At 46.3% G+C, this 71,571-nt stretch overlaps 3 protein-coding genes across 5 annotated transcripts; 2 read left to right on the forward strand and 1 right to left on the reverse strand.

Moving 5' to 3' along the window:
- Positions 1-7,706: 7,706 nt before the first annotated feature.
- LOC119455901 (CDC42 small effector protein 2) lies at positions 7,707-15,947 on the forward strand. Its single transcript, XM_037717435.2, has 4 exons — positions 7,707-7,866; positions 11,876-12,036; positions 12,858-12,950; positions 15,060-15,947. Exons 1-4 carry the CDS (start codon positions 7,821-7,823, stop codon positions 15,153-15,155), a joined length of 396 nt encoding a protein of 131 aa, XP_037573363.1. The 5' UTR covers positions 7,707-7,820; the 3' UTR covers positions 15,156-15,947.
- Positions 15,909-36,982, reverse strand: LOC119455900 (RNA polymerase-associated protein LEO1). Of its 3 annotated transcripts, none has more exons than XM_049669405.1 (13): positions 36,783-36,981; positions 35,867-36,502; positions 35,684-35,806; positions 34,051-34,140; positions 32,793-33,013; positions 31,289-31,419; positions 28,731-28,815; positions 28,518-28,612; positions 27,101-27,238; positions 25,771-25,906; positions 24,148-24,325; positions 21,600-21,715; positions 15,909-16,057 (listed from the first exon to the last, which is right to left on the reverse strand). In XM_049669405.1, exons 1-13 carry the CDS (start codon positions 36,829-36,831, stop codon positions 15,986-15,988), a joined length of 2,070 nt encoding a protein of 689 aa, XP_049525362.1. In that variant the 5' UTR covers positions 36,832-36,981; the 3' UTR covers positions 15,909-15,985. The 3 variants fall into 3 exon arrangements, with proteins under 3 accessions (XP_049525362.1, XP_049525361.1, XP_049525360.1); XM_049669404.1 differs by having other exon boundaries at positions 35,837-36,502; XM_049669403.1 differs by having other exon boundaries at positions 35,684-36,502; positions 36,783-36,982.
- A 2,825-nt stretch (positions 36,983-39,807) lies between these two features.
- Positions 39,808-58,956, forward strand: LOC119455145 (uncharacterized). Its single transcript, XM_037716608.2, has 4 exons — positions 39,808-40,065; positions 40,582-40,851; positions 54,087-54,154; positions 58,717-58,956. The coding sequence occupies exons 2-4, from the start codon at positions 40,623-40,625 to the stop codon at positions 58,753-58,755; spliced, it is 336 nt and encodes a 111-aa protein (XP_037572536.1). The 5' UTR covers positions 39,808-40,065; positions 40,582-40,622; the 3' UTR covers positions 58,756-58,956.
- Positions 58,957-71,571: the final 12,615 nt, after the last annotated feature.

Consider the following 71,571-nt stretch of genomic DNA (forward strand, 5'->3'; position numbering starts at 1 on the left):
CCGGTATACTGAGGCAAAGTGACTCTTCGCGATCTTCGCAGAAATTTTTCCCACGAACTAATTTGCTCTTATACTATCTCGTAATACGCGTTTTTTTTTTTTTTTAGTGCCTGCGAACTGCGATGAAACCGAAGGTCGTGCCGAAATTGCGTAATGTATTGAGCTGGTCGCGTGTGTAATGTGTTACATGTTTATATCTTTTTTTTTCCTTCATTAACGCACTTTCTCGAACGGCCCGCATAACCACGCATATATGCGCAGCAAAACATTTCCAGCCAACGCGTCGCTTGTGTTCGCATATTTTACTGATCGCAGAATATCGCTAATTCCGACCTTTCTGCGACACCCCTTGGCGTGAAGGCTACTACGGCCAAATATGACATCCGTGTTTCTGTACCCCTGTGCCCCCGTTTCGGGCCTGCCGAGAGATTTTAACTCGAAGCAGTGTGCGCTTATCACCGTTTATCTGCCAACTTTCTGGGAGGTCCTTAGGACATTCCGAGGCAGGCTTGCCTGAACAAGCTATGCGGTTCGAACGATCGATAAGGCTGCGTTATAGCTTCGCGCTCGTCTTCGAGAGATGAGAAAGCCGATTGGTTGTCTCGTTGATACACAGCGGTAACGAACGGACGGAGCACGGGACACAGTGATAATTGAAAACTGGGAACAACCGAGCTTTACTGAAAGGGCGGCTTTTAGCAATGCAGATCAACGTTTACTGTTGCGTTGATTACAGATAACCGCACATGCGCGAGGGAAGATTCAGGAGCCGAACACATTTTTTCGCCTATTGAATAGGCTGAGGGAATGTTACTTAATTGGCAACGTACGGAATATTTCTGCGTATAAGAGCTACATCCTTTAATGGGGCCCTGAACCACTCCTCGGGCTTGATGAAATAACATATATTCCGCGGGTAGCACACGCTGCTGTGATCATCTTAGCCTAAGTTTTCCTGTCGTACGCCATGCGTGGAGCTCGAAGTCACATTTCTTTCAAAGGCTCTCTCTTCAACAGAAGCCACGCTCCTCACTCATTTCTGGACGCTTTATTTCGTAATAAAGCGGATTCCCATACGCGGCTGCTATTGGTAGCTGCGGTCGGCTACGTAGCGTAGATACCGTGGCCGCCGCGGGGTGCAGCCACGAGTCCACTGGCTAAGCGCACTTGGCTCGCTGAGGACAACCGCGTTTGGCTTACGTTTAGCGCGTCGTAGGCACCAAAACCGGAAGTCGTGGCGTCTAGGTACGTTAACATCCTTGCGTGCCTCATTATCAGAACTGATTTTTGGCACGTAAAACCCCAGAAAAAAACAAGATACGTTAACATCCAAAATGAAACTTAAACTGCGCGCCACGGTGACATTACGAAGGCAGAGCGTTGTGGCCCCGCCCCACTTCGCCGTAGCCTTCGCAGTGCAAGGCATTGAAGAAGGAACGGGCGCACAGCGGAGGCCGTGTTTGCCAATAACTCCGCTTCTGCTCAACGCACTGAAGTACCTTTCGCGGCAAAGTATTTCTGAAATAGCCTACTCTCACATCGAATGCTTTATCCCACTTCGATTAAGAGTGGTTCAGGGCCCCTTTAACGAATTCTAATTTGATGTTACTGTTGATTTTTCTTCCTTTTTGTATTTTTGTCTGATAGCTGCGCTTACCCGTCGCGGTAGCCCAGTGGCAATGACGTTGCGCTGCCGAGCTCGAGGTCGCGGGTTCGATCCCGGGACGGCCGCATTCCGATCGGAGCGGAATGCAGAAACGCTCGTGTACCGTGCATTGAGTGCAAGTTAAAAAAAAAGACGAAAAAAGAAAAAAAAAACATGTGGCTAAACTTAATTCGGAGTCGCCCGGAGATCGTGGTTTTGGCAAGTGAAATCCCTGACTACACTTAATTTTTTCTTTGGGCAGCTGTGCTTCAATCTTGTTCTGCCTTCCGGACAACCATTCAGAACATTGCGCAGCATGACATTCCAGCGGCCTTCCTATGACGTATGCGTTTTCTCAACATTCTGCGGATCGGAGTGATGTCGCGCGTGTATATATGCGAACGCGCAACGCCAGCCTGTCGTTATCCAGGGCGGCGCGCTGCGCGGCTGTGACACGCTTTTAGGCATCGTTTTCACGTCAGAAGCGCGCACGTCACGTGGTGGCCGTCATATCGGTCAAAGCTGCAGGCGTCGTGCACGCCAGTGTGTCATCCTGAGCTTTGCCGCATGCGATAGACGCGGAACGCCAGCCGCGCTCGCTGTGCTGTTGCGTCGGCTCATTATTGCTCTTGCTGTCAAAAATGCCTGAATTTTTTTGCTTGCCGGCTAGCATTTATCGTACCTAAAAAAAAGAAAGGGGGGGAGGGGGGAGGAAGTGGTGCTATCTGACCAGTATTTAGACGCATGCAACAACTCCGCCCCTCACCGTTGTGTCCTGTCGCAGCGCAGGTGGAAACGTTGCACGGGGGGGGGGGGGGGGGGGGGGGACGAGAGGAAACCGGCGGTAATTATTTTTTACAGCGCAAGTGACTGTCTGTCGCAAGTTGCTGTACGAAGCAGCGAGTCATATGCTGTCAGTGCTAGACCACGCTTTATGGAAAGGGCAATTCTGAGCGGCCATATGTATATATCATACACGTATATATACCGTGAGGAGCCAAAGTCTAGAGACCCTGGCATGAGCAAAATAAATAAAATTAAGTTTACTAGCGCAGCCGATGCAACGTGCAATTGTGGCAATACATTGCATGGTAGAACGGGCCGTATATAGCGCCCTATAGATAAATTATCCTGGAGGCTATGAACATGCAGGCGTGCTCGCAACTGCATGTGCGTTGTGAAACGATATATGCCGTCGAGTTGAAAAGTCTGAGTGTACATTTGCGTGGGGCTTCGCGTACCAATGGAAGTTGGGCGAGTTTGACTTCCCGGCATGACTAAATAGCGCAAGAAAGCAAAACAGATAAAAAAAAAAATACGAGACAAGAAGTACACCCGACGAGCGCTGTTTTTGTTTTTTTCTTCAGTCACGTATATTGCAGATGAGAGGCACCCTTAAACCGCTGTCGGAAAACCAATCCGAACAACCCAGACATCACTTCGTCGCAGCGCGTGCTAACGCAACAAGAGAAGGCATCAAAGCGATAAATGAAACGACTTCTCAAGAAATGCCACTTTCGTTAACGAAGAATGGCGTGGAGCTATTAAACAAGTAATACGTCTCAAATATTTCTCGAGTTAATTGTGAAAAAGACGGGCTTGCAAGTCGGCTACGCCCTCTTGTATTGGCTCAAAATGCTGAAGTTCAGCGTTCAGCATGTTGTTGCTGCATTACCAAAGTTTCTCAGCGCAACACACACCGCGGACAAACAAAGAACAATCAAGCAGAAAGAACAGCGCTGTGATTGTCCATTCTTGTTTGTCGGTGTCTTTCGCACTGGGAAACTTTAGTCGAAATGGTGAGCGTGGAGGAATTTGGCAGTGGCTTCTAGAGCATGGTGGTTCAGGATACACCCCCTTGCATGGTCATTGCTAAACAAACCTTTTATGTCACCGCCTGACCGGAGCGCCGTACGCCTGCCGGATGTGACGTCAACATTTTTGAACATGCGTGGTGGAAGTACAAAGGAAGTTTTCTTTCTCCTCGCATTGGAGAAAAGCGCGGGAGGTCGGTCTGACCCGGCGAGAAAGCGGCCGTGCCGAGCAAAATCCTTTCGTCGACAGCTGCGTCACGGTTGTGAGACTCTTGCTGCAGCCACTTCCGCGATTTCAACGCCCAAGCATGCCGCTTGGCTGGCTTCCTTCTCGAGAACGTCGCGCGCTGACGCACTCGGAAGTGCTCGAAGTTCGGAAGAAGCACGCGGATGATTGTATAACAGACGTATAGAACGAGAATGATCGTTGCGCGCGCTGTGAGGAGCGGTGGATTATCTCGCAGATAACGACACGAAATTATGGCTCATATATATGCTACACGTATTGTGCGCACATAGCCAACACCACCTATAGATAGCGCAAGGCCTGTTCACTATGATCCATGACGTCATGCTACCTGGCCCGAAATTTCCATTGCCAAGCTTGGCGTGACGAAAGCCGTGACGTCTAAATCACAGCTGCTTACTCGGGAGCATCCCCATTAGGTTCTATGTCAGTCAGGCCAGGTAACATGACGTCATGGGTCGGAGTGAACAGGCCTTGTGCTATCTAGGGGGTGTTGACATAGCTCGCTCAGCGATCGCTGTTTGAACTCTGCTGGCTTTCGATACCGGTGTTATCTAGAGGTCACGGGCAGCTGCGCTTGCATGATGCTTTAGAAAGTCATTGCACGACCTAATAGAAACGCGTTCCAACTGAGCTATACGTGGGAACGCGACGTTGGTATGGTTGCCAATATACGTTTGCATCGGTAATATCGGGGTGTTGTAGCTTGTTTGCAGACGTATTACGTGTTTGCGAAATACCCGAACACCGGATACGCTGACTTAAAGCCCCTATAGTTCTCTTTCCAGGGGTTTTACACTGACTTGCACAGCAGCGTTGATGGCGCCGTCACGTGGCGCTGGCGTCAGCTAGAGCACCCAAGCTGTAATTGCAACAAGAGTTGCAAGCTTGGACGAGTTGGTAACGATTTATTTCAATGGTGTTCGGAGCGCGAACGTACCAAGGAAAAAAAGGAACAGCACGCACATACTAAGGAAAAACGCCTGTCCTTTTCTCCTTAGTACTGTATGTGTGCGCTGTGAACGCCATCGAATGGCGTTCATTACAATGAGCATCTCGTATACCTATCCGTTGGTGCAAAGGCGTTGCAACTACAACAATTTTACCTACATACTTGCCATGTGTAATCCTTCTAGGGGCGAGAAACATGTGGCAGAGCGTGGCCTCCGATATTGCAACGGCAAGGGTGTGCCGGTGCGATCTCAAGAGGCCACGGGTGGAGTTTGCTGAAATCCTGTAAATGCGTCAGTTCCACACGGAACTGGCGCTGAAATTGCCTCGAGTTTGATGAACCCCTATGGGGGGGCTTTGCCTTGTTCGATGGCTGTTTCACAATCGTGAGATAAGCGATTGCCGGCACAGAAGAACATACGATTGTCATTCCGCTATCAACACTGTATTTGTACATATATGTTAATGTTTATTCGTGACACTGACTTCAGTGATATGAATAAAAATTAGCTATTGTGTGGTGTCCGCTTCTCAGCTCGCGCCAATGCGACGTTGCGAAGTTATCGGCATTTATTTCGATAACGTTTTGACAGCACTTTGCGCGATTAGACGCATATGTAGTTTTAAAAAAATGGCGGGTGCGTAGCTCGCCCGTAAGCAGAGAGAAATTTTGGCTGCGGTCGAGTCTTGGAGCCCGCGTAAATTGGGTTTCTCAGTGACACTCGAACCCGATCTCGAGTATAAAGCGAGGCTTAAACCACCTGCGTCCTCACGGCGCTAGCAAGAGGCTGAAAATGCAACTTTTTGCAGCCGTACTGCGGTGTGCAAGTTGGAAGCCGCGTCGGCTTTTGCTTAAATTTTGAGGGTCCTTAATTCTCTCGATGCGAAGAAAAAAGGGGGGAGGGGGGGGGCATACGCAACCAACCGAAGCTGATTTTCTTGGAATGTGCTATAGCAACTAGTATTGCAACTGTACGCACTGCCAATAATAATAATAAAAAAATACTGGAAGTTTTTTTTTTTTTTTGGGGGGGGGGGGGGGGGTTGGTGATAAAACCATTCATCGCACGTATATAAAGCGAATATTTTTTCTTGTTTTATCTAGAGGCATATGCAAGGAAAATCTCTAATTTTCCCAGGCAGCACCCCACCAGCATTCGACCAAACAGCCTAATTCTGGCAAATGCTGGTACCAGCACTGGCCCAACGCTGGCACATGGGCAATGTGCTACCCAATCGATTGCTGGCCCAGATTGGCCGAACATCGCCCCCATGCAGCCGCCACTGTGTTTCTAGTATGGGGCCTGCGCTGAGCCATATCGTTGCCATGATCTATGCCGGCTTTGAGCCAATGCCCGCTGTATGACGATTGCAGTTCGCACGCTGGCATGAGAGTATGCAGCCGTTATATTACCGGCGAACATTTTGCCATTGGCATTTTTGATAGCAGTTGTCCCCAATCACCATCATTAGTAGCTACATAAACTAGTAGCTAAGAAAACGTGATAGAAATATAATAGCGCAGGAAGCAAAATTCCTACTCACATGCAAATAACTGAAAAGAATACTGAAATACATTTTATATCAGTTTATTCGCAAATAAATAAGTATAAAACAGGCATTAATTCCCTTGGAGCTAGGTGGGCGACACGGGGTTTTATTTTACAACAGTTTACAAATAAAGTCGACGGGGGTGATTGGAGATCGCAGAGAAAGGCATTCGTCCTGCAGTGGACATAAATATAGGCTCATGATGATGATAAGTGCCACCGAGGCATCTTCCGTGGAGCTGGGTGGGTGACACGGTGCATGGGTTAGGCAGGGCCCCGAGAATATAGTTGGGCAAGGTGCCGAAGACGGTGGCCTGGCCAGGGCTTTGAGGGCAGGGAGCTGACGTCGGCGGAGCCTTAATGACGGCGGGCGATTCAGCAGGGGTTTCATGGCATTTGTTGCCACTTCACTCAGCGACTTCCCACTTAAGGGGGGGGGAGTGCTTGTGCTGGAAAATAGACACAAATATTATCAGAGATGTAGGAATGCAAAATGTAGGTGGCAATGTCTTCGTGTTGTAAAATCTCGATACTGCAATAATATAACTTTTGAGCCGAGAGTGCGAAGGTGTTAAGCAATAAATTTTGCTGCAAGGTATTTGCGAGGCAACGTTTTTTTTTTTAATTATCGAACATGTGTTACACATTTCTAACGATTTATTAGGGGTTGCAGAGCACATTTAAAACACAAACCACGAAATGCACAGGATCCGCCTGGGTTGGTCACGCCAGTTTTACACCGCCAGCCTAGCCAACGTTCCACTTCAAAATTTAAGGCCAGCTGCAACAACACTTCGGACAGCATAAAAAGCCTAGTTTCAATGGTGTAGATATTTCTCCCGCGTGACTGTGTTAGTGCAACTGGCGACGCCGTACGTGCACTTGCTACTGATGTGGTCTTGGTGGTATACTAGCGGCGGTCATTTCCCAAAATGCATAAGCGTGGTGCGCCCGCGCCGTAGATGTGGACGAAGAAGCGCAGTGATTGTTCGTTCAAGACTTCTCAGGTGCCCTGTCCTCTGCGGCCAATCTGCGAGAAGATGAAAGGATCGATCGTTTTCTTTTCTTCTTCTTTTTTTAATTTTGTCGGCGTATTTCATGTTTAAGGGAGAAAAAACGTAGTAAAATCACGGTTCAGACATGACATGACAAGAACTTTATTTGAGTCCTGAGGAACTAAGATCTAGGCGAGCCGAAGGCTCCCCCAGATTAAGTCGGTGGCTCCGCCCACGTCAGTCACGGTTCAGACAACTTTTTTTTTTTCTTCTAAATTCCGGGCGTTCCTTCTCTGGGAGTCAGACATGCTACCGTTGCGCCACCGAGTCACGGAACCGCCTCCGCTGCCATAGGGATGCTTGCTCAGCCGTGGATGAATTTTTTACTTGTTTCCGTCAGGGCGACTTTCATAAGTTTATCGTACGTTATTTTTCATTCATTCGTTCCTAAAATATCGCTGTTGATTGTAGTAATACCGTACACCTTCTCTTTAACGTACCGTTCGCATCCCGGCCAGTCAACCCGCAGTGGGTCCATCGGTGAAGGAAAACGACGCGTTCGTTCCGCGCGCACCACAGGCAGGCCTCGTGTTGCGCAGAGCAGCAGCTGCTGGCACCATGTCGCAGGAGGAGGACGGCAAGAAACAGCGCTCCTCGCCGGACGGTTCGTACGCTCCGCGGGGGTCTTTCTTCCACGTGTCTTGCGCCCGCGGAGGTCGTTTCCTACGCGCGCGCGCCTATCAGTATAGCAGTGACGTCGTGCCGAAGCCCGCCGGCGGTTCTACTGAAGCGATCCGCGGCGGTGTCAAACGTTCCTCCGCGCACCCATTCGCTTCTATACTATTACTACTATTATACTGCTATTCTAATGTCTTTATTTAATTTAACAATACTGCTAATCTCACACGATATCATAGTAGTAGATATAATGGTAGTAACGCTATTTACTAGTATATACTAATGCACTCTATAGCTTGGACGGCGCAATATCAGGTCGTGCGCCTTTAATAAGCACGTGGATCCAACTTGCGACAGCTTCTTGACAGCATGGTATACGGTATACCTTGGTACCTTAGTTTTTCTGTCGGCGAAAAGAACACACACATAAAAAGAAAATACCCTGTTTAGGTGCAGCGCGGGTGCAGTATTGTCAAATTCGCCATCTTGTCAGCTCTGATTGGCCCGGAGGTCAGCTACGGCTTCTCTGATTGGCGCAGAACGGCAACATGACGCAACAGCGTCCACCCCCGGTTGCTTGCTGCACCCTGGTTGCAGCTGTACTGCTCCTAGTAGGACCGTCGATTTCCGGTTGCGACGGCGGCGTTTTGATGGGAGCGAAATACAAGAACGCTCGTGTACGTAGATTTATGGGCGCGTTAAGGAACCCCGGGTCGTGAAAATTAATCCGTAGCCCTCTACTAGAGTCTCTACTACGGCGTCTCTCGTAGCCCGAGTGTTGCTAACAGTGGCAACGTGTTGAAGCAAAGCTCGAGACTAGTGTTGCTTTGGTACGTTAAACCCCGTGAATAAACCATCAGCGGGTGCTGTAATTAACCCTTTACCGCATGGTGTATCATACATACGATATGCATAGATAACAAAACTAAAAAGAAAGAAATGCTCCATGTTTACCCGGAATCTACGTCCTGTAGCAACGAAATACATAGCGACTTTCCCTCTGGAAATAAAGTATGGCGACAGGTCGTCACACAACGTGCAAAAAGTTCTTAAATAAACAGGTTATTTCGACAATTTATGCCCTTGAAATCAGCGCTGAGGAAATACAGGGTGTTTACTGTTCATTAACCTACGGTGACGTCTGATCGAGAACTAAATTTGGGTGTCTCTGTGAGGCAAGCATTAATTGCTGTGTCATATGTGATACATCAAGCAGTTTTGTGGAGGATAGTAGATATGTTTCCTCGAGAAAGAACAAATTTGGCGACAAAATTTATGGTTTGCACGAGCTACACGTTTTCTTAGACATATTATTGGTGCATAATAGGTAAAAAAAATGAAATACCAGTAATATTTACGATGAAGATAGCGCGGGGCCTGCCATGTTCCAGGAGCTGTAATAACAATAGAAGCGACAAATAATTATCGGAAGAAGAGGAAGTAGGTTCCCTTTCGGCTTGCGCCAAACTCTAAAGACTATGCGAAGCAAAGATTGTCTACAAACGATCCGACTTAGAAATTGAAGACATGAACGGTCAATCAAGGATGACGTCATCAAATTTTAATCACACTTGTACTAGCTCGAGCTGTGGGAAATACGCTCCATCTCTTAAAGCAATGTCAAGTTTTTTTTTTCAGTTCTGATTTTTTTTTCTTCAAGTTTTCTGCAGTTCAGGTTTTGCATGGGCAAAAAATATACCCGTAACTGCATGGTGTATCATACATGATAACGCGACAATTCTTGCCCATGAATTTGCGCCAGGCGTTTCTTCAGAAAAGTGAGGTTGATATGCCATATCTGGCCTAAACAAAGGCTTATCTATTTTTTTTTTTTCCACGGGACAATGAAACTTCATTCAGTATAAGTGGTTAACACGTACTACTTCGCGCTTAGACGTTCCTTGCAAAAAAATATGATCGCTCTATGCTTCGCATGCGGTGCCGTCATTCCCGCATGTGCAGGCCTTGTGTTATCGAGGCGTTGGACCATGACTAGGGTGGCTAGAATACTTACCATGGCGTGGCATACATTCTTTGAGGCTTACCTTGTTCCTGAACGATAGTCGACATCAATCTCGCGCACACTTCTTTTATTATGCCACGCTGATACGCGCACGCCGTTCGTGACCCAAAAAAGTACTCGGTGCGCACGCGTTAGAGAGAGGAAATAAGCTCAAGATCTAATAAAAGAAGACAGTTATCATCGTCCGTGGGATTGATAAGCTCCAAAGGGTGCAAAATTATTTCATTAAAGTTTGCACCCTTTGGGGCTTATCTTGCCCGCATTTCTTTTCTTTAAGGCCCGGTACCTCCTAGGTCCCGAACGGCACATGCGCCTTATCAGCGTGACAGAGTATTCTCGACAGTAAAGTAACGAGCGCAGTTTTTTTTTTTTCTTTCAAGGAAACGCAAGCAAGGCAGATGATTATTGGTGTGGGGCAAAATTAGCCACAAAGGATGCAAATTTTCTTTTTTTTTTTAAGAGCGTACTTGTACTCACCATATCAGCATGAATTAAAACGCGAACAAGACATAACTGATACGTGTAATTACGAGGAATTGCGACATGCCATCGCGCCATAGCCGATTTCTACGCGTGGAGTATTCGCAAGTGTACGTTTCGGAGTCTGAATGGAGAACTTTTTGGAACTGGGCCACTGTTGACGCAGAGCAACGCATCGGAGTATAGTTTCGGAATTGTTCGCGTTTGAATTCTTCACGTCTGGTTTTTCGCGGTGTACAGGCACAATCATTCGCGATCTGTACTGCACCCCGATCGGTGCGCCGCATGTGCTTCCACCGTGGTACGGTTAATGGGGCATCCCGATTTTGTCGCGCGCCGTCGTGAAAGCGAGCCGCGGTGGGGGGTCCCCCATCCGCGCTCCCCAGCCGTGCACGTTTTTTTTTTTTTTTTCTGGCGTAATTCACAGGGCCGTGCGCGCGAATTGTGGAGCAAGCCTTTTCTTTTCTTTTTTTCTTTCTTTTTTTTTTATACCCGTGGCGCGCTGGCAAGCATGCAGTTGAAATGTGCGAGGTCTTTTGAAACATTTTACACCCTCTTTGGGCGAGCTGCGCTCGCGCTGCTATAATGAACGTTTTTGTATGCTTGGGGGTTCAGCGTAGTATATAGCGTCCTGCGGCGAAGCATGATGTCGGGCCATGCAATAAAATGACCGTGTTGCCTAGATTTCGTTGCACGTCAAGTTTTACCCTAGGTGGTCGCAATAAATCCAGAGCCCCCCAATGACCCAGGCTTGACCGTCGGATGTTAACCCTGTCGTTAAGTGAACAAAATAATGTTCAATGCTCACCATGCTGACTTGGCCGCAAGTAGTCCGTGAAAGTTGGTGGGGTACTTTTATGTGCACTTAAAACGTCTGCCCAAAATTAATGTGTGGTCGTATATCTGTGGTGTGCTGTGCAGCTCTCTGTCTAGAAGCTGCTTGCTGGGGATTTGCCATAATGGAGCAATAAGTCGCTGCATGCTAAAGTGGTGGTTTCCGACCTAATGATTGCAGATTTAATGTCTGAACATAGGGTGCTACCAGAGTTCTTCAATGTGCTACCAAGTTCTCCAGATGGCAGCATGTGTCAGACTTAAGCAGTTTTGATGGTAATGCAATAGCTCAACAGTATCTTCCCATTATCTGCCATCCGAAAAACAGTCTCCTACGATGCTTAGGTGAACACCAATCTAGAAAAGTCAGTCAATGCATGTTTTGCATTCTGAAACTGCTGACGACACAGGTGGCTACAGGCCCCGTTACCCATTTCTGTTGTGCAGTAGTTTGATGCTAAATAAATTCCCCAAATATGAAGTTTGAAATGCAAAGATGAGGCCTCATATGTTTGCACATGGATGTGCTTTAGGTTTAGTCGTACTACGTTTTCCAGCAATAGCTGAGGAGACATTTATGTTGCACGAGATGTGGCTCTGGCGCTAAACATATAAACATCAATGAAATTAAGCAGCAATGTGCTTTGCCATATCACAGTGGCGGCAGCAGTGGAGCTGGCAGTGGAGTCGGCAGAGGCAGTGCCGCAGCGCAGAAGAAGCGGCAGCAAACGAGGGGCCTGCGAGGAGCTGCCCTGCAACAGAATGGGAGACATCTGGGTCCAGTGCTTCGCATGCTGCGTGACTGAGCAGCCCGCTCCGGTGAGATTGGCCTGTGAAATCTGTACTGCTGGTGGTGTCTCTTTGCAATGTTGCAGCTACTGCAATTTGGCTAACTTTACGCAGATTGTTGTTCTAAAGGTGTAGGACATGTAATATTCGACTTGCCATTTTCCTTTCCATTAAAATGAAGACCCAAACCCTCTAAACCATAGAAGATACTGGCAGGCATCAGAAAGTCCTATAACACTTTTTTCTACGAACTGCATTCAGTGCGGATGCCACACGCTAGCACAGCCAGAAGAAACGCACTTGCTCTTGTAAGTGACGACGTCATACCTTCTTTATGGTACACATTAATAAATTTCGCTCTGTGTCATAACATCATAATGTCGATAATGCCAGGTCTGGAGTGGATTTTTGAGAGCAACTTTAGCATCAAGTCAATATGTCTTCTATGTTTTCCAACCTTCATACTAGTTGAGTGCAATGCTTGTACATTTAAGAAGCATGTAATAGTTTCTACAGCTTAAAAAATTTGTGTCACTACTCCTTCAAATGTTTATAGATGAGTCAGGTTAATGGTATAGTAGCCATCAGTGCATGGCATGAGTGTTTAACTTGTTTTACTTGCACATTATCATTCCCTGAACCTACTAGGTCAATGAGCCATAGTCCTCTATAAAGCTTTATGATAGTCACATTGGGTGCATTAAATGTTGTCTTGTTTTACCTACAAGGATAGTTGTGAACATTGAGACAAGAAACGTGTACGCACACAGAATGTTGCTCAGAATGGGAGAAGTGGTGCTGGTGCACTGCCGGAGTAATGGCTGTTGCTTTGTGTTTGGGTGCCCTTGCAGAAGCGACGGCGGCGAATCGACCGCTCCATGATCGGCAACCCGACAAACTTTCAGCACACGGCTCATGTTGGCTCTGGCGACATGAATGTTCATGTAAGTTGGTGTTGAAGCTGCTGCTAAGAAAAACTGTGTGCAGATCGTTATGTCCGCAGAGTTGCCTGCTTGACACGGCGGGCCATGTTGGCTCGGCATCCTTAACACTGCACTTCTGCTCAACTACGATGCCAGCTCCTTGTTCTTTTGTATTGTGTCTGTGTCATCATCGGCCCGAGAAAGCACCTCACACAATGTATGAAACCATAACCTGAATATAATGTTATTCAACTTGAGTTGCATGCTTAAGTCCAGGCAATTTGCATTTGTGGGAAAGCCAGCCGTTCGAAGTGTCACACATATGTAGAAGCAAGAATGCATGAAGGGGAAAGTTGCGATAGCACAGAAATGTTCATTGACCCACTAAGGCCAATGTGCCTGTGCAATAAACAGCAAACATCTGGGCAGGTTGAATGGAAGCTGTGTTTAGTGCTGCACTGCAGCAATATATCTTAAAGCAAGGGTCATACTACCTACCTTAGTGTTTATGCGTGGTCAATCTATATATTATTATTGCAAATACAGTATGTGGTCAAGAATTAAGAGTGCATGTGCAGCATTTAGAAGTAAAATGGCTCGTGCAGAACTTATCACATTGCAACAAAACTGTTGTGAAAACAGCGAGACGATGGATTCAGAAGCCAGATGGTGGGTGCTGTTCCTGCCACATCTGACCAAGCTACCTGGCAAGCTCACCAACAGCCAAGGAGTGTATTTACGAGGTTAACGAGATGAAAAAAAAGAAAGAATGAGGGGCCTGGAAGCCAATTTACGTGCAGTACATGCTCGACAGTGTTTCAGCTCATTTTCATGTACTATGCATGCACAAAACAAAAGTAGCAGGCTAAAAGTTGTAACCTTAAATGGTGCAGGTGTTACCCCGTGCTGTTTACTGTAACTGCATTGACAATAAATGAATTAGGGCATAATCTGGCTGATGCTGTAGCATGGCAATGCCAGCAGCTGTGTAGTTTTCTCCTTTTGCAGCTAGGAATTCCTACTGGGGTGATGGTAGGAATTGTCAAAGGGTTTCTGGAACATTTTTTAACAAAGGTGTGGGAAATATTTCGTAGAGTTGTTTTGGTCGAAGTTGCAACATATTCTCTGACCTTTTACCCCTTTTTATCGTTGCAATGGCATTACTGTGGACGATGCCTGCCAAACTTCGTACACATTTTTTGTCTTGGCATGGCCTTGAGGTTGAGTAGCACGACAACGCAACATGTTTATCTAACTGGATAGTTGTGCTGCTCTGCAGTCGTAAAGGCCCAACCGCATGCACGCGATATTCAAGCGATAGCGACAAGCGACGCGACAGGCACATTCTGTCGCGCTGTCGTGTCGCGGCGTAGAGCAACCACATGAACGCGACATCACGAAAAAGAGTAGAGACGGATTTACATTGTTGTGTGAATAAATGTTATCGTGCGCGTGTAAAGAAATCTCAATTTTATCAAAAGGTCAACGTTTTATGTAGATCTAGCTAAATATGCTAGCATCCCCAGTGGAAAATACGTCCCATGCCGCCAGCATAAAATGCCGTGGCGCCATCTGTTGAGTAAAACTTAAACACTTTCTCGGCTCTCGGTGGTCTCTCAGGCCTAACAGTGTCAAAACAAACAACCGATCTCAATAATGACAAGAGAGCGCCGATACTTAGTCCTCAGCTAGCGATGAGACGAAGCGATGACTGATTGTACTATTTATTTTTTGCTGTCACAGCAGAGAGCAAGTTGCAAGAGCGAATTCAGATCAAAGCGGGCAGACTGATTGCTGCCATGTTGTTGCGCAATCACTCTCCCCAGCGGATGTCGTCGCGCTGGCTTCCGGGCGACAAGCGATATTTTCTGGCTGGCCAGAAACCGGCGACGCGACCAGCAACGGATCGCCCTCCGCGACGGCAAAACCTGCCATTCGTCGCTGGCGCTCGAAAATCGCGTGCATGCGGTTGCGCCTTAATTGAAATTGTTGCAGGGCCGCTGTAGCTATATTTGATAACGCGTAATGTGAATTGTGTGCTAATGCGAGTGAGCACATTCCTGCTGAATAAATGCCAAGAGCGCTTTGGTGAAATGTGTCGATATAAAGTCCACGTACTCATGCTTGCAGCTCAATGCGCTCCAGAACCAGATGGCCTCCAAGGGTGGCTACGAATATGCGCTTCCAGTGAATGTGTCGATCCCCGTGGTGGACGTTCAGCAGTGACCTCGTGTGGGGGCCACACCTCGGCCCCGGACGTGCGTGCGTGTTCCCCTGGTGGTGTGATGACGGCGGACTCACCAGACGGCGGCCACTTGTGATGATGCCAGATGGACCAAAGGCTTCGCTCCTCTCCTTGACCCCCATCCTCCCCCTCGCCCCCTTTTTATTTAGCTGCCGCAACTTGTACCAGTGTGGATGGCACTGAGCAATCACTGATTGGGCCATGCATTTTATTTAGTAGGAGCACTGGCGCAGGGACTCGTTGATCTGATGCCCGCACGTGAACGGTTTGCGCATCCCAGCCACATCAAGCCCGAGTGGAAAGTGCACCCTCGGTTCTTAGGCAATGAGAGAAGCAAAATTGTTTACCACAAGGAGACTCGACGGCAAGCCTATGCGCAGAAGCCTTTTTATTAGCCTTTTTTTTTTTTTTTAACTGTCTTTTCACAGCAGCACCTTTTAGGACACTTTGTCACACACAGGTTGTTTAGATGAGCGCATTGTGTATATAGAAGCGGGTCATGTTGCAGGAGTCCTTTTTCCCCCTCTCACCTCCCTTTGTAGTGTGTGCGTGTCATGGATGTAGCCAGAGCCAGGTTGGGCTGCAGTGTTTTTTTTTTTTAAAGGAAATGACCTACGCAGGATTGGAAGCGTTTGTAACGGCTAGTATTTAATGACTGCAGGCAAGCACTGTTTACGTGCAAAGATGGATAAAGAATTTTATCTGAGTGGAAAAATGGACAAGCACTGCCAATGTGCAAGAAGTGAATAAAAAAATGTGTTTATCTACGAAAACGAGTATGTACAGTATGAAACAAGTGAGGTGAGGGTGCCTAGTCATCCTCGTCACTCTCTTCAATGGCCTTCTTTGTTTTCTTGCTCTCTGCCTTCTTGTCAAAGTAGTCCTGTAAAAAAAGAAACAATAGGGATGGTCAATATAGGGTGGCTGTTGTCACTTTGCCATAACCTAATGCAATTAAGCTTAGTGGGACTACTGTAAGAACCCGCATATAATAGTTTATTTTCCGAACATTCATGATTTCCCCCCTCTATATTGGGTACGAAGACTTTCCAATTTCCATGAACCTAGTCATGGGTTCGGTTTTGAAACACACAATGCAGCAGATGGATAGAGAGTGAATTACGCTGCTGAAATTACTGCCAGCGCAAAAGCTTGGAAGTGACCAAAAAGAGCAGCCGCAGCTGGTGATGACAACGGAGATCGTTATTCAGAAAGAATAGTTTACGAACATTCATAATCTCCCCTCACTATATTTGGGTACGAAACTTTCCACATTCCGTGAACCTAGTCATGGTTTTGAAACTCAACGCAACATATGGAGAGCGATGTAGGCTGCTGAAACTACCGCAGTGCAACAGCTTGAAGTGACCAAAAAGAGCAATCGGAGCTGCTGATGAAGTGCTTTGTGCGTGCAGTGGGAAGAGGCGAAATTTCAGAAGTCCCAAGAAAGGAGCTTTTTCAGAAATTGAGGAACACTTGGCAGCCCACGCGTGCATAAAGTGGCAATGCTCTCTGTATCTTGCAGTCGACATTGAGCTACAGCAGCAAAATGTCATCTGATGTGATGACAAAATGCAATGGAAATCGCTATTCAGAGAGAATGATGATTGTAATATGTGGATGAAATCGCTTAGGAGGACACTGGTCGCACTTCGCACGACTTCGGGCGTATAACAATATAGTACACCTCGCCCATGTTGATCTCCCACAACAGCCACTCGTGCCTTCCTTTTGTTCACTGCAGGCGAGCTACAATGAGTGCTTTTCCAGCGTACTTACAGTATGGAACATGTAATTTACTTTTTTTTTTGTGCTCACTCATTCAAAACATCAGAGCACTGTGTGCCTAAGACCCGTTTCATCAGCCACACTGGCTTCTCATTACATGGGTGCACTTGTTGTGTGTGCCTTTAAGTGCGGAATTTCAAAAGCTCTGGATGGCACAGACGAGCACCTCTCTGACAATGTGTCTGAGGGAAGTGAGGATGAATTAACAGGCAGCGTGGCTTTAATACAGAAACATTATTAAAGCACGGTAAATGTTTATGATGCATAAAAACGTTTTTTTTCACTTTTTGCGGTCCTAAAATTACCCATCACATTATATTCTGGTTTTTACACAACTTGCATTGCAATGTGTGCAAAGCTGGAAACATGAAACAAACATCTAGATGTCTCGCAGGCAGGCATCAACAGCACAGAGAAGTTAAGAAGACAACAGAACAGACAGAAATCAATGATGGTGTAGTGCTGGGACTTGCTACGGTGATTGATCCGTATCATACAAAAAGAAAGCAGTTTTGTATTTGCTGAAGACTAACAGTATTTATATAGAAAACAAAAGTTGGTTTCCCCCTTCGAATACTTTGTGCATGGTACAACACATATTAGTCACCGACACATCATTTGGATACGCAAGGGACCGCCTAAAATTCTCAATAAACAGATTCCAAAATATTGAATTCGCCAGAAAATAAGTGCATTACTGAATGCACATGCTTGCATGCGACCTGGCCAGTCAGTATTTCGATCACTGTCATGGCTGTCGCTAAAGTTACAAAGTACGGTCTCCAAGCGCGTCAAATCTCCATCCCCTACAACTTGCAGAGGCTGACCGCCCTCTGATAGCCATGCGATAGCACGTTTCTCCACAACAGTCGCTTGTACGGCAGTTTCCTCACTTGATTGCTTACCTCTTCAACAGACATCGAGGATAGAGGTGGCACCATTTGAAGCTGCTTGATGATTACGACTGACAAACATTTTTCTAATAGCAGTCAAATAAGTCGCCCAAGACCATGTCACAATTTCACACCTAGAACTTGCACGACAAACCATAAGTGCATTCCTTTTACGACTTAGCCAGCTTGGCTTGGGCGGAGTCTGCTATGACTGGATCAACTAGGCGACTAGGGTTCGTTACTTTCTCCTTTTACTCCACCGGCAGCTTATTAAAGTGTCACCTTTCTTCTAGACTTGGTGGCCGAATTGGTACATGATCGTGCAGGCAGAGCGAGACAGTCCAAATGCTCGAGCAACGCTGTGTAAGGTGCCTGAAATTTCCATGAAGCTGTCTGCAATTTATGATGTGGCACAATCGCCAATTTTCAGAAGCCCCATCTAGGAAATTGGGGATCACCGAGTGAGTGCAGCTAATTCAAGCTGGGAATGCAAAGAGTAAGATAAACGCACTGGTGGGCCCCGTGGACTGCATGCCTATCAGATGGTGCAGCAGCATTTAGCACTGGTCATTCTTTTGGCGATGCGAAATGTGCCCGGTGGTTCTTCACTGCATCAATAATTTGCTCATCCATTGAAGCATGGCACACAATGACAGAATGCTAAAAATTTGATCATGCAGCACTTTACTCCGTTCTGTGAAGAGGCGGAGCTTGCGCTCTGGGCCTAATGTATCGAACAAAGCTAAAGGGCCTAATTTCAACCTTATGCATTGTTATGACTGCTAGTGACACATTGGCCTTTGGCTCAAGTTTGCCCAAAAGGCATTCTGTGGGAAGGAGAAATTTTGCTCGAAATAATCATTGTGCATTCCTAGAAGTTGAATTTGCGGGAGTATCTCCCTATTCACATACAGTTGCCTTCCGTTAATTTGAGCCTGACGGGACCGATGAAATTGATCAAATTATCTGGCGGGTCGGATTAAACAAGATGCAGAAAAAAAAAAAAAAAACTAATCGCACCACTGATGCATTTGGCAGTATTTGCTTGAGTTCACACGCCTCTGAATCAAACGGACACCAACTTTCTATGTGTCCTAAGTTGAAAACTAACGTAGAAGTGACTTAAAGCTCCTAACCAAAGTAGAAATCTAATGCGCCCCCTGCAGCGAGAAAGTCGTTCTTACGGGGTTCGTCCTCGTTGATCTAATTGACGCCCTGCAGCTGCTACTGACTGGTTTAAATACGCCAGTGGCGCTAACAGCTGCAAAAATTATGCAAGCTATAGACAGTCTTCTGGCTACACTGTAGTAGCATCTACCTCTGCCCGCGCAGGTGACTGTGCTGTTCTAGGAAGTCATCGTGTTCACCACGATGGGAACTCATCATCGTGTTCACCATACCAGCATCATCCTTCCTCTTCACATCCTATCTCTGTTATTCCCCCAACCCCCTTTCCCAGCGTGGAGTAGCAGGCTAGAGGCACTTCACTCAGGCCGACCTTTCCACCATTAAAACGTCTCTCTCTCTCCAATGCGCCTCCAATCTTTTAAAATGGCATCTGGTAAAGCGTATGAATGCTGCAAAAGCAGTTTTCGTTTGGGATCTGAGTGCACTGCGCAGGCGATCTTCGGTGAATTTTTCTTGGAAAACATTGCAATCAGATATTGTGAACTATCATTATTGCTTGAAAATTTTCCTAGGGCAGGATGAAAATAGCCGTGTGTTCAACGCACTTACTGTCCCCTAGGCTCCGCCGAGATAGATGCTGCCACTAAATCTAAAGGGATTGTTATTGGAGTCGCCAAATGCGTCAGGCACGTGTGTACAGACTGGTCAAGTTCGAATTCTCCGGTGCAACTGTCGGTGCCAATTTTAGGATTGAAATAATGAACATTTGGGCCCGTAGAAATGCATGGGCGCCGGCTGGAACCATCTGTCGGCAAGTCTACTGTACTTACAGGTGGCTCCGCCGAGAACCGGTCAGTTTAAATATCTATCAATTTAAATTGAATTACCGGAATTCCATTGCAATGGGAAATAAGAGTTTGCCAAAGTGGTATCTTCTGACTTGGTCTTAACCACACTCAAAATAAGCTCTTTTGAGCTTTGCACAGACACAATCACCTACGGATATTTGCAGACATGCATCACACAGACCCGGTGGCAAGCTTCCAGAAGGCAATATCAAGACTACATGACAACTACAGTAAAACCTCGTTATAATGAAGTTGAAAGGGGAAGCCCAAATTACTTTGCTAAATTCATTACTTTGTTCTATTCATATTGCAAAATTCATTACTTTGTTCTATTCATATTGCATGTACTGCAGTATGAATCTTTATCATCATTGCTAGGGGAACTTCACTTACTTCATTATATCCATTATTTCGTTATATCCCGCTTTGTTACAACGAGGTTTGACTGTAAATAAAAAAATAAAAGGAATAGCAATTCTGTGATTGTCATCATGAATGAGATGTACAAGATGAAGGTTTTGGTTCGAAAAAGACAGACAGATTATTCTATGATGTTCAACAATATAAATATACCACATGGGTTGGTTCATAAGCTGAAGTACAGTAAACGCTAGTTATATAAAGAAATCGTTTTACTTGAATTATCGCTTTATTCGAAATTTCTCCTTGCGCCAACCCAAACGCATGCATTTTAAACCTTTAAACCGCATTACTCAAAGCATACCAATAAGGCACTCCACTTGGAGCGAACAAGAAAGGGGCGTGAGCACCTGCACTCAGCGCCTTTCTCAGTGAGTGAGCGACCCTTTCCATCACCAGCTATGCCATTGCGGCGCATGTGCCCGTGTTATCAGCAGCGAGTGGCACCCCCATAGAGCCGCGGCAACTAGCAAGGAGTGGGTGAACACTCGCGGGGGTGCTCAGCGCCCTTATGCACCCAGCAAGCGAGTGACCCTTTCCATCGCCAGCAATCGGTGCCTGTGCACCCTTTTCCTCCATGCTGCGCCCACACGTTATCAGTGGCAAGCGGCACTGTGGAAATAGTGGGCAACGGAACAGGCAAATCTTGCTCTGTGCAGCCTTCCGTGTGCCCGAAATGCCCCAGGTCACCCGAACCAAAATGCGCCATGTAACACTCGTATTAGACTTCCACGGAGTTGTACTATTTCGGCTCTACTTTCTTAGCTTTTTATGGAGTATAGTTTCTTTTATCGAATTATCGTTTATATCACATTGGTTTGCCGTCTCGTTCATTTCATTATAAAGAGGGCTCACTGTATGCAGATTTATGCTTTGAAATGCAATTTGTGAGCTGCAATGACCCACCACAACATGTACAGTTGACCGATTCTTTAAAAGTACTGTGCATGCATCGACTGGCCTGCTGATGAACGCCTTCTAAAGACGCAAAGTGACAAGATTAGCAAGAGCACAAGTCCTTGCTGATCCCATCACCTTGTACCATTAGAAGGCGCTGACCAGCCGGCTAGTCGCCGCTCCCACAGTACTATTAAAGAATCGGTCGAATGTACACAGAAAGCTTGCGTTGCAGTCTATTTCTGCAAGAAGCCAAGGATTTCATCCGTGTGTAGAGACCCACCAGTTATGCTAATGGTCACAAGACCTCAAGGTAGCTGAACAACAAAGTATGAATCCAGAATGAAGGGGTACTTAAACAATAGGCATTACTGCAAGTTTCTAGCAGTTGGAACTGGAAGTCTTTTCCTTGCTTAGAAAGGTTGCATGCATGTATAGTGTGCCGACTCACTAAATCGCTGTCGTCGTCGTCATTATCTGGTCCCGCCTTTGCCTTCTCTAATCGTCGAGCGCGCTGTTCTTCCAGATCGGATGCATCATCATCAGAAGAGTAAATGGAAGGGCGCTCTGGAAAGGAAGATAGCAAGGTGAATACATTGTTCTGCTGGTGAGGGCAGAGCAATAAGAGCACATTAACGAGAAACAATAATTATCTTAGGCTGATAAAGTATTGTTTGAAAGTTATCTTTGTTAGCTCTGTAATACCAAAACACAGTTCCACAACAAGAAAAATTGGTACAATTTAGCAGCAGTTAAAAAATTCACCAGCCCTCCCTGTCGAGAAAATGGGGGTAAGCGAAGCTTGTTGAGTGTGTATCTGACCTTCGTCAGGGTAACGTAAAGTTCACGACATGTCACGGTAATAAAACAAACGTTTATTAAATGTATACATCGAGGGAAGGAAAAGTTGCACGAAGGGAAACAAAATTAGCAGGAAAGGGAAGGAAAAGTAGGTCAAGTACACACACGACAATCTTTGCTTACCCCCATTTTCTTGACAAGGGAAGGGCTGGTGATATTTTTTTTTTTTTGCGCTCTCTCTCTTTCTATCGTTCCTTATTTCTCTTTCTTTTTTGTCCCTGGTATGTGGACCCTTTCTGCACGATCGCCAGGATCGGCCCACATTTCAGCGTGACACCGCCACCACCACCACTGCCGACACTTGTGAGCCTATAAAGCTTCGCAAAGCACTTGAATAGACTGGGGAAAAGAGGGAGGACACAACACGAGCATTCGTGCCCTGTCCACCCTTTTCAACCGCTTTCTTTACCTCTTATTATGCCACTGGAAGTGGACCACAGACTACAGTTAAACCTGGATATAACGAAATCAACAAAGTCCCGAAAAACTTCATTATAGAGAGGATTTCGTTATATGCAAGTTCGGCACAAAAATTCGAAAAAGAAACGCTTATCGTATTTACTCGATTATAACGCACCCTCATTGTAACGCGCACCCGTTTTCCGTTTTCGTCGAAGCACTCGTCCTTGGAATGTCACGCCCGGTACCGGATGCGTGGACGCGTGTCGTTTCGCACAAGCGCGAGGCATCGGAAACGAAGAGCGAGCGTCACGATGGCGTCGTAGCGTCGTATAGTGTTACAGTAGAACCCCGCTGTTACGTTCCCGGGGGCTGCGTTTTCCCGGCTGTTACGTCGTTTTCGGCCGGTCCCGGCATAGCTCCCATAGACCCCAATGCATTGGTAACCCCGCTGTTGCGCCGCAACTGTGGGACCGTTCCCGCATCATACATAGCGAACTGCCACCCCGCGCCGGCGCGAGCGGCCATTTTGACTTTAATATCGCTTGTCTTGGTGGCTTGACGATGGCATTGGCCACCCAAAGTGCCGGGGGCGACAACTATGACGTACTTTGGGTTTCCGCCAGCAAAAGTATGGCCCTTGAGATCTGTATTTGCTATAGATAGTGTCTATGACACGTTGTGGCCATAAAATTGGTTTTGGCTCATAGATAAAGTCCAAGGGCGATAACGCAGTCGACGCACGCCGTATGCTGTATAGTGAAAACGTGCAAGGGGAGCCGACGACCGCGTCGCGCAGGTGGAAGCACGCCTTCTTTCGTTGCGCTCGAGGCACTGGCGAGGCGGCGTTGTACTGTACTCTGGCATCAACTGCGTACTGCGGGGCGGCGCGCGGTCGCGCGGGCCGTATCTTGAAAGCAATCTGCATTGGGGCAGAGTCTAGCAGAGTAGGTGCGTCGGCGGCTCGTAGCTTTGTGCGTGCTGTGTGTTCTCGGTGCTCAGTTTTTGTTGAAGCGATAGACAACAGCACGGAGGTCACTTCGCTCGCTTCTCCAGCGGCGCTTGCACACGCCGCCAGCGTTTGACAGCGCGTGTCTGCGCTCATCGAGTGTGATGTGTCACAGCGTGTACCATCGCGTCGGCAACATCAACTGGAAAAGGAGAGAGTGCCGGCTTGGCGGGCTAGGCCAGCTGCAGCAAGCGGTAGGATCAGGTTTGAATGAAGAGAGGGGGAAAGGTCACACCCGCGGCGGCAATATAACGCCGGGTCAAGGGATGCAGGCCTCCCTTGCACATGCACGCACGCACGCACACGTGCGCTTGCTTCGCATTCCGTCGCGGCGAAGGTGCTTCTGGTTACTGCTCGCGCAAAAATGACAAAATTTGGGGTGAAATCTCTAGGTTGTTGGAGGGGAAAATTCGTTATATCGAGGGGTCTCCCGCTGCCACTTCGTTGCGTAGAGGTCTCAAATACATGTGCTTCTATGGAGTAACGGCGGGGAATAGAAAAACTTCATTATATCCAGGAATTCGTTATATGGAGGTTCGTTATAAGCAGGTTTAACTGTATTTCTTGGTCCCCGCGAGGTTTGTAAAATCAGTTGGCGACTGTAACGACCACTTTTTGCAGTACTATCGAGTTCGTTATAAATGGGTTCGACTGTATTAGAATGCGGTCTCCACGCATGGGACTCTCACCCACGATCTTGCTGTAAGCATCAGAATAGTGTCACACTTACCCTTAACGGCAGCCCCTCCCCGCCGGTATTTGTTCTTGATGGCCGACAGGGAAATGGCTGCATCATCCTCGTCAGCCTCCAGATACGCCGAGCTGAGGCCACGTGAATGGGACTTCTCGCGTAGCCGCCGCTGCTTGCTTTCTCGTCGGATGGATGCCCGCAGCTTATCTTCCTCTTTCTGCAAAAACATGAATTGCATCAGTACTGGTTTGGATCCAGCAATAAGGTATTCCAGCTTCTGTGCATCGGATGGCAGGCTGGCATACGGGCAAAAGTTGCCACAAGCTACACTGTAGAACAAGTTGCATAATTATTGATGTTTGCTTGAACTGAATGTGATCTGCTGAAGAGCTCGCTCCCATGAAGCCTGGAATTCAGCAAGATGTTGACTTGTGCTAGAAGGTTAGCATCTACACGAAAACTGGGACAGATGTTTGCATTTCTGTGGGGCTTCAGCACTGTTTTCAGTGTGGAATTCATGTTGGCAGGCCATGGCAGCATGTGCAACCAGCTCAAAAAATACTCGTCATGAATGTGTTATGAGCTCGGCGTGACCTGCAAAATTAATTTTTCTTTATAATATATAGCGGAACCCCGTTGATACGTTCCTCACTGTTGTGATTTCTCGGCAGCTACGGCGCGTTTTCGCTATCCCAATCTAAATCCCATTGACTCCCATGTGTTATGTTGCCATTCTGTAATGCTCCCCAGCATTTTATGTTGCACTTAGATGTAGCGGTCACGTAGACTTTGTGGGGCAGAGGCAAATTTGCTCTTGCATGTTACTACGAAGATGATTAATGTATACGGTGCAACGACTGGTACGTTGCAATAAGCGACCGAGGTTGTGCAAGAAACACACACAGGGCAGTTGGAAAAGCACCCGAAGAAGTGTGCATCGCTTAAAACCTACCGGGAACTGAGCGCAGAGCTACGTTTATTTTGTGACCGGCAAGGGTGCATACTAATCGCAGATTCTCTCTAGTCAGCTTTGCTGCAACAGAGCCATGTTCTGTGGTGAAGCATACATAAAATATTGCAATGAAGCACATTCCGAGTGGAAGGGACCACTGTCACATAACATTATATATGTACCTTAATAATACGCGCGTACGTACACCGTCCCCGGTCACAGCACAAGTGTTGCGATGTCTAATAACTGTACTGGCAGTCATTCAGAGCTGTTCTTGATGCTGCTTTGGCGATTTGCGGCCTTCCTCATTGTTACATTTTCCCGGCTGTTACGCTTTTTTTGTACCGCGGTCCCTTGAAAACAAGATGTATCAACGGGTTTCTATTGTATTGCTGCATGCACAGGTGCTGTCAAGAATTCATGACAACCGTCATGTTGGGACAGCAAGCATGGCCTTAGAACCATTACATAGTGCAAGGGCATTACATTCTGTTTACATAACAACCATTTTTACGTTTTGCAAGCTGAGGTTTTTGACGAGGGACAAGAAAAGGGGGGCAGGGGATGGAGCCATGGTTGCAACAGTTTTGTTGAGAACTTCTGAACCATCTTCAATGGGAAATTCTGCAGAGCATGGTTGGACAAGAGAGGCCTGTCCACAGCCTGGGATGGGTCATGATTTATGTGCCCAAAATAAATACAAGACAAACCTTTATCATTTCACTGCGGTGTGCCTCTGGGTCCTGCCCAACTTGGGGTAGCACTCGAATCTTCTGAGTCTTTTGGCTGCGACCAGCGAGCGACAGGGTCATCTTGCGATGGGTGAAGCTGTCTGTTGAGTGGGGCCTGCAGACGGAGAGAGAGAGAGAGCATGTTTTAACCCATTATGCAGTATGGCTTTTGTGCAAAGCTACACAAACTGATGTATGCTTGCATACTCCTGCATTAAAATATTTTTTTGTATGCTACATGGTGCCAATCGTGACACCTATTCAATTTAACCAGTGTACAGGCAAATGACTTATTTTACAGAATGTTTTGTATGTTTACGGAGCTAGGTGCAAAGTCTAAAGAGACAAGTCTTTCAATTAGGCGGCATTTAGTGCATTAAATGCAGAAATTAAAAAACTAGAATTCCTATGCCAACATACCACATAACACTTGAATCATGTGCTGGCCAGACCAACCCACACTGCAATGTTTCCAATGCCACACAAACCACCACATAAATACAGATAAGTTACATAGTACAATGTATGACACTGACATTATGACCTCAAAAGTACACTGAAATGAAGAAGAGACGACCACCACAATAATGTGCACAAGTCATTGCTGCCTAGGTACTCTGCATGATTTATTCCACATGGTTGAAGTGATGGGGGGGAAAACAGAGGTTACCAGGAGCTAAAGGCTCAAATCAGGCACTACTACGGTGAATTTCTGTGTTCTTTCAGAACCTACTTTCCAGAAAATATAATATGCTAAACCACTACAGCTTGAGCACACCGACGAGAGTGCGCAATGTACAGGGTGATCTCAGCTTTGGGGCGATACATTGTTCTATCTTTTATCTCGGACTGAAGGAAATGTTAGCTACGTAGGATTGAATGTGTTGAATTTATTTTATTCCGTGGTAGAAAGGCGGCCAATAAAGCTCCTACTGCAGATACCTATTTATGAATTAATATTCTACAGGCCCTTACTTGAACTTTCGTTTGCTTATGACAGCTTTAATGAGGTGTTCCCACTAAGCATGGACAATCCTGTAGAAATCGTAGTTTCAGTATAGCCTAGGCTGTTTAGGTTGCTTGCACTGCCTATAGCCTACTTTATGTCCCTTGCAGTGTCAAAGCTGCCCCACCTGAAGAGCTTGATTTTGAGTTAGCTAGGGGCTTGTGAGGCGAACTGATAATAAAGATCCACAATTACTGCCAAACCGCACGTTTCCAGTAACAATGAGGTCAACAGTGTTTCACAAACTGTTTCTTTCTCAGTAGATGTTAGATGAAGAGAATATAGCCACCGCCAATCACTTGCCTGAAACTGAGCTTTGTGCGGAAGACAGCCTGTCCCTGTAGACCGGTGCCTTGCCGGATGAACAAGTGGTTGTGGTCACCTTGCATCAGTAACTGCTTGTGCACGTCAAAGATTTCCGAGCCCAGGTGTAGCGACATGCTGCATAGAAGATGGGCACTGTTCTGAAAAGCTGCCAGAGAGCAGTGCGACATAGAGGCACAGAAAAAAAGAAAGTGAAAATACACTTCGTGTATGCTAATAGTAGATTAGGGTTCGGGCTTAACAAACCAAAGCTGCATTAGAGATAATGAAGTAGAGGGCTCCAGTTTAATTTTAACTGTCTTGTACTTGCTTTTACACTTGGATAGAGCTATACGAGTGCTTTTGCATTCAGCTCGTACCGAAATTTTACTACTTCCGAGTCAACGAGCTATTACTGTATATGAATTTACAGCTTACGTGAAATCATTACAATGTTTACAAGGGTTTTGCAAGAGTCCTACTCACAATTTAATGGTAATTTCAGAGAGATGAATAATACATCAATTTTGTCTGCTTTAGATGTCTTAGTAGGCTGTTCACAGAATTGTGATATCATTATTTATTACTGAGTTACATAGTAATTGGAAACTTGGTACTTAGAGCTTCTTTTTTTCGATTTTGCAATTTTCAGCATGAAAAATCTGCTTCCTATAGTCACTAGTGTGTAACGTTTTACAACTCGTCAAAATTGGTACAGTGGTTACCAAGAAAAAAAGATTTCTCCGCTCCTGTGTACATAGAACCTCGATGATACGAATCTATCGGGATGGTGCCAAAATTCGTGTCACCCGAAATTCATGTCACCCAAAAACATTTAAAAAAAGTGAGATTAACGGGGGATGCGGTAACGAAATGGTCGACTTGCTGAAAACTTCCATTTTTCTAATTAATTTTTTCTCGCAATCCAAAGACATCTTTGTATTTATGGTGAAGTACTTGGATGAGATACGTAGCAGAATTGCAAAATTGCACGTTTGTAGTGTGTTGTCTTCAAAATCGGGCTTCGGTAGATGCTATCGCACAGCTGATCGTGGCTTTTCGTTGACTCAGTGCCACCAACAAAACAGCAAAAGGGCAAACAGCAAAGCAACAAAAGCAAGCGCAAAAAGGGAGAACTACCGTCATGATTCGTTACTGCAGTCACGTGGCACTTCAGGAGTGCTCCTATTATTGGCTGTTGCGAATTTGAATCGCTGGCGCGTTTCAACATCATTTAGACAGGAGCTCCTGAGCTAAAGCGCCCTCTTAAGCGCACCATTGATGTACTTCTACAGTTAATGTATATACGAAATAAATAAATAAATAAGTCCTAAGACTAATTTGCGCACAAGACACAATGAAAATGATGTCGTGCAATAGTGCACAGACATAGAAAACATGCTTTACATGTGCTCACCTCCCGTCGGACCACTTGATTATGCGGGCATTGCTCTGCCGCACTGGATTACCCATCTTGTCATAGACATAGCGCCACCGGACTGTGTTTTCAACCTGCACGCAATGCCGCATGCCAGAAACGAAAGCATTGAGCAACATGAACAGGGCTGCTAAAGTGCTTCTCGGGAGAATGCAAGGATAAACTGAGCCAACCACTGTCAAGTCCACACACCTTTAGTTTGAGTCGTGCTCTACCTTCTTCATCAAGCACTTCATCTTCATCCACTTCATCCTCGTACCACTGAGGATCATAGGGCCTGAACAGAGAAGTAGAGCGAGAGACGTTGTACAACAGGTGCTGGAGATGTTGGCTTGGCCATATGTCTAGCACGCAACTCTAGGTGGCATGAAACGACCCACTCATACATGGTACAGGATACACAAGCAATAAGCTCATACGGTCGAACCCAACTTATAACGATACTGGTTTTAACGATATATCCGGTCATAACAATGAGAAGCTGCTGCACCGTCAACTTTTGTATGTTTTCTATGGTGAAATAACCCACTTATTACAATGCCCCCATGCCGCATTATCGGTTATAACGATGAAGACTGGCTACTGGGTGTTCGTGCAGAAAGGGAATGGAATGCGAACTCCTTGAAAATAAAATAGAAAAGAAGAAATTTGAGCCGTTGCGCGTCGCCACGCGCTGTTTCCCATCCTTCTCTGCATCGCCAGCCTCGCGCGCCTCTATCCCTGTTGCCTTTCCACCCCTCCGAACACGAATGGACCGCGCCAACCACGCTGATAGTGCTGGGCTGGCGGAGCGCCGCAAATGTGCGATGCAATCGAGCCAAAACACCGTTAGCGTACATCGAAACGCAGCGACGACGTTCGCATCGGCATAGTCATCAGTAAAAATCGTACTCAAATGAAAGCAACGCAGGAATGCTTTATGTCCTTCCTCCATGGCTTCGTGCCTATTTGTGCCTTTAAAGGCTTTATTCTTGCGTTCACCAATGCGCATAGCACCGCGTTGGCCGCGTGCCTTCATGACTGCGTAGTCACCATCCATGATCGCCTCGATAGCGACCGCGATTTCGTTCGCAGCGGTTGTGGCAAACAGTAGTTTCGTTTTCACTCGGTACGCGCGTCGGCCGCATGCCTTCATAACCGAGTAGTCGCCATCCATGATCATGTCGATAGCGACCGTGGTTTCGTCCGCAGTTGTAGCAAACAGTAGTTTCGTTTTGACTCAGTGTGTGTGTCAGCTGCGCACCTTCAGTAGGTTGGGGCAAACAATAGTTTCGTTTTTACTCACTGCATAGCTGTCGAGAATGAAGAGCACCGTCTACATCGCGATGGGCGGCGACACAGGCGAAAAAATAATCGGGATGTGAGATGTGATGTGCGCGCGGTAGTGAAACGCAGATTTGTTTAAATCGGACATTTTTTCGGTCCCGTGAAATCCGAATTAACATGGTTTTACTATAGCAGTGCCATTGAAAGCCAACAGCCGCGACTTGTTACACGCAATCAGAGCACGCAGGGAGTGGTCGTCAGGGAGAGGCATTGGCCTCCCCGCCATTGTAGTTTTCTCACAACAGCTCTGCCATTCCCTTATTTAGTTTTTTTTCATGCAACCCGGTTATAACAATTATCGGTTATAACTATGGAGTTTTCGTGGCACTTGAATATTTGTTATAAGTGGGTTCGACTGTATACCTACATGATAACAGGCAGTTTAGCTTAGGTCAGTGTCCTGGAGAAATAGTATTAGTGCCTCCGTTGTGCGCAAAACACTAGCAAAGCTGCTCCGAGGTCCAATAACGTGTTGCAGCTTGAAGGAGATTGAAACATGAAACATGAGATCTTAGCATAGCTCTCATGGCTGCAAAGCGTGTGCGGACACACAATGAATGATAAACTAAGTCAATCGCACACACTTTGCACACTACACAATTTCTGTACAGACAAGGCTATAACGATACACACATGTCAGATAAACAGGACCTGTTCAACTATCCTGCGCAAGAAAGACATGAGGTACCATTTCACACTATTTTTGCTGCCGCAGTCACCGTATAAAGAGAAGCTAGAGAGCACAATGCGTTTGCACTAACTGTACCAACAATCTAACAGCGAAAGTAGCCATCTGGAGGTAGGTAATAAACTTGCAACAAGCCAGTAATGTTCTTGGTCACTAGCTCATTTCCAACACGTATAGTCATATAATGCGCGGCCTGCACACAGTGCTCTTCACAGGCAAAGAGCCCAGAAAATACAAATATGCGGAGATCTATGCAAGTATTACTGAAAGCTAGGCAAGCTGGTGTGGGTTCATTTCTTGGGTAATGGTGCCACAGAAAAAACATGAGACCGAAAGGTCACAAGCGCCAAATTTCAACTCAGCTCGAGGTCATACGTAATTAATCTTGAAGTCTGTTTTTACTACCTGCTGGTATATTATGGAACATGAAAAACCATTTTTTTCTTTATGTACCACAGTTAGATGCAAAAAGGAGCACCTTTGTGTACACAAACAAGGTAACCACCTCCTCATTGCAGGTGCATTTGCACACAAATAACGCAAGGAGGGACTTTTTCTCTCTCTCAGGAAATTTTTTTAAATTACGCTTATTAATGCGAAGTGATGCCGCAAAGAAACGGGAGATTATGCCTAACAGCGGATGCCCTACTCTGGATTTGTGTACACTATTTATTGATCGGCAATGTTAAAGAAGTCGCTCACTGAACGTGACCATTGACGCATATGGCAAACTCACCTGGTGTCAACACTGAGGAAATTTGGCAGCTTGACGAAGTGGACCTCACTTCCGAGGTTGGTCGAAATGCGCGGGATTTCCACATCGATACGCGTCTCTGGCACTGGTACCTCCTCTTCCTCACCACCCCCCTGCAAGAAAATTGTCGTTAACACAAATAGGTCAGAGGCATGCAATGGTGCATTCTTAGCGAAATTGTAAACAGCTTAAAAGTACAACATTTTCATGGCTTAGTGTGTTAGATGTACTTGGAACAGAAAGGTATCCCAACAAAAGAATTCACATTCACAAGCAAGGGTACTAAGGACCAAGGACAGTCCTGCTTACCCTCCCTTGCGAATGGGTCTCTTATCACGCTACCTTCAGTTCCAAACTTAGAAGTGACTGTAGATCATAGGTATGCGTCCCCAAAGGGGTAAATGGCCCCACCAAACTTGCTGAAGGGCGTGTAGACGTGCCTCGTAGCATCTGGCCTTGGGTAGAATTTGCCGGTTACTATGAAAGATGGGTAATTCCAAAACAGTGCTTCTTCTGTTGAAGTTAAGGAGGCGAATAAAAGTGCCATTTCAGTCACAGAAGTGCGATGCGTGGGCTTCACCAAGTGACTTTAAGTTTACTCCGGAGTAAAGATTTCTGAAATCCAGGGGTGGCAAAACAAGTGAACAGTCAAACTCTTTTTGATTAAAAAAAAAAAAATGCACACCAAGCCTCTGCATCCCACCCTTGGGTTGGTAGATTACACTCATGGGGCCAGGCGTGCCATAAAGCTAGATATAAGTGAAAGGCAGGAGGTGACGCCACCTTGAAATTTCCATACAGGATCCATGTGGTGTCACTTGCTGTCGTAGTGCGATGGCTAGTTAATTGCTCATTGACAAAGAGATCATGTATCATTGCATCCCAAAACTCAACCTTGCATCCCGTGGACAATTTTTCTGCACGTAAAGTATTTGGACATATGACTGTATCACTCTAAAACATCTGATGTCACGCTGAGATCGCTGGCACCGCAGTTCCAGCAGAAAACTCAAAAGAAGTTTGAACCTTGTTTTGTCCACTAATAGGCCACATCTTTATGAGCCCCCAACCCCAAAAAAACGAAAGTTCCGACACAGTGTCCTGCCCATCTAGTTTGGTTCAGTTGCTTGCGTTCTTGCATTCCTTTAAGAAGTTAACAGCATTGTCTTGCAGCATGGACGAAAAGATAACTTTGCTTTCGTGAAAGTATTGGGAGACATTTCAAGCGAACATGAAGTGTAAAATACTTAAGAGCACGCATTAACGTTAATGCAAGTCACAGCACTTAAGAGCACAGGCACTAAATTTCAACTGTTTCATTGTCTGTCCTACTCTGTCCTCTTCTGCATACCCTGTCAAACTAGTAGGGACCCATTGTGCCATAATCAAATTTCGCAAGCAGCAAGTCTTATTCTGGGCCTTTCTTTAAAGCAACAATGTTTCATGGGGAAGCACCATTCCGTGATGCGCCTCATTATCAACGCACCTCAGGTTCAGCTCGCTTCTCCTCGGGCTGCTCTTCCTCATCACTGCCCATGCGCTTGACTGGTGTCTCGCCACCTTTCTTTTTGGCAGCGCCCTCTTCATCCGAGCTCAAATCATCCAAGTCTTCACCGAAAAGGGCCTCCACCTCGGCTTCTTCGGCCTTCTCTTCGGTGCTCGAGATCCGTGCCCTCTTTCGGCCTGGTACTGCTTCATCGTCAGAACCTGTCGACATCAGATGCAAGATTAGAGTGTCAGCTGTTAAGAGCACTTTTAGAAAACACATGTCCTCATGAGGTAGGAAGGAGCTCGTGGGAAATTTTCACACCACGGCACCACAGGTATTCGGCACCACAGGTATTCAGGAAGACCTGTCGTGGTGAAAATTTAAGGAACCCCAAGATGTCAAAGGGTATCAAACAGACGCTGACTAAGAACCATTCTTTACTGCACATCAATTGCAATATATAGAAAACACTATCTGCGCAGAAAACGTAAAAACGCCAATTTTATTACAAACCACTGCTGTCCGCAGACTATCACACATATACCAACATGATTATTCATGTGTTAGCGTGTCCTCTGTACATTTACACTGCAGTGAATTGCAGTACCTATCAAACACATGAATGTATGGCTGTGTTCCAATACTTGCCGCAGACAGCTAAGCAAACAGAAGCCATCTTAAGTCACATTCCCTACAGACGGAGCCGGCAAATGAGACAGTTTTGCAAAGACAGCATTGAGGTCAAACACGATAGACGCTATGTTGCTGTCCAAACAAGATGGCGGCTGAGCAGAAGGTTAGGAAACTCTATGGAAAAGTTGTTTCCTCACAGGAAAACACCATCACATTTTCTTGCACATTTAATGTAAGCTATGTTGAGTTTTTCATAGGCTCGCAAACACAAAGAATACAGCTATGCTTTTTCGTAGCTTTTTTTGTTGTTGTTGACGTGAGGTGGCAGCACGTTACAGGGATGCCTTCCAGATGGCTCGAGAAGTATTTCATTACTTGGGCTTGAAAGTGTCTTTTTATGTCAACAGGACCGTCTCCAATGCTGGCCAGAATTGGCACATGCCCTATATGTGGTGCCTTTAATTTCGTCTTTATTAGGTTATTGAAAATATTGACAAACTCACTGATCGAGAGCTAAGTGCCTGAAGCATTATCAATAACTTGAAGCTTTGCTGCACTTCTGCTAACTGTTGAGCAATGCCTAGAAAAAGTAAAGCCACGATGCTTCAGGATTCATTCTCACCTTCTCCAGCAGAGGCAGCAGAAGCAGCTTCACTGTCACCTGAACGCTGGCGCTTGCGTCCTATGGTGCTCTCAGCATCGGAGTCAGAACCTGTTCACAAGTAATGGCAGCAGACTGCAGCATTTCACAAATGTGAAAACACAGTTGCATACATGTGGTGTGTAACCTAACCTTGCTCTAAAAAATGTAACCTAAAATGCTTGTATTTGATGAATCTGGCTCAGAGAAACTGAGTGAAGCAATCGCTCATGTTTAAGCACTAGAGGAAAGGAAATTCTACTGTGAACGGAAAATTACGTCAACCAGCACACACATGCACCAAGTGGTTAACAGTCACATCTTTCACCGAAACACACACATGTGTATACTATCAAGGACAAATGAAACCTCAGAAGAAAATCTCAGATCAGCAGAACAGTAACGTTGCCAGAATGAGCTCAATGCTGGGCGCCATTTATCAACTGGAACTTCTAACATCCAATACATTGTTATTAGATAAAAATAAGTTGAAATTTGAACACAAAATCTGTATTAAAAAAAATCTTGCATGTTTCATGTTTTTATTGAAATTGTCTAGTTCACCTTTTCTTTATCCCTCACAAGTATGCAATCAGCCACAATACAGAGACAGCGGAGCAATAACACTGGCAATCATCAATTGCAGTTGAACCTTGTCCATACTTTCCTGGTTCTGTTTTTCAGTCTGTGCTCAAAGGTACAAAAATCCCAAGTATTTCACTGTTGCATCATAGGTTACACTTTGGACAAGGCTGCAGCACAAGGCAGATGTTCACAGGAAGATGGGAATTTGATGTGATCAACAGTAATTAAACAAGGGACGTCTCAGGCTGGACCAAACGTTTCAACAAAGGAAGTTATCGTTAGAGAAAAGATAAGTTCCTTTGTTGAAACATTGGCTCTTGCCTGAGACGTCCATTGTTTAACTGCTGTTGATCACTCCATTATGTATGAAAGTATGCAATCAATCAGCAAACCTCGTTTAAATGTGCACAAGCTACCCAACAGTATGCTATCATCATTATCATCCTCGGCTAGTAGCTGTCACACGCAATGTTACAAGAAGTTGGAAGTGTGTGGTCATTAAGCCCGTTTCACATGGTGCGATTTTGTCTGCGAATTCGCATGTGCGAATTCGCAGCTGCGGAAAATAGGCTGCCGGACTCTTCGTGCGTGCGTTTTTTCGATGTTCGGCGTGCTGAACTTCTCTGCGAAAAACGCAGATGCGTTGGTGGCCACTGTAGCGGTGGAAACAGACGACCAATAGGAGGCGGCTCGCTCATATTTTATCGCCAGTCAAAATGCTTAACGAGTATGCGAAAAACGCAGCTGCCGTAGATCCATGTGAAACGGAATTGTGAATTTCGCATCTGCGGAAATCGTAGCTGCGAAAAACGCACTGCAAAATCGCACCATGTGAAACGGGCTTAAGTCATGAGTGATAACCTATATTGTGCTTTCAGCGGTTAATAATAGCCAAGTTTTATGACATAAATTGCGTTCTGTACAAATCTATACTGCCTTCATTCAGCTTAATTATACGTGTTGTCGGCTAGTTGGTGGAACAGAGCTTTGATAGTGACACAGTTTTTACATGAGGTGCTGCATTACTTACCTGCCGCCGCCCGTGCTTCACCTTCATTGGAGTGCACCGAACCCTCATCGCCGCTTGCCTCGCCCCTGCTGGCCTCATCCCCACTTCCCTCGGCCCTACTGGCCTCATCCCCGCTTGCCTCGGCTCTGCTGGCTTCATCGCCGCTTGCCTCACCCCGGCTGGCCTCATCCCCGCTTGCCTCACCCCGGCTGGCCTCATCCCCGCTTGCCTCACCCCGGCTGGCCTCATCTCCGCTCGCCTCGTTCGCGCTGGCTTCCCCCTCGTTAGCGCTCGCTTCGTTGCCGCTTGCTTCGTTCGCGCTGCCTTCGTCTCCGGAGGCTTCCGACCGCTCTGCAGCCACCTCTGAACGGCGCTCTTCATCGTCGGACCGACGGTCCTCGTCATCGGTGCGGCGATTTTCTTCGTCAGAGTGGTGTTCCTCCTCATCGGAGCGGTGGTCCTCTTCGTCGGAGCGGTGTACCTCGCTGCCGGAGCCCTCGTTGTCGGAGGCATCGCTCCGGCGCTCCGATCGCGCAGGCGTTCTCGCCGGCGCTTCTTCGTCACCGGACTGGTCGTCCACATGACGGGATTCATCCGAGCCTTCGTCGCCCGACTCATGGCGCTCGTCCCCCGACTCCCGACGCTCGTCCCCCGAAGCTTCTTCACCCTTGTCTTCGTAGCCTGACTCGTCACCGGACGCGGGGCTCCTCGGCGGTGACGAGTGGTAGCTTTTCTCCGAGCGCTCTTCGGCGTCGGAATGCTGGCTTTGTTCACCGTCCTCCGACTGTTGTGCAGGAGTCTGCGATCCCTCACTGGAGGCTGGTGAGGCACTCCTGGAGCCTGCGAAAATCGGCATGGACATTTTCAGTGTGCCCCCTGTTTGAATGCGCTTGTCAAAGGAACACAAGGTGCTGAATGAATACGTAACAAAACATCACGAAAGTGAGCCCATAGTGAAGTGTCCGGCTATTTACCCATGAAAGCAGCACTCAATATAATAGAACGAACTCGGGCTCTAATGCAAACGATCGCGTCAAAAAAAGCAAGTGTTTCAATGCTTATTGAATGCCGCACAACTCGCCGTGCAGCAAACGCGCCTGATGACATACGGTCGACTTACCTGCGCTCGAAGCTTCTCTCGAATCATCGCTTCCAAATATCCCATCCATGATGCCTTAGAGACAAGGCGTGCACAAACTTCAGTTTTACCTTTTGCAATAAAACAATGCGCGTAAGCAGCGTTACGGAAAGAACCTTCCTGCGCGTCGGCACGATCAATCCACTATCGGCCGCTGTAGCGACCATCTACCGGAAAGTTTACGCTAGTCGGCAAGCCAGTTTTTGTTCTGAAACGGAAATTCCGCAACTGATTATTTCCGGCAGTCTCCAACGGCCACCAACGGCAGTCTCTGAAAATGGTAGAATGGTCGCGGTGCTGAAAGTACTCAAGATAACAGGGCGGATATAACGTAATAATTTTTTGCTCGATCTTATTTTTTTATTATTAGATACAGCTCAGGGCCGGCCGATCTTAATAATAACGTAGATGATCTCAATGCCAATCTCAAAGGCCGTGCTTTTGTCTACTCCAGGCGCCGAAAGCAACCGCCATAGATGCGGTTTACTGTAAATTCCAACTACCTTCTAGTAAACTGTAATTTGAACTGTATCAGAACAAGAGTTGCCTTTTTTTGCATATTTTGGCTCGTATGTTAGCGTGCCTAGCGTGTCCGGCTTAAAAAACGCGGCCTCCGAGATTGTGACGTGCCGCAGCACGTTTGAAAGGCGGCATCTTTCAAAATCATGAATCGTGTACTGCAGTGCATCTCCGGTCTATGTCTTCGGCGCTTCGTAATGATAGACTTTATGATACCGGCCAAGGCCGTGGAGAGTTCCCTCCTTTCCTCTCCCCTGACGATCAATAATATTATTTTTGTTCGCAAAGTATACATTTTGCATGGACAGATCGAGAGAAGGTGTACCTGCTACACTGGCGAATCCGGAAGGGGGGCCTGTCGAGTAGTCATGCGAGAGAATCAATATGAAGTTATTACCAAGTCACTGTTAAACTAATGCTTTGTTTTTCCTGCGCAGCTCTGCGTTGGCGAAGGCGCTCGGGTCCTCCGACTTTGCAATTTACGAACGCAACAAGTGTTTTCCCTGTTGCCTTTTTTAATGTTTGTATATAGCCTCGCGTTTAGCAAATTGATTGGGAAAAATTACTGAGATGTGAAAAGCCTGCTGCGCTCCCCCAGAGTGCGCTGTTGGAGTCGTTAGTCCAGGTCCTCAGCAGCCCTGGCTGTCTGCTGCGCAGATGCTTGGAAACTCATTTTACATCTTCTACCAGAATTCCTCCTACGAATCCTAATAAGATGCTGTTCTAACCAACTCGTGCTCCACGCGGCAACAAAACATTTGTATAGTTTTGTCCTGTTGGCCCCTGTTCATGCGCCACCAACTGTCACGCTTGACTTCGGCGGAGAGCAAACACGAGGCGACGAGTATGTACGCGTGGGCAGCCAGGCATTGGAACGAAGAAAAAGAAAAAGAAAAAAAAAAAAAGGGGGGGGGGGGGGGGGGGCTTGGAGGCAAAAATATATGACGCGTATGAACGCTGCCCCCGCTTTCGTACAAAGATTTAGGCCTGGCTTTGTATGCGCCGTACTCGAGTCGAGTGCATACAGCGGCAGTCAGCCGGCTTAATTGCGAGTAACACTGTGAAGATTGGCTTAGTTCAACTAGAGTGTACTCGTTCAACATTAATACGGCCCGGTGAAAGAGAAAGTTTCCAAGTAGGCCAGAAAAACGGTATTTGGGAGTGTGCTTTATTGTTTTGCGTTCCAAAACTCGCGAACTTGAAAGCCACATGAACGAAGGAACTATATATAGTGTGCACGGATATACTACATAGCTTCCAAGACACATAAACAGGTTCGTCCTCACAACATATCGAACATGTCGGTAGCAAGAGCAAATTTTCTCGCATTGTCAGTGTGCGAATGGAGGAGGTGGACGCTTAGGAAGGGAGGGAAAGGGCCCCCCCCCCCCCTTTCCCTCCCTTCCTAAGCGTCCACCTCCTGTGTGGTGTGGTCGGATGGATGGATGGATGGATGGATGGATGGATGGATGGATGGATGGATGGATGGATGAGGCTGAACCCTTTAAATCGGGCAGTGGCATACGCCACCTAGCCGTGACTATTAAGATATTTTGTACTTTGTGGTGGGTGAAGTTTCACCCCTGGCCTTGATTTTAGCCACCAATCAGATAACCTCCGTTTGGTTATTTCTGCCCGCTTAAAGTCTATTTTGCCTCCACTGTCCCTAAACCTCAATGCTTTGCAAAAATCAGCCCCGTTGTTTTGCACTGTAGGGTTAAGCCCTTTACAGAAAAGTATGAGGTGTTCAGCCGTTTCCTCTTCCTCTCCACATGCACCGCACAACGTGTCTATACCTTGGTACTTGACTCGGTACATCTTAGTCCGCAATACTCCTGTCCTGGCTTCAAACAACAAAGAGCTTCCCCTAGAATTATCATAGATATTTTCTTTGGCAATTTCGTGCTTGAAAGTTCTGTATGTTCCCAGTGCTGATTTCGTCTGCATCCCTGTTTTCCATAGACCCCTCTCTGTTTCTTTAACCTTTTTCTTAACCGCTGTTTCCTGGTTTGCACCCCTCCTGCAGTCCAAATATTGGGCTTATTTCGTAAGTGTCCACCTAGTGGACATCTTCATTTCGTCTGCTGCTGAAGTTCTGATTGGCTGGGCTGGGGTATCGCGTGAGAAGGAGACAGGTGTCCCCAGCCAATCAGCACTTCAGCAGCAGACGAAATGGACATGTCCACTAGGTGGACACTTACAATATACCTCCGCCCTCCCCCTTGGACGTGTTCACACTGGCTTCCTAACAGAGTATCGCAAGGTAATTTAATTAAATGGGTAATTAACGAGATAAGTCAGGGTGCCACATGAATGAACGAATGACATGACATGACGTGGCACAATGACACGTAGGTGAAGCCCTGGGAATTTGCACGTGAAGGACACGGGACGCGCTGTAATCTGGAGGATACGAGAAGTTTTTGTACATCACGCGGTTGCATGTAATATACTAGACAGAATTCGATGAAAATCCTAGTCGAGATCACGCGACGGCAAACCACGTCACGCTTATATATGTCGCAACATTTAATAGAAAAGAAAAAAAAATCGGATCTTTCAGGGAAACAGCCTTAACTCGTGTCACGATTGTGGGTTCAGTGAAGCGTGTAGCGGGCTCTTTTCGCACGCATACGATCGACCTTGCGCATACTGCAATGCGCAGGTAAACGTGCCGCGCTCGTCCCTGCGTGCCGAGACACGCGTCAGCTCGCGACCCGAGAAGACCGGCTTCAACGTTTTGCAGGTGGGTCAACAGTGAACCGGAGAACCACTAAGCGATCAAGAATGATGGCACCAAAGTGGTACAATTTTCTTTCTTCTGGTGGGGTGATACCAATGTACATAGAAGGAGACTGTAACTTATACCTTGTTAAGCAGCGCGAAACGGGACAAAGTAGGGCAAAAAGTAGGGAACGAAAAGCGCTGACTTTCAACTATAGTCTTTATTTTTTAAAAGAACACATATACATGTGCGTCAGCACGTGCGCGATTTCATAATGCCATATACCTGCATAAATGGCAACACAATCGCAAGAATGCAAGACGTTCTCATATTTTTAAGTGGGCGTGAATCACTTCCTGCGCATCCCCCTAAAAAAAGATAGCTTCTTGTCTGACAAAGCTATGCAAGGCTTACTTATGCACGGCTGTGCGACTTGACATCTATGTAGCATGGTGACCGAGGGATTTATTTAATATGTAATGAATTGGCTCGTTTTATGGTGCACGCCATTTTCTTTCGCAAACGTTTTTCGGCTAGGAGAACGCACAAGTGTTCAGCTTCCGGCACGTGACCCCAAGATGGGCGACGGTCCTGACCGCGGTCTGCGCTTCTGCGTCGCGGCCTTGCTGCTGCTGTCGGCAGTGGTACTTCTGGCCGACGACGTACACGCCGCCAGTGTGCTCGAGGGCCACCAGGCGGACGCGCAGTTCTGGCAAGGCGTGCTCAACAAGACCGTGGAGGGTAACACGGATCAGGCCTTCTCCATGGTCCTCGCCAAGGTCTCCGACGACCTCGCAGGCGCAATGGGTGAGCACAGCTAGAGCGAGAGGCCTTTGTTGTCTCTTGGAGTGCAATGGCAGGAACCGTTCACGACGGTACGTCGCTGTCTCTTTGTGCACCACGGATTGCATATCCAGGCGGCATCGACGATTCTGAGCCCGAGTTCTCGCAAAACCTCGCAGTTCTCGCAGAAGCTTGCGCGAAAGCGGTCTGTTGGGAGGGAAGGCTATTCAAAAAGTGCGCTATGTATGGTTAAGCTTAAGATCGAACAGGCCATCTCAAATAAGCGCTCTATTCAGTATTAGCCACGAGCCAGCGGGTATATTGCCGGAGAACAAATAATAGGCCCGTGTATGTATGAATTCATATTGCTCGAATTTATTCCTTTCTTATCAGCCACCGTTCACGGCCAGCCAATCTCGATGATAACGCCGCTCGGACCACTGTAAAAGTGCGGTAAAAGAATAGCATTGGAATAGGAGCGCGTTACATATTATGCCACCCAAGTTTTGCTTTGTGAAGGTGCTATAGGTGTTACTGACATGGGTGTATAGAAACTGCGCCATGGTCATACCCGCTTAATATGCTGAGATACGCGATTCGTTCTTTATTTTTTATTTATTTATTTTATGCGATTCTTTAAAGTATATAGGGGTGTTTGAATCTTCGAAATTACGAATACGAAAAGAATAGTCCTTGTTATTCGGCTCGATCGTTTGATCGGGGAGTTCATCTATTCGAAGTTGTCGAATACTCTTTTTTTTAGGGGCGAAGCTCCTTAGGGTGTGGGTCTGTCCCTCCTCTGTAGTAGTAGTAGTCGTCGTAGTAGGTAGCCACGTCTACTTTTATGAGAAAAAAGTTGCAGTGGCTTAGCTCGGCTATGCCAGGATATACGTAGCGTTAGCAAACGTTCAGCTGATTATTCTTAGCTTATTCTTACGATTATTCTTATGAGTCAAGCTTCTCCGTTCTTCTGCGCTGTTGAGCAGCATTTGCGCTCTCCTTCTCCATGGCTATACCACACAGGCAAACGCCAGTCAGAACTTAGAAGCGCAGTGGCTCCAGCGCAGTGTCAGACGGTGACTGCACAGCGAGCGCGCCCGGCGCCAGTGCGTCTACCACGGCTACGACGTCACTCTGGAATGCGCAGACCGGCGGCGGTGATCCGCGCGCGGCGGCGGCGGAGTGCGCGAGAGGTGCCGGCTCCGGTAGCTCCGGTGCGCAAGCCGTGTGACATCACTGATCCTTGCGCATGCGCAGCACGGCTCTTGATGTGCCGCGCGAAACGGGCTTGGCTAGGCCAGTGTAGCTAACGCTACAAAAAAAAAAAAAAAAAAAAAAAAAAAAAATCCGAAAGTTGTGTCCGTAGCGGAATCGAACCAGGGACCCCTCGCTTCTGAACGCGCGGCGCTGACCACTACGCCACGAAGCGCACATGGACACACGCACCACGATGGCAATAAATACCCAACATTAACGAAAGACTGCGCGTTTCTAACGCGTTTGTGCTAGCGCGTTACGGCCCGTGTAAGAAGCTGGTGTAAGACGCTGTGGCCTCTCCGCCTTACCCCCGTATTCATAAACGCTGATGGCGTCGGCAAACGCGGTGCACGTTCCGGCATGTGTAAACGGCTGCGTAAGACGCTGTGGCCTCTCCCCCTTAGAGCACTGCACGTTTCTAACGCGTTTGTGCTAGCGTCCCCTTAAGCGGGAGATGGTGCATTTATAATGAAGGGCGCTGTTATAAAATAGGAATGACGTCACATATGGCGCGTGTCATTGGTGGAAGTCAATCGTTTGATTTAGTGCGGCGAGACGGGGCGAATTACACGGAAGATTCACGGTTTACCGATGATTCCCTCCGGAGCTTCGCCCACTCATCATCATTCACCCCGTGGATATGCGGTGTTTTTTTTCTTTTTTCGAATAGGCGACAATTTATTGCCTTTTATAGACCTACTTCACGGCGCTACGTCACGAAAATGCGGTGGCGCTGTCGTCGGAATTCAGTTTCGCATGGTAGGCACTCCGCCGCCGAGCCGCCGCCCGCGTGTCGCGCCTACCACAGCAGCCGCTGCGTTTCGCGGGTGGTTGTACGGTTCCGTGTGTGAGATCTCTATTCTGTGATCTTACAATGAAGGAAATGCAGTATGTCGACGTGCTGAGTTGCGTCGAAACACGCAAGAGGCTAAAGTTTCCATAGACTACCTGTTGATGAAAACCGTCGCAAGCAATGGGCCGCCACGGTAAAAAGCGAAAGTTCGATTCTCATACCAGATCATCCATTGCGCGCAAAACATTTCGTAACCGTTAAGCTTCTCTTTTATTTTGAGTGGCGTGCATGAGCCAGCCTATGATATTAGGATCGTTATTAGCGCGCCATTACAATTTCTTGCCGCACTATAGCTGTGGGGAAAGCTGGATTAGGATTAGCCTTGAACGTAGGTCGAGCGAGCAGATGCCCCACAAAGCACGTCACATTCAAATTTATTTTCATCTCAAAGAATTGCGCCACTTGCAGTGTAGATTTATCATACGTTCACATACGCAGGCTTCACAGTCACAGCTGCGTTAATTGCAGTAAGGATGTCATAAACGCGCCTAAACGTGTCAATTAAATTTCGAGCGTGAAATAAAATGTACAGGGTTAGTGCAGAGTTGGAGCAATCGGACGGCCGCGGCCTACAGGTGAAACTGCGCGGTCCTACACAGCCGGCGTCGCCGTCGGGACGGTACCTCGCCGGTCCCAACACCGAGGCGATCGCTTCTGTCGCCGCGCAAGCACGGTGACGTAGAAATCGGCTACAGCTTGTTTTTAGCATGATATAGTTCTTAATAGAAAAAAAATATCTAGAATTTGCGCGTGTTTCGTAAAGCAGCGCCCTGTGCTAAACCACTGGCGCGATCGGGAGCAACGATCCGACGGCATTTCGTCTCGCGGACGGAAACCCAAGCACCGGCCGTCTCAGCGAGGCGGCACGGCTGGCTTGCAAGTATATATAGTACGATTCGTTTACTAATCGTACCAAAGACACCGTTTCCTATTCGTTTGATATTCGCACCAATTCATTTAAGCCCACGTTAATCGTGTTGTCAAACATAAGCGCACTATGATGAGCTGCAGGCCAGATCGCAAGCGCTGTCGGCCGTCACTGCGGCTGTCAGCGAGCTATAGTGTGCCATCTCGTTCGGCCGCGTTCCGATGGGGGCGAAATGCAAGAACGTTTCCCTGGGTGCACTTTAAAGAGCCTAATTCTTATTCATTTCTGATTGGAATGGCCGACAACGCTCTTTGCAATGCCTGTCTTTGCGAGGAGACGCTAGAACACATTCTATGCGACTGTCCTGAATATAATGTTCAGAGACAGTCCCCGGCGTCCGTTCTAGCGCACCTTGACAACAGACCAATGTCAGTTGAAGTGATTCTCACGTGTCGTCGACAGAAGACATCGCAGCTGAAGGCGACGAAGGGACTACTTAGGTTTTTAAAAGAAACGGGCTTGGACAAGCGGCTGTAACAGTGATGTCACGTACCACGCAAGAGTGACGGACTGTGACTGACGATGTGTGTGCTGTGCTGTGTGCTCTCTCTCTCTCTCCTCCCCATCTTTCATTCCCCCTCATCCCGCCCCGTGTGTAGGGTAGCAAACCGGTTGTGCTGAACTGGTTAACCTCCCTGCCTTTCCTTCTCCACTCTTTCCTTCCTTCCTTGCGTAGTCAAAATTAATCCGGCGCCCCCACTCCCATGTGCTGCATAATGAAATCGTGGTTTTAGCACCGTCCACTCTCATCCCCTTCAAAAAAAGAAAAAAAAAATGCCATCCTCGCGTGCAAGTGGGGCGGTAAAAGTGGGCGGAGCCTACGTGACGTCGCTATAGGGGCTAAAATATATCAAAGGTGTCTACCACTGTTTACAAACATGGTGCAGGTCAATACAGGAAGAAAGTCAGATGCAAGCGGCGACTATTTCGAACGATACGTATTGCAGGAGGAGGAGCTGCGGTTTCAGTGAAGAGATAACGAGTTCCTCAGCCATCTCATGGAGTAGTCAACATCCTATTCAACGTTTCCAGTCGTTCAATAACGATGCTTCGCCTTTAGAGTCTACGAATTTTTTTTTGTTGTTGTTGTTGATTTCGTCAAAGCAGTTTTATTGTTTGGAAAATCTCACCGTGTCTCATTACCGCCATAGAGCACCAGGTTTACCATCGCCTTTTAGCTGTTTCTCATTTAAAAGCTCCTCGGTTGACCGAGGAACCAGTCCAGTCCCTATTGGAAAAGGCATATGCCCCATACCGTAATTTTATATGATCATATGGGAATCTATAGGTTTTCATACAGGGTCGTATAAGATCATATAGGATTATGGATACAGGACAATACTTTTTCAATAGGGGTTGTAGACTGCATTGCATGCATCAAATATATAATAAGCAGACTTCCTCTTGTTTATTATTATTATTGTTATTTTTTACTGAGCGGACTCGCTGCGTTCTTTATATTTCTATTCCTTCGGAAGTTTGAAATTATTCGTTCTTCGATTCGATATTGGAAATTCGTTTGTCTTTGAATATTTGTATTCGATCCTATCGGGAAATTTCGGCATTCGAACGTCCCTGGTTTAAAGCGCAAGACCAGAGATGGTAGAGGAAGGACAAAACACGAGCAATGATGCGCACAGTGCTTGCGTTGTGTCATTTCTGTCCTTCTCTGGGAATTTGCGCTATTATATTAGATCAACGAAAATGTCACACCGACGAGGCCTAACACCTTCCCTTATACCGGGAATGTGTTATTGTGCAAAACGTGACGCAAGTCATGGCCATTGGTGTCGTCAGAGGAAGGAGGTAGAACTGCGAGATGGGCATTATTTTATCTTTATGTTCAGCACACAACAATGAGGAAGAAGCTGCAGTAATGAAGGCAGCCAGGCAAGCGAAGTCGCCGATTAACGAACCACGCTGTCAATGACAGCGCGTACCGTTTAGGAAACGATCAGTGATCGATGTCAACGATCGAGGATAACTGATGTCGTTTTGTTATATCACTACTTCTGAGTGTCGCATAGTTTATGATTGGGCATTAGAGCTCGATGCGATTTGGAGCTCGTTTGGAGCTCAATGCGAATCTGGGCGTCGATAATATTGCTTTGATTTGCTTGGAGCGGGGTGCGCGTGCCCATTAAACCAATAAAAGTAGGCGCTAGAGCGTTCGCCCGATGATGCACGGACACCACATCCTCTGTGGAGCGAAGCCGCTATGAGAATTTACGGACCTGACATTGCAGTAAGAGGAACCTATATATAGTTACCCTTCGTAACCACGAAAACGAAGAAAGAGAAAGAGAGAGAGACATAGAGAATCGGAAGCAGAAAACACAGCAGCGCCCAATATGCCCAGCCTGATTTACAGTATGCATCCATATAAAAGGAAGAATGCAAGCGACCAACGACCGAAGGGACAAAATCACCACTTCGATCTTTATTTGTATGCAGTGTCTCAGTGGGCTTTCAGTTGGTCGCCGTACACACATTTCAGCAAATACTAAGTAACTTTAATATCATCAAGTAATATTAAGAAACTTAGAAGATTTTTAAGACGACGCAGTAGAAGAGGAGGGGTACTTTTTGAGGGTAGCTATAGGAGAGGCACAATATTCCTACACGCATGACATAAGAAATTGTGTGGTTATCATGTACTCTTTAATACTTTCGCTTACTTCATTACCTGTTAGCTTTACATATCTGTAAAGTCGCTTATATGCGGCTTTACAAGACTGTGAAATGTGTCGTCCAGAACTTTAATTCAAAACAGCTTTAAGCGAGAGGGCGAAAAATTTCGTACTTCAGAGCACAGCTATATCTCGCGGACGCGAGCTTCCATTGGCATCTACACTATGGTAGCCCTCATGACTGCCAGGAACGGACTAGTACGAAAATAACTAAGTACGAAAAGCTCCACCAGCGAACTTTTTTTTTTTTTTTGCCAAGTTGATAACTGCGTTCAGGGCCACTTGGTTTGGAAGTCAGGGGTTTCTTCGGAGACCACCGCAGGCAAAAGCTGTAGCAGGCAATGGCGACGTTGTGCACAATGAAAATGAGTTGTTCTTGACAAGATGGTGTTTTGCGCCGTGAGAGCTTTTGTTTGCCTTAGTTCTTGCACACCAAGCATAGCAGTCTGTGCGAACCTCTCCCAAGAAAAGCACTCCTGGAAAGCCGGACGCTAAACGACGGGGGACTTGTACCCGTCTCTTATACTGGTGGGTGCCCGACGGTGCAGGATCGAACCATGCACCTTATCGCAGCCTAACCGGGCGCCCTTACACACATCTGGGCCACAGCTGCTTTAAGTGAATTCAGAGCCGGAGGATTTACGGAAGTCTGCTGTTTCTTCTTTGTCTTCATTGTACTTGAACATACGGGTAGCATATAAGGTTCTAGCAATTATCCTAAGCTGCGCGAATTGCGTTGAATTGTTCCTCCGTGATAAACCCCAGCGCTGACAATGCACACCGCTATGACTGACCACATGCGCATAATGCGTGGCACCAAATACAAAACCATCAGAGTGTGCCCTGTCAAAGTTTTCCGGTGTCCGACGTGATTCGGCGGATACGCACCGCTGATACGGAAAACTACTAGCGCGAAGCGCATCCTAGAAAGGGGGGGAGGGGGAGGCGGTATCCTGTAAGTGTTCACCTAGTGGACATGTCCATTTCGTCTGCTGCTGAAGTTCTGATTGGCTGGGCTAGGGTGCGCGTCAGAAGGAGACAGGCGCCCTCAGTCAATCAGCGTTTCAGCAGCAGACGAAATGGACATACAGTAGACACTTAACTAATAACCCCCCCCCCCCCCCCCCTACCCCCATTGCTCTGCCTTCGTTCAAATATCAGTGCGTTCCGTCGGTCGTCCATGACTAATGACCTGCACGAGCGCTTGACGAAGCGACATCGGCATGAGACATCGCAAACAGATTGCCAGTGCATGGCTGGCCAGGAGCTCGTTATTGCCGCAGCCGTAATATCCACGCGTAGCAAGTATCCAAACTCTCTAGCTCACCCTTTCCCGACCGTGGTGACCGATGCGGGGCGAAAACAAAGTTTTTTCCTTCCTGTAAAGTCCAGAGATCTTGCTTTCACAGACTCTTTACTTTTTTTTTTCTCCACCGCGAGTTCATTTTTTCTTTTGTTTCTTACATTTCTTCCTGCGTTTATCCACAAGTATATTCTTGTGTAAAATTCTCTTAAAGTTTGTTGTGTTAATAAAATGTCGTAAATGACGAAAGAAATGGTGTACATGTCGAGTCACGTACTCGTGGCAAACTTGTGTGTGAATACATCATACAGTAAAAATTACGAATTTCTCTAAATAATACGGCATTCGTGGTGCTCCGATACTTCGGCTTTAGTGCCGACTCCAGCAGTGACCCCATACTACTGCCGCAGAATGAAATTACGTACTAACGAGCTCTTCAATAAAAAGTACCAACGATGAATATCACACCACTGGTCTTGGGCCCATCTGGAGATTCCGCAAAAAATGCTAGTGGTTCAAGGGCGATCTGGATTGCAGTGCAACAAGCAGGGTATCGAACAAGAACGAGAACAAAGATGGCGATAGCGAAGAAAGCGCAAGGAAGAAAGCGGATGAGGAGGGTATGGCGAAAGCGTGAGAAGAAAAACGTAGTGCCGCGCAAGACGCGCATAGCGGCGACAATGGCTACGCGATGGCGCCAAAGTAGCGCGCGTCGTCTGGGAGGTCTGTCTGCGGCGGCTGCTGTTAATCGCGCCCACGTGTCACCCACGCGTTGCTTCTCGCGATTTACCGGTTAAAGGCGCAACAGCATGCACGCGATTTTCGAGCGACAGCGACGAACAGCTGGTTTTGCTGTCGCGGAGGGCGATCCGTCGCTGTCGCTGGTCGCGTCGCCGGTTTCCGGCCAGCCAGAAAATATCGCTCGTCGCCCGGAAGCATGGAGGTAAAAACGGAGGTAAAAAATACTAGGAGGGAGCGTCACGTGATTCCGCTAGCCTCGGCAAGCCAACCTCCTCTGAAGCCACCCCTCCCTCTCTCAGGGGCACCGTGCGCGGTGCCTATTGGGTAGGAATAGGCCCACAAGGTTGCCGGAGCATTCGTGATTGTTTGGTACGCGGTAACTCTTAGTGGCGCCTGCCGTCACAGGCTTGGAGGCCCGTATGCGGGTGGTGGTTTTCTGCTACTGCGCGCGTCGTTCTTCGCTTCAAATGCGATGCCTTCAAACGTCAAAAGTCAGCACGGCGACATCCGCTGGGGACAGCGATTGCGCAACAACATGGCAGCAATCAGTCTGCCCGCTTCGATCTGAATTCGCTCTTGCAACTTACTCTCTGCTGTGACAGCAAAAAAAAAAAATGAATTGTACAATCAGTGATCACTTCGTCTCATCGCTAGCTGAGGACTAACATGCGGTTTGGTCTTAACGAGGCAGTCGCGCCGCACTTCGCACCGTTTGCAACGTGCCGCACGGATTGTCCGCGCCAGCCAATATATCGCGAAATGAAAACGCGTAAGGAGGTGCGCTCAAATTTCGCATTAGGGAATATCGTAATCGTCGGTGATTACGATACGATAGGGGAAAAGCAGACCAATTCAGACTGGTGCTCGCAAACAAATATGCAGCTTTAGAACAGGAAGATGAAGATAACACACACACACACACACACACACACACACACACACACACACACACACACACACACACACACACACGCACACGCACACGCACACGCACACGCACACGCACACACACACGCACACGCACACACACGCATATATATATATATATATATATATATATAAATTCCGCCCCTATTTGTACGGCCGGCAATTCACAGTCATTACTGACCACCATGCTCTGTGTTGGCTTTCATCTCTGAAGGATCCTTCTGGGCGCCTTAGCCGATGGGCTCTGCGCCTTCAAGAATACAACTACTCAGTTGTATACAAGACAGGCCGGTTACACCAAGATGCGGACTGCTTGTCGCGCCATCCTGTCGACCCACCTGACGTTTCTATGGCCGGCATTCCTGTCACCGTTCTCTCTTTGAGTGCTTTTGACGATATCGGAGCGGAACAACGCCGGGACGACTTCTTAAAAGACCTTATTCAACGGCTGACTTCAACGACGCCCGACCCTTCCCTTCGAATGTTTGACCTCCACGATGGCATCTTGTACCGCTGTAACATGCGCCCTGACGGCCCTGACCGACTCTTAGTTGTCCCTTCGCATCTGCGCCGGACTGTTCTCGCCCAGCTTCATGATGTGCCGACTGCCGGTCACCTTGGCGTGTCACGGACTTACGACCGCGTTCGTCGGCGCTTTTTTTGGCCTGGTCTTTACCGTGACGTCTGCCGTTATGTCGCTGCGTGTGACCTTTGTCAACGCCGAAAAAAGCCGACCACGCTCCCTGCTGGCCGCCTTCAACCACTTGACGTGCCTTCAGAACCATTCTTTCGTGTAGGCGTTGATCTTTTAGGCCCTTTTCCTGCGTCTGTTTCGGGAAATAAGTGGATTGCTGTAGCAACAGATTACGCCACCCGATACGCAATCACACGGGCTCTTCCGACAAGCTGTGCAACCGATGTCGCCGATTTTATACTAGAAAACGTCATCCTTCACCACGGTGCCCCTCGACAGCTCCTTACCGACCGAGGCCGCTACTTTCTTTCGAAAGTTGTTAATGACATTCTACACTCGTGCGCGACTAAACACAAACTTGCTACTGCTTACCATCCACAAACGAATGGTCTAACCGAGCGTCTCAACCGGACCCTCACTGAGATGCTATCCATGTATGTCTCCGCTGACCATCGCGACTGGGACGTTGCATTACCATTCGTTACCTTTGCCTACAATTCTTCTCGCCACGATACCGCAGGCTTCTCTCCATTCTTCCTCTTGTTTGGCCGCGACCCTACGCTACCTTTCGACACCCTCCTGCCTGATAGCCTGTATTTCACATCAGAGTACGCCCGGGACGCCATAATCCAGGCACAAGAGGCACGCCATATTGCCCGACGTCGACTTGTGGACTCGCAGGAAAATCAGCGGCGCTTATATGACACCCGCCATCGTGACGCCCACTACACACCGGGCGCCCTGGTTCTCCTTTGGTCTCCGTCGCGACGCGTTGGCCTCTCGGAGAAGTTGCTTTCACGCTACTCTGGTCCTTACCGCGTCTTGCGTCACGTAACCGACGTCACCTACGAAATCGCCCCTCTTGACCCCACCGTGGCTCAGCCTCGTTCCGACGTAGTCCACGTCGCGCGTCTTAAGCCGTATCACTCAAACGCCTCCTAACCAGCACCGGGTCGGTGCTTCAGCCGCCGGGGGTCATGTGACAGAGCGATGAAGAAGACGTTTTGAGAGCACTTGAAGAAGACGAAGCTCGGGACTTCGCGTGCTTACTATGATCTTGTCAGCCGCTGCCAGTCTTGTAAATACACTGTAAATACATTTCTTATTCCTTTTCCCCGTAACATTTTATATATATAGGTAATAAATGAAACCGTAACTAGGCTGATCTCAGAAGCAGCAATTGAAGCGGGAGGTAAGGCACCAAGGCAACCAGGGGGTAAGCTCTCCCAGTAACAAAGGACCTAATAAAGAAACAACAAAGCATGAAAGTCTCAAACTCAAGAGATCAGACAGAATTCGCTGAACTGGCAAAACTGATCAACAAGAAGAAAGTAAGGGATATTCGAAATTATAACGTGGAAAAGATTGAGGAAGCCGTAAAATGTGGACGCAGCATTAAATCAGTGAGAAGAAAACTTGGCATAGGACAAGGCAAGATGGATGCTCTGAAAGATAAGCAGGGTAATATCATCAGCAATTTAGATGACAAAGTAAAAGCAGAGGAAGAATTCTATACTGAGCTGTATAGCTTAATTCCAGAGCAGCCAAGCTACTTTCATTCGACGTAGTGATGAACAGGATACAGAGGCTCCTGCTAAAGCTAGCGATGAAGTTAGAAGGGCCTTGCAAGACATGACCAGGGGAAAAGCTGCCGGAGAATATGGAATAACAGTTGATTTAATCAAATATGGAGGAGATATCATGCTTGAAAAACTTGCGGCCCCTTTATACGCAATGTCTCACGACTTCAAGTGTACCAGAGAGCTGGAAGAACGCCAACATTATACTAATCCATAAAAAGAGAGACGTTAAAGAACTGAACAATTATAGACCCATTAGCTTGCTTTCAGTATTGTATAAAATATTCACCAAGATAATTTCCACTACAATCAGGGCAACACTTGACTTCATTCAACCAAGAGAACAGGCTGGCTTCAGGAAGGGATATTCTACGATGAATCATATCCATGTCATCAATCAGGTAATCGATAAATCTGCGGAGTACAATCAACCTCTCTATATGGCTTTCATAGATTATGAAAATGCATTTGATTCAGTGGAGATACCAGCAGTGATGATGGTGATGATGAATCGTCGGTGAACTTTTACCACAAGTTTCACGGCGGATGTCTCAAAACCCATGCGATCCTTAGAATTTGTTCCAAGTGGATATGCATTGTAAATTCGCCGGCTCCAATTCGTAATTAATTTCAATGTGTTCCCTCAAGTAATTATTTAAAAAATATAATTAGCATTTTTGTTAATTAGTGGATTAGACAGTTTGATTTCTTGTGCGAGTAATGTCCGCCGCTTCGGGTAACCCAGCTAAGAGACTACAATTACGGTATCTGTCACAGGCGATTTTTAAGAATTCTGCATGGTCTAAAAATAAAAAAAATCATGAGCCATTCCACTGTGTGAAGGTGGATGACCAGGGAAGCTGTTTAGCGCAAGACACAGAGGTGGCACAGAATTTTTAACAAAGGTACGAACATATTTATTGTCCTGATCGGTGGTCATCGTGACGATAGGTACGCACACACATTTGCGCATCACCTCTTTTATTAAATCTGTCCGTCACGTAAGACAATGAATGGCTTATACCCCCTTAAGCAATGGCTGATACCTTCGTAAACGCGGCCTCCCCATTACGACGACAGAGAGAGAGAGAATAAAACACTTATTATTGAAAATTAATAGCCGTTTTGTGGTCGGACCTCCTAGAAGTGAAATTCTACGCTGGAATGATGAGCGGCAACGCAACCAGCCGTGGAAGAAGACGACGAACGCGGGAGCAGTGGCACGAGCGCGTTCGCGCGGTTGCGCCGAGCGGCGCCAACGAGCCAGCTGTAGAAGACGACGACGACGCTCGAGCCATTGCTGATGTTGATAGTCCTTCCGCGCGGACGCCATGGCCTGGCCATGGCGTCCGCGCATCCGCAATGACTGGGATTCGGTGTGAATGAATGAATGAATAAAGCCTTTTTTCTAAGGAAGGGAACGGCTCTAGGCCGCTGTTGGGGATTAGATGGGAAAAGAATGTGGGTTCCCGGATAGTTGGCTGAGGCACATCTTCATCTCAGTCCTTTATCTTCCGCTTTATGGAAACTCAGGTGCATGTTCAGTTCCGTCACTCTCGCTTGGGCTGGTCGACCCCCTTCTATATGTACACTACTCGAAACAAGCCACTTTGTCTGCCATATGTTGCAATGGCTTTCTCTGTTTCAGGGTTAGTTTGTATTCGATTTCCTAGGGTTCTAATGTCTCCGTGGAGTAAATCTTGAATGTTGAATCTCCCTTGTGAAAAAGCTGCACAGCTCTAAATGAGGTATTGCAAGTCTGCTCTGCATGACTCCTAACAATATGTGCATCGGGTATAAGTGTTCGCAGTCGAAGCTTGTCTGGTTTGCTGCCATTTAATTGTCAAGTATGTGGGGTGTGTATGCAGCGTTGGCCATAACCTTGTTAAAAAAACTTCTTCAGTGCGAGTAAGACCACCCTTGTCATCAAACACGCGTACTGGTGTAGCTTCTAATAGTCTCAGTTTACTGTGTGCTTTTATTTTAGTGCGAATGTAATGCATTACATTACATTACACTACAGCGAAGAATTTTGGTCCCGCGGACCAAATCTTTCGCTGTAAAAAAAGAAAAAAATCACTCCGTATGCTTGAAAGCCATAGATTAGAAAGCAAATTCGTCAGTGTTAATTGTTTAACAAGCTCATCCGCGATCTGTCCCTTGTTATTCCTGCAGCACGAATGATGTTTTGTCGAAGAAATGACGTAGTTTACACCTTAATATTATTGCTGAAACACCTCGTATGCTCACGCTTTCCTAAGTTTCCCCACCACTCGGCTCTTGCAGACCGAATCAACGAATTCTTGGATGGCGTGAGACGCAACGTCACGTCTGTCATACAGCAAGGCGTCAAGGTGAGCACCTGCTGTCATATTCGTTCTTGGCGTTCTAGTTTAACAAGGCTCGGGTTGGAAGTGACTATGGCGCATCTACAATCTTTACATCGTTTGTTGTGATCCGGAGATTCCGCTAAGGCATCCTTAATAACCGGCTGTGCGACTTCGGCACGCTGAACACCACAATTTCATTTATCATAGTGCACGTCGGATATAAAAAGCGCACGTGAACAAAAACGGCACAATCCTTGTCCACGGGACAATGACTGGGATTGGCGAACAACGTGGGGCAAAGTAGCCGTTGACAGTGCGCGTGCCATCAGACCAACCCATTCGAATACATAGATGAACAAGCTGTACCGGCATAGTCAGAATTCTGCGAAGTGGCGGTGCTCGTGTCACAGCTGGCTGGAGTGTGTTTGTTGGTTTGTTGGCCCTCAGTTACTGGATCGTGTCCACTATGGGGGATTGGCGAAGATGCGGACAAAAAAAAAAAAAAAAAAAAAACGCGAATTCAGAAGTATTGCTTGTTCTTCCCTTCTTCTTCTGAACGCAATCCATAATAGTGTGCATAAACAACAATAAACAATACACTTTGGAATAACGAATCTAACATTGTCCAATTCGATTCGGTCTTCGATTGCAATAATTGGTATTCGTAAAATGCAGATTTTTGTTCGAATAGTTTTTGAATAATCAAATCCTCAAGTGCGCATGATAAAACATAACATTGGAGCTTAAGTATGAAACGTTTCACCCAGGTGGCCATTACAGACATAAAACACGAGGATTAGGTAACGTAGTATTGTAAATTTTGCGTTAGTAGCTTTACTATCAAGAGACAAAATGAAAGCCAGTTTCATTTTTGAATTTCGCGCCGAAACACCAGCGGGAGACGTCAGTGTTACGTCACGAAGTCCAAAGTGTTTCTACGTGTTCGAGCCGTTGTGACTCAGTAAATGCTGCTGAACCTTATTAATAGGAAGCTCGAGGCCTCCGATGCCGCCTATTAAAATACATATAAAACGCCAGATTAACGCTTTTATGAAACAACCCCTGGACCAACTTGAATGAAATTTATTGCATTCGATCGAGAGAGCAAGGTAAATTCAAACGAATTTTGGAGGTAGATTTTTTATTTTTTATTTGAGACTCGACATTTTTTAGTAAGATTACCCCATATAGGTATGTAAAAGAATATAAAAAATAGAAGCACAATGTTTAAAAATTGCATAACTCTGCTTCAGAATGAGGGGCCCCTGTTCTGGAAGCTGCTTTCGTTGGAGCGTCTAAAGCGGACACATCTGACATATTAATTTACAGTTTACGTGAATTTGTTACAATGTTTACGGATGTTTTGCAAAAGTCCTACTCACATAATATAGGTATATTTGATAGCGGTGTATAATAGATCAGCGTTGTCTACTTTAGATTTATTATTAGGTGCATGTTTAAAAAAATGATGTCATTTTCGTAGCTGAGTCAGAGAGTTATAAACGTGATAGTTTCATTTTTTGAAATATTGTGATTGTCAACAATATTTATTAAAAAAAAGTGGACACCTTAAATCAAGATGCCGCTTCCACCGGTCACCAGATTTTGACTTTTCCTTTAAATACAACAAACCTCACGAATCTCGGTCTAGTGACTGCCGAAAAAAAAATGGTTTTCCTATGTATTTAGATAGGCTAAAGCTTCCCAACGACTTAGGCTATTTCGGAATGCAGTGTAGTTCATGCTTACCGATAAAAAATTAACTAAGCTCGAGCGGACCCTATCAAAATTCATGACATCGTAGCGAGCCGGCACGGCAATTTCAAGGCAGCGTCGCCAATCGTTAATTGTTTCTCGGTAAAGGAGGACTACAGCGCGTTATAAAAAACACCCAAAGACTTAACCTAGCGAGCTTCGAGACGCCAAAACCACTCTAATATATATGAATATCATTACACTTCGGAGACACTTCGGATACACTTCGGTGACGTGACAATGAGGTGACATTTTCTATACTAATAATCACAATTTGTGAATAAATAAATAAATGTAAGAGTTTTAGAAGAATTCTATCAAAATCAGAGGCGAATATTACCACCGCCTCAAACTAAACTGAACAGAACTGAATCCGTTGCTTGGAGGCGATTACAAACAGAAACCTATGTGAATCCCGTGCAGTTAAAGACTTTCTACCCCGAGATATACGCCAGCGATATATGCAAGCTATGCAAGTCTGCTAGAGCCACCCTTCAACACATGTTGTGGGGATGTAAAATATATCAAGAAAAAATGGCAGTCTCCCCGGAAAATCTACGGGCGCGGTGGTCGGCCACGCTACTCAGCTCAGAACTCCTAGACCAACTTTGGGCCGTCCAGCGAGCCATGGATGCCGCGTGGGAGCAACAGCTCCCAGTGGCCATCTAGGCGGCCCCAGGCCCGGACCTCCCAATCGCCGGATTTCAAATAAAGTTATGTCACTCAGTTTTAGAAGTCTGCCATGCAGAAAATCGATAATTTTTTTTAGTGTCCCTGAAACGACCGCTTTTGACTGTCAGCAAACATTAATCTACTAGTGGGTTCACACGGACTGACCCTTTATTATTTCTCTCATATTTGCTCATCATCTTTCTTTTTTTCCCTTCTCCGAGTGTAGGATAGGCAACCGGGCACCGCCTTGGTTAACCTCTCTGCCTTTCCTTCTTCGTTTCTCTCTCGTTTCGCTGCCATGCCGTCGTCGTCATTCCTTCGTCGTCATGCGTGGGATTAACATTTTCGAGAGCGACAGGTTTCCATTGAGCGACGCGTTTAACCCTATAAAAAATTAGAGGACGCTCAAGCTTCGCCTTTAAGAGTGGAACGCGATAGCGTTATGGGGCCGCGTTCGCATCGCATTTTTGTTTCAGTGGGCTTCACCGCAAAACAGAACGTGGGAAAGCCAGCTTACAAAGACCAAACTTACACCGATCCCTTCAAAGTCGGCCTCACTTTAAAAACAGAAATGCATTGCTGGAAAGAAAATTTTCCAGGGGCAATATAAGTCGTCTTATATTAAAATGTGAAGGTCCTAGCACCTTTCTTATTTTATTAATTGTTTGCTATTGCCCCACTTTGACCTACCGTAGGGAGTCTACATGCAAACAGCGCTTGCATGTAGGCTCCCTAACCTGCCGAGGATGCGAGCGCCATCTGGATAGCATTTTCGCAAGTAAAGTACCCAAACGCGCGGCTGTAGGTCTGGTAGAAATGCTGGAAAAGGGGTTTGTGTTTGAGTTTCCTCGTAACAGAGTTATGTTTTCTCGTACATTGAAATTACAATCCGACACCACCATATCTCTAGGTTTTTTCTGACGGATTTCCCTGTGAGAATTTCAATTTTTGTTCACCAAAACCCTGCACCACGTGGAGGGCCTGCGCGGTCGGGGTGGTTGGGAATGATTTTTTTCCGCCACGGACGCCGACATCAAACGCCGGATTTTCTGCGACACGGGGCCCTTGACGCTGTCGCATTAAAATGTGTCCAACTTGGTCGTGTGCCCTCTATACGTAGAAATGGTCGCCATACAAAAACCGCGTTCACCGAAAACAAAACGAAAAAACGAAAAAAAAAAACAAAACAAAAACAAATGAAACCTTTGTTTAAACCGATTCCCACAGCGGGTGCGTACCACATAAACTTATAGTCTAATGACTCCTCGTAGAACAACCAGAGCCGCGACCGTGTGACTCGAAGCACTCTGCTCGGCTCTGGCTAGGTAGTGGGTCTGGATTCCAGATCTAGATTAGGTGTCGGCGGTGTGTGATTGCAGCACACCCACAAAGCCGTGGCCTGAATTTCTATCCGCTACCCGGTGAGATGACGGTGTGCGTCCTCGGCCTCATGAGTGACCGAGTTCCAGGTGCGCTGTCGCTGGACAGACGTGCTTGTTCAAAATACGAGTGCCGCTCGGCTGCAACCTAGTCCAGCTGATCGAGCGACAGTTGAGTGTCCGCCACGTTGGCGCGACGGATTAGGGTTGATGTCCCACTGTCCATTTTTTTTAACTGATGCCTTTTCTTTTATAGGTTTGGTTCCGGAGTTATAAAAAAAAGTAACCTTGAGGTTCTGTATCGATTCGCGCGTAAATTACGTTTTTATTTCGTCTTATTTTGGCTGGAAGGGTTCAGTTTAGGACGAGATCGAAGCAGCGCTGTCATGCGTTTGTTTCTTGTCCTGCCCTTTGCGCTGTTCAAGACTGTTTCAAGAAGGAATATTCAAGCGCATCGCGAGGTGCTCCAGATGCTAAGAGAGCACAGATTTCGGCGCAGAGCACAGCGCGCCACAATAATTCAGCGGCTATGACGTTGCGCTGCTGAACACGAAGTCACAGGTTGGATTCCTGTAAAGGCGGCCGCATTCCAATGGGGGCGGAATGCAAAAAATGTTCGTCTACCGCGCAATGGGTGTACGTTACGATCGCAGGGGGTGTCAAAATTGCTCCCCGAGATTTCCTCTATGACCGTTTCTCATAACCAACTGTGCAGTTTCGGAACAGTAAACCACACATTTTTCTTGATTATTAAAACACTGCATGAAACATGTTTTGCAGAACAAAGCTGGCTCCCCGGCGGAGGAGACCCGAAAGTGACAAGCTGTACTGCACCCGGGCGTGACGTCAGAGGCTACATACTTGCAGTCGTCCGAATCCTGGCACGAAGCTGAACGTGCACTACATGCACACTGAGGATACTTGGCGACGCAGTGGCCAGTTTACTTGTCACTGAACTTCTGCGTCGACGCAAATCCGTTCGCGTCGTTTGTTACTCGCTCTCAAAATAAAGCACACGATGTGCCAGAAATGTTGGCTCCATAGCAGTGCATTCAGTAACGCGGAGAACAGGTATCGCTGGTTAATTAGTATAACAGAATGGGTGTCAAGAAGACGTCGGAGGTGGATAAGGGAGAGGAGTTGGCTTACGCAGGGCAAAGGCAACCGTAATTCGCTGGCAGGGGCCTTCGTTTTGCAGCGGGCCAAAGGGGGCTTTGTGTTTGTCTAGTTTAAATCGCCTATTTTGCTCGCACACGATTCCCATGATCACCCAATGATCCCCTGGTTTCATCATAAACAGACTTCGTACACCTTAACCTGCAGGCGATCTTTGCACCTGACTCGCCGTAAATTTTGGTTATGAACTATAAGTCGTAAAAAGTCGTTCAAGAAAGGTTTCAACTGCAAGAATTATAAAAAAAAGTAGTTAAATACACAGTACACATTTTCAACATCCTTATGAGTGGAGAAAGTGTGCTGGAGTTGTCCAGTGGATAACATTGATGTGAACCAATGAACATTTCCTTTTTCAAGACTTCTTGTGGCAAGTAAACACGATAATATAAGTGCGACAGACACGACACGAAATCTACGCGAAATAAACATTAATGACTATCGCTGTCAAATTCTCTCGTCAGATATTAGGGAGATTTAGGTTTCTAAACTAGAAAAGGTATGCGAAAGAACGCAAGGAAGACGCGGGGCTTTAGATACACAAACATGCTTGAGTGAGGTACGCATTTCTAGAACTCGCTATTTTTGTGCGCATCAAGTTGTCAGAATTTATACACAGCTTTCAACTATATACGGCTTCTCTTATCCCAGGTGTCGTTTGAGCTCGAAGTCGTGCGGAATAAACGATGTTAATTATACGGACACTCGCGGCGCATGCTCCTCCTGTACGTCAAGGGTTAGAAGGCGTCCAGAGACGTAACAGGCGTTTGCATGGCTGCAAAAGTGACGAAGCCGAGTGGATGCACCGTTGTATACGCTCCGCACAATAGGCACTGGCGCAGACAGGACAGCATTCTGGCTTTCGCTGTTGGCATTAGCGTTGTGATACACCCGAGAGGGCAACGGCGGGACCACATACGGACGCCACGATGAAGTCACTCCTTCTTGTTGAGCAAGTCACTCTGTGAACTATAAACGGTTGCGAAGCCAGCAGATTATGCCTCGTGCATCGTCGCGGCGCATGCGCCCCTACTAGAGCTCGTGACAACGTATGCAAGACATGGCGTGCAAACTGAAATCGTTGTCCAAGAGCCAGCATCATCGCCACCAGTCTTCAAGGGTATAAGCAGCCACAACATCGCCAGCTTCAGAGTTCACGGCTGGACCGTCACGGACGCCACGATGAACTCGCTCCTTCTTTTTTTGAACAGGTTCGTGTAACCTATCTGTCACAGTATATAATTGGTTTATAACAGTGCTACCATGCCCGACAGTTTCTTCCGTTGTTAGATGAATCCTGTGATTTTATTTTACTATTGCTTGCCGGGAATGTCGAACGTAATCCTGGCCCATCGCATGACGAAATCAAGGCGTCGTTAAGAAGTATGCAGACTACAATCCAAGCTTATTCAATAGATAAAAATGAGTTCCTCGCAGCCAGAACTTAAAAAAAAATAATGAATGTGCGTTTCAGCGAGTTAAGTGACACATTAAGCATTTTAACCCAACACATCGAAGAAATTGCACAACTTATAGCGGAAGTTTCCTCACTAAAAAACGTAACAAATGACCAGCAAGAGACGCTGAATGACTTTGAAGACAAAAATGGACGTCGGAACCTTCTTATTTTTGGCGTGCCTTAGAAAACCGATGAGAATGCTAATCGACTGAGAGACGTGGTCCTTGGCGATATTTTTCAGGCTAAGTTGGCAGTAACGGCTATGGGCACCCTGCATCGGCAAGATGACGCTGTAACTAGCCGCTGGGTGGCGATGAAAAAGACATTTATAAAACAAAGTTACGCAACCGTGCATCTTGATTAGATTCACGGCTGCACGCCAAGCTTTCCCGAGCTTGAAGGCTCCCCTGGCCACCTGTCGGGTTGGTCGTTCGTTCTGCCGTGCTCAAGTGTGACCATGCGTTATCATCCCAGCACGGTTAGCGTAGTATAACATTTGCTCACCTCGGGAGCTCTTACCTATAGTGCTAAGCGATCGAAAGTGTCAACCCAAAACTGAATCGCGTCCCTCCAATATGCCTGCTGCTTAAAGCACTAGTAACACTAATGATGGGGCAGAAAACTATAAACCAACAAAAACCAAAAGCGAACATTCCAATATAATTTATCAAAGCGCTTGCCTGAACGAAGCAGACTTCGTGATTTGAAACGCCAGCAAGATATTTGAAATAAACAAAAAGAAAGCAACGATGTACTCGCCGGGAATAAAGAAGTTGACCCGAGTGAAGTGTTTCGAACAAACCGGTATAATATCAGTCACCTTTTCTCAGTGCGGAAGTTTCTTATACCAAGTCGCTCTCCAATGCGCATCATCTGCTTCTTTCTAGAAACGATGAAATCATACATTGCTGTCAATCCACTTCGAGGACACGCATAATAGTACACAACAAAAGTCTTTCGACATCCTTCTTTATACAATTTCGGGCTTGCGCGCGTTATCACGTCGCTTTAAGAACTACGGGGCATTCAGCGCATGCCGTGATAGGACACCCTTTTTGGATTCAAGCGTCAACCTGGATCGGCTGTTTCTCGGCGCGGCCGCTCGGTAGCGAGCATTTACTTGGAGTCGCGAATAACGCCTGCCAACTGTGTCTGCGTGGCATATCGCACATGCAGCGCGCGCTGCGCGTGCGGTCAAATCTTAAATCGTAGCAGTTTGCGCAGTTTGGACTACAGGACAATTAACGGAAATCGTTATCTCCCAGGGAAGTGCACGAGTTCAGAAGAGACTATTCCACCATCCGCTTTTTTTTAAATTGATTTATTTCGAAACGCGTGTCCCCAAAACCCACGTCAGCGGATCGAAACGATAGTTTCCATGACACAGAGACTAACGCAAGCGTAGATTGCCCTCGCCAAGAAGCAACTACACGACCATGTTCGAGCGGTTTTGACCAATGCTTCTATATATTATACTCTTTCGGCTGGAATTCGTTAGTTCTGCGGCACGTTCGCTGATTTAATGCCGGCTCCAGAGCTTTGATTCCGGCACTAACTAATATAAGTTGCTGCTTCAGCCATTGCGAGTGTTTCACATTCTGCAGTGTCAGTGTACACAGATTGAGCACGGGGTCTGTGTATGCATTCTGAACAAAGAAGAAAATGTTCACGATAGTTATTGATTGATTCATTGAGGATATTTAACTTCCAAATACTTCACAGGGGTTATAAGGGTTGATTAAGGCTTGCGTTGGGGCTAGGTGTATTTCACTCCCCCGGTGTTTCTTATAAGTCAATTGATGATGTCTTTAAAACATGGCTCGTATCCACCCTGGGGGACTGGCCAAGAATTGAGCACCTAAACCTTTACGCACTGTTTCTGGAAACTTCAATTACTGTGCAATTTAGTGATCAAAACAGGCAGTATAATAATTTTCCTAAACTGTACAATTTATAATAGTAATGGTGTGATTGAACGCTCAAATATCACTAAGAGAATCGTAAAAGTAGGAATTTAAAGGGCTATACATATTGTTGACTGAATGAAGCCACAAACGGCATCAAAGACGTCCCCGTGGCTAAAGCCCAGTGCTGAGACACCTCAAGTTAGTACCATTTCTGACTTAAGGTTTACCCCTAATTTAGCAAGCGGAATTTCAAAAAATATTTTTCTTAGTAATCTATACCGGCGACATAATAAAAAAATAGTAGTATATGGTTTCTATTTCTAGGCAGAAATGACACGGGCGATATCGCGAGACCAGCCCTGTTTAAATATAGGTTTAATGGGGGCACACGGCAGTGTAATCTTGTGATCATTATTTTCGATTGTCTTGATGGACACCACTGTATATTCTACGGAAATTTTAGGTGCTGAAATTCAGTCCGTGACGTTGTTGTTTCAATGATATCACTACGAATTGAAACTTTCTGATATCTGATCGCTGTTATGTGTGCCACTACTTGAAGAACAGATATTATCGGTCCATTTAGGGATGTTCGTGCTAATGAATCGGCCATTTCATTTAAATGTAATTCACAGTGACCTGGTACCCATATAAATTTTACGAGATTCAGCTGTGCGGAAACTAATGTTAGGAACGTCTTCAGAGCTGGAGCAATGGCTGAAGCTGCAAGCGAAGTACCGACTAATAATAACCGCTCTGGTTTCATTGAAAGGGAGTTTCCGCAGTGTTAGAATCATTGCTAAAAGCTCAGCTACAAAGACGGGAGTGAAATCTCGCGGTCTGAAAGAGAATGACCAGCCAAGTGAAAGCGAGGAAATGCCTTCGCCCGCCTTATCGTCGTTCACCGAAGCGTCTGTGGTTATTATGTTAGTTATATGTACGTACGCGTGCAAGGTAATCTTGCAACCGATTACTTAAGAACCTGACTGTTGAAACGTAGGGTTTTGTGGAAAAATGCCATCGAGTTCAATCTTAAAGGGACACTAAAGGGAAAAATGATTTCTTCTGTATCAGTAGATTACCTTTCCACAATACCGAAAACACCACTCTTACCGCGAGAAGCCGCTTGTTAAGCCAGAAAGAAACGAAAAACACAGAGGCGAGTGGCAACGCCACCCGCAAGTTCCCGCACCAGCTCACCATGACGTCATAGATTTTTACACCATCTTCTAGGTAACAGTTGATTTTTTAGCGGTAAAGATTGACTGCATTGTGTTCTAAAGGAGGCCAAGACTGAATATGGTAAGTTTGGCGAACTTTTACTGAGCCAACGTGGCCCAAATACGTAAAATTACTTTAGAAGTCGTGACGTTACACTGAAGTGCTGACGTCGGGGTTAACGCGCGAAATTCAAAAAATTATCTTTGAGCTTCATTTTCTCTTTTAATAATTCACCTATTGCAGTGTAATTAACGACAGCAGAGTTTTCGAAGAATACTTGATCAGTTTAAGTTGATTTATTGTTTTGCTTTAGTGTCCCTTTAATATTCCGATTTGAGTCATATGATGGAATTACGTCTCGAATGTTCACATTGAGACTATCTAATTGCTTTTGTACAAGAACAATTTGTGCAGTGTGATAAGCGTGGACATGCAATGAGCAAGAAAGAATTAATTTGGATCACTGATAAAGACATATTCAGATCGTCTAATCGAAAAGATGTAAAATTTTAGAAATGTTTGTATCGCTGAGAGGCGGAATCTGCAGGGCAATGTTGGCAGGCGCGCTTCCCGATAAAGAACGTTCTTTGCCACAAACCTAGGGGGTCCCAGACACAGGAGCAGGGCTTCACGCTCCGAAAAAACCAGAGGCTTAGTTTTAAAAGCAGGGCGGCCTGAGAACAACAAACACCCGAATTCCAATATTGGGCGCATATACATTTTGATTATCGTTATGTGAGAGCAGTAGCGCACCCAGGATCTCTGCCAGGGGGGGGGGGGGGGGGGGGGGTTGACAGTTTGCCAATACCATCTAAACAGCACTAATTTCAATTTCTTCACGGAAAATTGTCAAAAAAATTCGCTTTTTGCGTACTCGCTGACGATTACGCCTCTTACATCTTAGTTGCAGTACTCAAAGACGCAAGGAAAGAAAAGGGGTTATACAAATTGATGGGTTAACTCGGCCTCAGGGGGGGGGGGGGGGGGTTACAGCCCCCGAACCCCCCCCCCCCCCCCCCCCCAGCCCGTCGGTGAGCCACTGTGTGAGAGTCCCTACGTAGCCCATACTTTCGGTTGCTCAGTCTTCGCAGTAAACCTAAAAAACGCTGCGCCTCAGATGCTACATTTTCTATATATCTGTGGACTCCAGTTGAGTTTTTGTTATAAATGATTCCTAAGTATTTAAATGACTCAACCTGGGAAATGGGTTATTTATTATAAAATATACAGATTGAAGTCGGATCCTTTAGTGAGAACACCAAGATTACGCTTTTACTTAGATTTAATGGCATGCAAATTGTCTGAAGCCGTACCTCAAGCATACTCATGTATCTTTGCAATTTTCGGTATAGAGAGTGCCATTGTCAGCCGCGAAGAATGCAACATCATCTGCATAAACCTAAACTTGCACGTCTTGACTAGCTGGAATGGAGCTCATTAATATGTTAAATATTGCTGGAGACAGGACTGCTCCTTGGGGGATACCGCGAGTCTGTGTGAATTTAGACGAGGAGCAGCCATCCTTAAAACAATAAAATTATCTTGATCTCGAAAATTCGGCCAAACGCTCAATAATATACTTTGGGAAATTATGACTCTGTAGGGCATTCAGTAAAACTGAATGTTCCACGGAGTCATATGTCTTAGCTGTGTCTAATGTCACTAAAACAGCATATTGTCTTCTTTTTCGAGCAAGTTGTATGCGGCTCTCTAAATCACCATGGGCACGTCGTATAGAGCAATTAACTCTGCAACCTATTTGATTTTGATTTAATATTAAATTATCTGTCATCCAGACCGTAATTATACAATGTAGAACCCTCTCTATGAGCTTGCATGACCATATTAGAAGTAAGAGAAATATGTCTTATATTTTCTATGGTGTGACCTACTCCTTGTTTTTACGTGTGGGGATTAGTTTAGCTATTTCCAATCGTAAACAATACAGGCTTTGTTTATTGAATAGTTTATAATGGTTAGGTGGTCACAACGAGATTGTTCGAATAAAATTTTTATCATATGCACTGTAACTCCATCAGGACCTGGAGCTGACAAGGGTAAGTTTCGAATCACTTGAGCTAATTCAGGCAATGTAACTTCATTAAAGTCTGTCGTTATGGCTGGTTTTTGCAAGTTATATGACATGGACGACCTGAATCTACTCCCCAGGCCTTTAGCAACGAGTTCCACTAATTTTGTCATTTCATCTGAGGACAGAGTTACATAGTCATTATTAATTGGTGATGGCAGAATTTGGTGATTTCGCATATATCTCTCTAAACAGCGCTTGTTTGTTTTTAGGTTTTGCAAGGAAATCATAGTGTTTCGTATCCTAATGTTCGTTAGCATGAGCGATTGTGCGTTTAAATAAAGTGGCATGAAACTTGTAACGTGCTCAAATTTGGGGGGACTGGTTATAACTGGCTTCCAAGCTGTCCGTCGTCGTCGGTGGTCTCGTGTACAGTCTGGATTTCATCAATGACTGAAGGGCTCTCTTGGCAGATTCAACAATAATTTCAGCTTTTTGTACACTCATTTGATTACAGTACAAATATGTATAGCTTTGGTTTATTCACGCTTTTCCGAATGGTGAGCCAAATGTGCTTTTAGATCATTTTAAAATTTATTGTAGTTTACGAATACTCGGATCTGAGGGCAGGATGACATTATCGGGCAAGAAATTTCAAACATTATTGGAAAGGGATCACTGATGGTGGCACAGTCCCAGAGTGCCCAGGTTTCACTAGTGATAGACGAACTTACGAAACTTAAATACAGGGGTGAGCGGGACCGATAGCAAATGTAGGAATTCTAGTGTTGAGACAAGTAAGATTGTTATCTATTGACGGATCCCTCAAGCGCTCGCCGCATTGGTAAGTTCGAAATCCCCAACACATGTTACGGGAGTTGAAATCTCCCACAAGGATTTTGTCCTTGCACCATGACGTCACAGCGGAATCCAAACATCGACTGTCCTGCACACCCGCAGGAAAGTATGAATTTACTAAAGAAAAGGGTAGGCTACCGGGTAAGGTTATATCTAAGGCAAAAATTTCACTTTCAGGAGACACATGTTTATATGAAATCTTCGCCTTGAGACTAATTCTATTAGTGACAAAGAATGCTAAACCTCCGCCTTTAGATGGACATTCCAATCAGAAAGATCGGAAGTTATTTAATCGAAAATATTAATGCCGTGAAAGGTAGGGTTCTTGCAATGCAATAATATCCGGGGAGAATTTCGATGACAAATACAATAAATATGTTGATGCAGAGTAAATTGATCGGCAATTCCAATGAAAAATTTGGGGCAAACATTTGTCCTGGTCCGGGACTCGAACCCGGGACTACCGCAGGACGAATTTCTCAACTGCGAGGCTTTTCTTTCGTGGAAACCGTGTGGGTTGCCTTTGTAGCAATTGCTACGATTGGGTGGATGTCTCATTTTCCTTTAATTACTTCTCTCCACCTAGCGGGTTCCCGCTTAACTATTACGTCAAAACACTTGCCTTTGCTTCCAGTTGTTAATAAATTCGACTTCGTCCTGCCATGTGCTAGCCGCATGGTTAGCTGAGAGGGTAGAGCGGCTGCCCCGGAAAGGCGGTGGTCCTGGGTGCGAGTCCCGGACCAGGACAATTTTTTTTCTTCAACTGCGAGGCTTTTCTTTCGTGAACCCGTATGGGTTTCCTTTGTAGCAATTGCTACAATTGGGTGGATGTCTCATTTTCCATTTAATTACTTCTCTCCACCTAGCAGATTTCCGCTGAAATATTACGTCAACTGTTGTATGTATTCTAGTCCAAAATGTGGTATGGTTTCGTGTTTATTGTTTTTTTCCTATCCCCCTTCCCCAGGTGATAATAACGTACTGTTTATAATTGCGTTTTTTCTTTTTATTTCAGTCACAGTGTTATTGTGTAACTACTCTGTAGCCCCCCCCCCATGAATTACCCTCTATGAGGGCCTTTAGAGGTATTTTGAATATATAACTTAAATAAAACTGTGAGTGTTACCCAGCGCCAGCACACACGGCCTTGACGGCGGATGTGGAACATCCTTTCTGCAGCAGGCGTCAGGTGCACGTGATCTTGTTTTTTTTTCGGGATGAAGCACCTGGTTAATAAACCCACACATGCTACCCGAATGCATCAATGCTGCCGCATTCGAGGCCTCGCTATGTAATGCACTCTGAGAAGAAATGAAACCGACGGCCGGATTTTCATTAGTCTTGTCAAAAGAAGCCAACAAACAAAGACACCAAGGACAGCATACGGATCGCAAGGGTTTCAGCAATTGCCCGCTAATTGAATAAATGCAAGAGTTTGAGAAGGTTGTATATTCTACAGCTGTAAAAATCCATAGTGATTTTTATTAGTGTCCCTAACACGACCGCTTTTGACTGTCAGCAAACGATAATCTACGATTGGGTTCGCACTGACTGGCCCTTCATTATCCCTTCATTATTTCTCTGATCTTTTCTCGTCATCTTTCTTGTTTTCCTTTCTCCCAGTGTAGGATAGGCAATCGGGAACCGCCTTGGTCCACTCCCCCCCCCCCCCCCCCCCCCCTTGCATTTTCTTCTTCGTTTCTTTTTCTTTTGACGGCTCGTCATCGTTCGGGCGTCGGCCCGTCGTCGTCATCCCTTCATCGTCGTGCATTGGGATTCGCATGTTCGAGAGCGACAAGTTTTCGTTGAGCGACGCGTTTCCCTATAAAAATGTGTCCAACTTGGTCATGTGCCCTCTATACTTACAAATGATTCCTAAACAAAAACCGCGTTTATCGAAAAAAAAAAGAGTACAAAAATCAAATATTTGTTTAAACCGATTCCCACAGCTCGCGGGTACCACGTAAATTTAGAGTCTAATGACTCCTCGTACAAAAACCAGAGGCACGACCGTGTGACTCGAAGCACTCTGCTCAGCTCTGACCAGGTGACCTGGTGGGTCTCAATTCTAGAGTTAGATGTCGGGGGTGTGCGATAGCAGCGCACCCACAAAGCCGTGGCCTGAACTTCAATCCGCTACCCGGTGGGATGACGGTGTGCGTTCTCGGCCTCATCAGTGACCGAGATCCAGGTGAGCTGTCGCTGGCCAGACGTGCTTGTTCAAAATACGTACGAGTGCGGCACGGCTGCAACCTAGCCCAGCTGATCGACCACAGTTGAGTGTCCGGCACGGTGACGCGGCGGATTAGGGTTGATGTCCCACTGTCAATTTTTCTTAAAGAGATAACTTTTCTTTTATAGGTTTGGTTCCGGAGTGAAAAAAAAAATAACAATAGTAACCTTCAGGTTCAGTTTCGATCTGCACAAAAATGTTTTTTTCTTCTTTTCTTTCAGAAGGGGTCAGTTACTGGGTCTATAACCTGGCTATATACCACATTAAGAAGCACTAATTAAGGTTGTTCTTCGGGCTAGCTGGTTAACTATGAATGTATTAAAGAGTGCAAATGTCAGGACGAGATCGAAGCAGTGCTGTCGTGTGTTTGTTTCTTATCCTGTTCTTTTTGCTGTTTAAGACTGTTTCAAGAAGCAACATTCAAGCGCATCGCGAGGTGCTCCAGACGCTAAGAGAGCACAGAGCATGCATGTACCTTACGATAGTAGGTGGTCAAAATTAATCCCCACGATTTCCTCTATATGACGTTTCTCATAATCACCTGTGCAGTTCCTGAACGTTACACCGGACATTTTTTATTATTTAAACACTGTATAAAACTTCTTTTGCAGAACCAAGCTGGCTCCCCGGAGGAGGAGACCCGAAAGCTGTACTGCACCCGGATGTGACGTCAGAGGCTACATAACTTCCAGTCGTCTGACTCCTGGCACGAAGCTGAACATGAACTACACACACTGAGGATACTTGGCGACACAGTGGCCAGTTTCCTTGTCACTGAAATTCTGCGTCGACACAAAGCAGTTCACGTCGTCTGTTGCTCGTTCTCGAAATAAATCACACGATCTGCCACATATATGTTGACTCCATAGCAGTGCAAGCAGTAACGTGGAGAACAGGTACGCTTGGTTAATTGGCATAACAGAATATTTGCCAAAAAGCCGCCGTGGTGGATCAGGGGAAGAAGGTGGCTGACGCAGGACAAAGGTAACCCGAGTTCGCTGGGAGGGGCCTTCGTTTTCCAGCGAGCTTAAGGGAGCTTTTTTTTTTTCCTCTCTAGTTTAAATCGCCTATTTTGCTCGCACACATTTCCCATGGTCACCCAAAGCTCGCATTGTTTCAGCATAAACAGACTTCGTGAACCTTAACCTGCAAGCGAGCTTTGCACCGGACTCGCCGGAAATTTCGGTTATGAACTAGAAGTCGCAAAACGCCGATCAAGAAAGGTTTTAACTGCAAGAATTGAAAAAAAAAAGAAAGTAGTTTAGTACACAGTACGCATTTTGAACATCCTTATAGTTGCCCCATCGATAAGATCCCCATTCCTTATGCGTAAGAACGAATCAGTGATGTCGACAAATGAACTCCCATTTCCAAGGCATCTGTTTGCAACCCGAAGGCGTCCCCACCTCAATGGGTGCATTTGGGGCGCCACATTGGAAATGGCCGCCATGGGAGCGGCCCAATCATCATTTTTGGCACAGCTTCTGTGACTCCTTCAGAGACACACTGAGCACCAAGAAGACATGGGCCATACTGCGATGCATGCTGGATCCGACCAATACACACACGGAAACGGCTAATGTCATGCGGCGACTCATAGGAGAGTACCAGGGGACGGAGACTGAGCTGTTGCAACAACTCAAGACCACCTACACCGGTGAGGCTCAAACACTTACAACAGTACCCAAAGAATACCATGGGGAAGCCAACAAAGATTTGATCGCCTTCGCGGAACTTTACGCAGCCGTGCAGATTTTCAAAAAGAAGACCGCACCAGGACCAGACCGCGTCACCAATGCGATGCTTCGCAATCTCAGTAACACGGCCATCGGACTGCTTGTGCATTTGTTCAACGATCCCACTGAACACAAGACGTTTTGTAGCCATCTTGGACCAGCCAAAATCAACTGGAACGTCTACAACTATTCAAGACGGCTACAAGACGTCTTTATATGTACGTCTTGAAGACGTCCTGCGAAGGATGGCTTGAAGGCGTCTTGTTAAGCTGTTTTAAGCTATCATCTTGCTAAGACGGCTAGAAAACGTTCTGTAAAAACGTCTGGAAGATATCTGTGCGGATCCTTATCCAGATATATGTATAAAATATGCGTTTCAGTTTTTTCCGCTGCTTTATACGGTTGTTAGATATCTAGCACCCATGGATACTGGTCACACAGCCTGTACTTAAAAACGTGTACATGCACTGCCTATCCTTTGGTCTGTCATTTTACCATCCTGTAAGATGTACATTTCCATTAGCTGCACATGTGTCGTTGCACAGTACGTCCAGTCGTAGCGTCTATACGTATTTCACGAACAAAAAAAAACATGAAGCAAACGTAAAAAAAATGTGCTACATTGAAGGCAGCATACATGCAAGACCTAAGGCCTTTAACCACGTTAATTGAGAAAACAGAAAGAGTGAAAAATAAATCCATGGGTTGTACGTGCCTAAACTATGAAGCAGACCGTAGGTGGAGACTCTGGATTAATTCTGACCACCTGGGATCTTTAAGATACACATCAATCTAAGTACACGATCGTTGTTGTATTTCGATCCTATCGTACCCGCGATCTCGAGCTCAGCAGCGCGATGCTATAGCCACTTAGCTAACGTGGCGGGTAACAGAAAAACGTGTGCCTGCGCTGAGCAGCTGCGCAAATTTAGTGTGAGTGTTAGTTTCAGATAGATGAATAGGTGAGTTCGATGATATATTTTTGTGGCAGAAGATCGCTCGGGTTTTTTACCTGTGCG

This window comes from Dermacentor silvarum, chromosome 6 (assembly GCF_013339745.2).
Source record: "Dermacentor silvarum isolate Dsil-2018 chromosome 6, BIME_Dsil_1.4, whole genome shotgun sequence".
Classification (NCBI taxonomy): Eukaryota; Metazoa; Arthropoda; class Arachnida; order Ixodida; family Ixodidae; genus Dermacentor; species Dermacentor silvarum.

Bases quoted from the DNA above. Each gene is read 5' to 3' on its own strand.
- LOC119455901 (XM_037717435.2), top strand. From the start codon at position 7,821: ATGTCGCAGGAGGAGGACGGCAAGAAACAGCGCTCCTCGCCGGACG. The intron at 7,867-11,875 runs GTTCGTACGCTC...GCCATATCACAG, and splicing joins ACAGCGCTCCTCGCCGGACG to TGGCGGCAGCAGTGGAGCTG. The intron at 12,037-12,857 runs GTGAGATTGGCC...GTGCCCTTGCAG, and splicing joins TGACTGAGCAGCCCGCTCCG to AAGCGACGGCGGCGAATCGA.
- LOC119455900 (XM_049669403.1), bottom strand. From the start codon at position 36,831: ATGGATGGGATATTTGGAAGCGATGATTCGAGAGAAGCTTCGAGCGCA. The intron at 31,420-32,792 runs GTGCGTTGATAA...ATTTTCTTGCAG, and splicing joins AGAAGCGAGCTGAACCTGAG to GGGGGTGGTGAGGAAGAGGA. The intron at 16,058-21,599 runs GTGAGTCGGCAC...CTTTTTTTACAG, and splicing joins ACGACGACGACAGCGATTTA to GACTACTTTGACAAGAAGGC.
- LOC119455145 (XM_037716608.2), top strand. From the start codon at position 40,623: ATGGGCGACGGTCCTGACCGCGGTCTGCGCTTCTGCGTCGCGGCCTTG. The intron at 40,852-54,086 runs GTGAGCACAGCT...CGGCTCTTGCAG, and splicing joins CGACCTCGCAGGCGCAATGG to ACCGAATCAACGAATTCTTG. The intron at 54,155-58,716 runs GTGAGCACCTGC...CATGTTTTGCAG, and splicing joins TCATACAGCAAGGCGTCAAG to AACAAAGCTGGCTCCCCGGC.